The sequence below is a fragment of the Phoenix dactylifera genome, chromosome 8 (assembly GCF_051530095.1).
Source record: "Phoenix dactylifera cultivar Ajwa chromosome 8, Ajwa_hap1_PhDact_Kaust_v1.1, whole genome shotgun sequence".
Lineage (NCBI taxonomy): Eukaryota > Viridiplantae > Streptophyta > Magnoliopsida > Arecales > Arecaceae > Phoenix > Phoenix dactylifera.
Window position 1 is genome coordinate 19,470,145 of NC_143197.1, and position 71,784 is coordinate 19,541,928.

The following is a 71,784-nucleotide window of genomic DNA, read 5'->3' on the forward strand; positions in this document are numbered from 1 at the left end:
AAGAAGATAGAAATACACACATATGTATTTGTACATATGTGTGTTTGTGTATAATTGAATAGTCCTAGGGAAAAGAAAAGACAGCAACCAACAAAGGACAATATTTCTTGATTTGGGTCCCATTACAGCTCTTGATAACTAGATAATAGATCTGTAATATGGATGTCTAATCCTTTCTCAAATAACAAAATTTAAATCCAACAGAAACACACATAGAAAGAACAGTACAAGAGCATAATGCATTACCTCGTTGCTTCAGGCCGGTCGGTCGACGTCGGTCTCCGGACAGGAGGGATACCGCTCGATCGAGGCTTGAGGGCTGCTCGGACGGTGCTGGAGAGGAGGGAGGAGAAGGAGATCCTTGGGTGGAGGCGAAGCTAGAGAATCAGTAAAAAAAGGAAAAAACACCCACGAACACACGAACAAGAGGAGGCGGAGAAGGAGAACAAGCGAGGAGGGAGCAGAGGGAGGAGAAGAAAAATACCTCGGGCGGAGGGGGTTGGGGTCGGTCGGTGCCGGAGAGGAGGTTGGAGTCGGACAACCGGCACCAGAGAGGAGGAAGACGGGGGGGCTAGGGTAGCGCCGGAGAGGAGCAAGACGGAAGCTAGGGCAGCGTCGGAGAGGAGAAATAAGGGCAGAATGAGGGCTCGATCGGGGTCGGGCGCTGGGTTGGGAGGTGTCCTCGCCTTCGACGATGCTTATAAGCATCGTCTAAGATCGACGCTCATACGCGTCGTGTTAGCCCGATGCTTATAATCGTCGTTGTAGGTCGGAGAGAACAATGACGCGTAAAAACGTCGTCCTAGGTCCAGTTCTCACGCTTCCCAGCGTCGTTTTCAATTGAGGACTATGACGACGCTTTTAAGCGTCGTTGATTCTTTTAAATTGCTGATGCTCATTAGAAGCGTCGGCAAAATTTGGCGCGGGAGACAAATTTGCCGATGCTTTTTCCTAGCTTCGGCATTTAAGAGTCGGCTTTGCTTCTTTTTTTGTAGTGTTGGTACCGGTTTGGTACAGCTCGAAGCGGTACCGACTCGGTCCGGGTCACCACCGGTACGCCGACTGGTATCCCAGTTCGCCGCACCTTGGGTGGGAGCATCTTATCACATTTGACAGTAGAGTTAAGGATCAAGACTTGATGACAGATGCGTGTCTTGCCTTTTGGGGAGTAACATGAATCAAAATCCGCTATTTTGATATCGAATGTCGTAAGATTTCGTGACTGCTATGGCATGTTATGGTACTATACTATGCCGACACTCTTGATACCAATACAACACTTTTTGGCTTTTTTTTCATTTTTTAAGGATTGTTTTGAGCTTTATGGATGTTTCGAAGTATTGTAATGTACTTCTAAAGTACTAAATTATGCCTCAATTACTGTTCAAAGTACCCAATTAAGGTTTTATGAATGTTTGAAGTGCTTAATAAATGTCCTATTAGAAAATTTAGGCATTTTAAAAATTTGAAATTTGAAAACAATAGTAGTAATTAGAAATTCTAAGGTACACTTTATGTTATTATATATATATGTACTATTCAAACTGCAATTGTATATAGATGGCATCTAAAGCTTTTAAGAACAACCCAAAAGTAATACTATATTAACTCTTAGAGTACATGATCAACCATGCTAATAAATATGAAGAAAAATCATTAAGCTTTAAAAGCTCCAAGGTTTTTTGTCGACATTGTCTAAAGGGACTTAAGCAGTACTGATCCATGATGTCTCCTTTAGAAATAAATGAAAATAAAAATTAGACTTGGTAAAACTTGATTTATGTGTCATCATGCACTTTGATCATTCTCAATAGTGTTTTCAAGTTACAACTATTAATCCTCGAAGAGTTGCAATAGAATTAGCAAAAAATACTATTAGAGATAAAACCACTTGAAAGCACAAAATGCATACATACTAGATCTTTTAATATAACAACCTATATATATAAAAGAAAAACAAATGGTGCGACATCTGCAGTAATTTGGAACATTAAAGTCCAAAAGTTTTGTGTTTATTGTTACATCATTAGATGCTCAAATTTGTAATATTATCTTTATAGATCGATCAGAGTACATGATGCATTTAGATCATTATGATTTATGATTATTTGAAGAATGGTATGCTGTACCGGCTTGAACTGGTCGGTACGGGGCGTACCGTACTGTACTGGTTTAGTACCGGTATCCGGTACGGGCGGTCTACCGACACTCAATACGGCAAAAAAAATTCCGTACCATATTGTACTGACACTGTACTAGTGCGACACTGGTACAGGGTCCGGTACCAAGACGGCGAATCTTGGTTTGAAGTTTTTGAGCGATGGCTGCTCAAATAGTGTCTGTGAGAAGAAGAAAAAGGAAAGAAAGGAAGAGAAAAAGAAAAAAAGGAAAGAAAGAAATGAAGGAAAGAAGAAGAAAAACAAAAGAAAGAAATGAAGGAAAGAAGAAGAAAAGGAAAGAAAGAAATGAAGGAAAGAAGAAGAAAAGGAAAGAAAGAAATGAAGAAAGAAGAAGAAAAGGGGAAAAAAAGGAAAGAAAGAAATGAAGGAAAGAAGAAGAAAATGGGGAAAAAAGAAAAGAAAGAAGAAAAGGAAAGAAAGGAAGGGAAGGAGAAGAAAAAGGAAAGAAAGAAGGGGGAGGAGAAGAAAAAAAAAGAAAGGAAGGAAAGAAAGAAGATGAAAAAAGAAAAAAGAAAGGAAGGGAGAGAAAAAGGTAGGAAGGAAAAGGGAAATAAAAATAAGGAGACGGAAAAAAAAGGGGAAGGCTCCAAAAGGCCAAACTGACCTGAACTGAGTGGAACCACCCCGGTTTGGACCTTTTATTGAGCCGAACCCCAAACCGACCCGATACCATGCTAGTTCAGGTCAGTACACCCAAAACCAGGTGGTTCGAGTTGGTTCAACCGACCTTGGCTCGAATTTTGCTGAAAGAATGGACATCTAGGTTGTTTGAGCATGGAGTTTCGTGTCTTTTTTTTCGGTGGAATTCATCCTGCCATTCAGTGTGGCTTCCATCCTCCTGACAAAGCGGATGACAATTGCTTGTGCATGGAACGTCGAAAGGAGCGATACCCATCTTGCTTCTTTCTTGAAGAGATTGAATCAATCTTGTATCGAGGTGTACCTACATAATGATTATGATTTCTTTATGCACCTTCCTTTCCCCAACATCTTTTTTCTTTCTCTCTGGTTTCTATTTTTTTTGATCCCAAATCAACCCCTTGTCCACTTTATTGGGGCATCGACCCCACATCACCTTACGTATATAGTCAATATATTATGGTTTTGACTGCCTCAAGCTAGTCTAGCACACCGCGCACGTTCATTAGAATGAACTGTGAACTAGAAGTGTTTCACAGGGAAACCAATGGAAGGATGAAAATAACAGGGTAAGGTCTTCTACCCTCTGATTTGAAAGCAAAACGAGGGCTTTTCTCTAACTTTAACCCATACATAACTGGATGGAACCTCTTAATGCTGGGAATAATAATGATTATCAGAAGCCAACTCATGCTCAGAGTTTAGAGGTAGCTGTCTTGGATATGAAATCACACTCAAATGAAGTTCATCCACTTGTAAACCATGGCAAATATTGTTATTGTTGGGAATGTGGAGTTTAAACTGAGGGGTGATGAGTCCATATAACTGCTGATCTGGTTATATGGAGCCAGTTTAACAATTGAAACAATCATCTTCAGATTATTGGGCTTCATTGAGGGATTTCATGCATAGCTATATATGAAGAAAAGTACACCGATCCACGAAGGTTACAGCGGCATCAGGATGGGAGTTCAAGCTAGGAGTAGCTTTTTTTGAGCTGAATTAAGCGAAAATTCAGAATTCCAAATTTTGATAGCTAGAAATCACGGTAAGTTTGTGATTTTTATTTTCTGCCTAGTATGTAAAGTGCTGATTTGACTTATACAAAGACTAGAATTTGGCATGCGCAATTTACACTAATCCTTAAAGAAAAGATATTTGGGAAATGGCTATCATACAATTAAACAGTGAAATGCTGCCTAGTTTCTTTTTTTTTTAAATGTATTTTTTTGGTATAGTTCTTTTATTTGACTTATTTAGCACTTGGGTGACTGCCACATGAGGGAGTATCTGATAGATGGCTTGGATCATCGATCATAACCACAACATACCCGTCAAGTCTTGTCCCAACTATTTGCAATCAACTTCATGAATCCCTCATTTGATCCTTATCTCTGCAACCAGGATTCAAACCCAGAACCTCCTCTAATATGAATGGTTCAGTGCTACCTCTGATGTCATTTCCTGCCTTTATTTTATTATACCTTAGGTCTTCCTCGCCTCTTCCTATATCCTTCAGGAAGGATTAAGGTTCCACCTCGCTTGAGTGCACTCAAATCTTCGTTGTACATGCATATACTAAGTTGATTCTTTATAACATTTTCTCAGTTGCTACAGCTCTTACAGTCCCTTCAAATACCCATTGGTCATCCTATCTTTCCCAATTTTATCAGAAAAGATTCCAAATTTCTTGTTTCTACTATGTTCAACATGTTCTATTTTTCTGTCCCATGAAATGCAATCGACATCAGTTATTCAAGTGGAGTATATCATGAATGATGGTGATCTGATGTTTGATAACATGTTTGAAATTAGGCTTTTTCTTCCTATCCTTCTTTCCCACTTCTAGATTATGAAATAGCATGGGTGACGAACATGAATGATTCATGAGGATGTATTTGATGGATGGCCATGAAGCCATCACCCATCAGCATGTTTGAGATTGGAAGTTATCAGAGTTTCTCTTTTAATTCCGCCCAATTGATATACTCTTTGTATCTTTCCTGAAGTTATAATTATGATGGATCAGAAGAGGTGTATTTCTGTGATCTTAAAATGGAAGTTAATTTATAGAAGATCATAGTTGTACTGCAGCTTCACTCACCTTTGAGGAGTTGTGTTATATACAAAAGAGTTGTCATGGTAGGGAGTAAAATCTTTACACACGAGAACCAGAATATGATGAATAATCACTTTATAGCAGCTGAAGAATTATTGAGAATATGGGAAGAAACAACATCACACAATATGATGAATAATCACTTTTTGTAGTTGAAACTTCAAACTCGGAGCAAAAAATTTCCATTATCTACATATTTTTCAATTATACCCAAACTAATGGTTTTCTGGGCATTTTTATTTTTTTATATCTAAGCATTTTGTTTGTTTATTGTTATACATGATTAACATTGTTGTTAGATCATTTGCTTTGGTGACTGCTTGTCATCACTGTATACCTTTTCCTGATTATATTTGGTTCCATCTTCTAATTTTGCTTTAAGGCAAATTCCAATCCTTGAAGATGACCAGATTTGGTACCTGTCCTTCGGCAATATAAGTTGGATTGTTCAGAACCCTGCTCACTATGTACATTGGAGTCTTCCTACATGTTTGTTATGTTGAACTACTTGATACAGAATCCGGATATAATGAGGTTTCAGAGAGGAGATGGAGTACATTCATGGGAAGGCGATTTTTGTTTTGTTAACCTTCAATTGAGGGTGTAAATGTACTTAAACTGAAGCAAAGATAAGATGAACTAGCAAAAGTGGAATAGACAGGAGCTAGTGTGATGCCTGGATCCTGATGGCTCGGCCATATTCTACTTGCTAATGATGGCGTCAGCTTGTCGCCATAACAACTGAAGCCAGTTTTGAGAGTGGCCCCATGTATATTTCTGCATCTAGATTTTCATTGGAGTTAGCATGCTCGCGGTCTCTGTTTTTGTGCATAAATAGAGATGCTCGCTCCTTTGTTTTTTCTTAGATGAGTGCCTAAATGTGCACAGATAGAAATTTGGATGTGCTGCAGTTTATTTTGTATGATAACTCTTATGGCTTTTATAGATAAATATCTGTCGTTCCCTTTGTCTGGTGAATTCAGTTTGTTGCTGTGCTACATCTAAGCAGGAACACCATTTCAGAGATCTGAAGCTTGCGAAATTGAAGTGAAAATAATATCTTCTATCAGTTTTTCAGGTACCCATTTGACCATAGTTGTTTCTTTTATTGCCTTGTTCTAGTTGATCCAACAGTTTTGCCGCCTCCATCAGATTTCGTCATCACGTTTTGCTTTACTTGACTGTCCACTTTGGCATTGAAGTTTCTCTCTTCTACTGTTATTTAACTTGGCCAAACTAATTATCTTTTGCCCTTGATTTCCATTTCTTGAGGTGTTTGCTTGGGCCATCTCCCAATCCATCTGAGAATTAAAAAATGTCATCCTCCCTTGCCCTTTTTGTGCGATTATTGCATAGAAATTGTGAACTACTCAAAGTATGAAGATTGGAAAATCAAGGAAAGGAATTGTTAATTCTAATGTATGTGACCTCTTGATTGACAATGGGAATCTCGAGGGTGTATTTCAGTTTGCAACTCTCTTGTAAAAATCTACTTAGCTATCGTGTTTTAACCTGTCAAATTGAAGAGCTTTTTAGAAGTCTTCTGCGCTTCTATTGGCAGTTGGCACCATAGGCATCATTCCTCAACTATGTAGAGCCATTATTCTTTGGCATGAGCAAAATGATTGTCTTAAAGCATTTATCCAAAGCTGTAAATGTTGATCTATTTTGTTTTTTCAGCATACCATTTGTTTTGGCAGATTGAAATTATGTGCCATATCCTGATGTTCATAATTCAGGTCCTTGAGGGCAACTAGCTGCCAACAATGTAACCAATTATAATATATAGAAGGTATCAATAGCCAAATTTCTATTGTATGTTAAGCAATGAATTTTAATGGTAGCCAAGTAGGAACTTCAGTCATTAGTACCAATGTCATTGATATCAGCATTCATATGCTGAACAGAGAACTTTGCACAAACTAAGTTTTTATTTAGAAATCCCCGTCATTAATAATAATTCTACGTGAAGGGCAAGATATAGCTTTTTTTTGTTCTTTTTGCAACTATTTTTAAAACAATATAATAATATAACAAATTATAATCAATAGAAAGCTTTAAAGCAAACTTTTTGTTGCACATTAAAAAATAAATTTAATGATGGTCAACATATTAATGTCATAGCATCTAAATTATGAATTGAGAACTCTTAGTAGATGAGCAGAAACTCTCGCTATTAGTGCCAGGGTCCACATAGTGAATGAACTCTTCACAAGTTGTTCTTTAATACAGAAATGTCCATTATTAATACCGTTCTCATGCGATATATGAGATGCCTTTTTTTTCTCTTTTTTTAACTATTCTTAAAATGCAATATAACAATATAACAAATTATAATAAATAAAAGATTTCAATAGCTAAATTTTTATTGCACATTAAATAATAAAATTTAATAATAGGTTGAGTACATTAATGCCGGTGTTAAAAATATTTTTTGCATGTTAAACAATAAATTTAATGTTAATCAATACCTTAATATTAGTATTATTACTGTCAGCATCCTTATGGCAAATGAAGAGCCTTTATTTGAAATATATATAATAGATAATAGATATATTATAATAAATTGTGGTGATGGTTTTTCAAATCATTGCTCTGTTAGTTTAGAGCAGGCTTTAGATAATATTGCTCCAATGTTTTACCTTCATTAGAAATGGATAAAAGAAGATAGTTTTTCTCTTTTGATGGAGACACTGGAATAAAGTTATCAGAAAAAGCAAGAATGATGAGCTGATAGTTGTACAGCTGACAAGAGGTGGGAGGGTGGGCCCTTTGCACGGGATATTGTAGGAAGTTTCCTCTGCCACATCTTGATAAGTGATGACGTTGCATTCGGGCAAGGCAAGCATTCACCACCACCAATCCACTCTCACCTCCGCCCAAGCTCGTAGATAAATGGTGTGACAACTGACACGGCCTCAATTTGGAGATGTGATGGTGGTGGCTGTGACAGGCGTCCTTATGGCAAATAACGAACTTTGCATGAGCTGAGACTTTATTTGAAATATATATAATAGATAATAGATATATTATTAAATTCTATGATGGTTTTTTATATCATTGCTCTATTAGTTTAGAGCAGGCTCTAGATAATATCACTCCAATGTTTTACCTCCATTAGAAATAGATAAAAGAAGATAGTTTTACTCTTTTGATGGAGATACAAGAAGAAAGTTATTAGGAAAAGTAAGGATGATGAGCTGATAGTTGTATAGTTCGCTAGAGGTGAGAGGATGGGGCCCTTGCCACTACAAAAGAAAGGATATCTTCCGGCGGTTTTTTTGGTCTCTACCGACGCTTTTAAGCGTCGGCGAATTTTCAGCCCACGCACCACAAAAGCGTGGGTCAGACGTCGGGCAGGTGGGCGTGGGTCCGGTTTTTGCCGACGCTAAGAGAAAGCGTCGGCAAAAACAGGGCTTTCCCGATGCTAATAAAAGCGTCGCTAAAAGACTCAAAGCCGACGCTTATAAGCGTCGCGAAAAGATCAGTTTTGAACGACGCTTTTTAGCGACGCCTAAAAGCGTCGCTAAAAGACTCAAAGCCGCCGCTTATAAGCGTCGGCGTTAGCCACCTGTTTTTTTTAAAAAAAACAGAGCAGCACTTATTGCCTCAGCCTCTGCTGCCGAGGCTTCAACCAAATATTCCACACCTTTGCTCAGTCTCCTGCACCAAAATCAATCCTAAGTGGCATATCCGAATCAATTCTAGTAAATTCCACTAGATTTCGAACTCCATAAATTTACATAAATCATAAAACACACATTATACAATATGAACCAAACATTCAAATTATATTGATATTGACACAAACATTTAGATCATTCGAAATATAAATTTACATAAAAAGTTATGAATTACAATGTACTTTTACATATCAAACTCCATAAAAAACAATCTACAAAGTATGAGGGACGGGATTCAGCTCCATCATCATCATCTTTGCGAGCATTTGAAGTATCAGGAATCTACAAAAAAAAACAAAAAAGAGAAACCTTAGATATTTGTAAAAATGGGATACATTAACTTATACATCATAATTGATAATATGTAAATTTTTATTCAGCCATAGCTCCATTTAATTTATCAGATATGCCAAAAATTATCATCCAAACAAAGTGAGACAAGAACTGTGATGGACATGGAAAAAAATGTCGCAATAAATACTTAAAGAACAGAGAAAAAACATTACCAAAACACCTGCAGGAGGATCACAATATCCTGTGAGTAGGGCAAAAACATAGTTTTGGCCATTGTGTCGTGCCTGGAGGAATATGCAGGACAACATTAGTAAAAGAACCAGACAGACATTGATGCAAATCTGAGTCCAAATTTTCAGTGATACTACCTTGGTGATAATGCTTAAGTCTGGAGGATATGCTCCTCCATTGGCAAATCTTGCTGCTTGTTCATTTGGATATGGTTGAGGGAAACGATCGCTTAATTTACCAGGACGTGTGAACATTTCACCTTCATCATTTGGCCCATCAACCACCTCAACCTCAGCTACCATAGCCTTTGTCTCCTCTTCAGTGTATGCTACACCAACAAGATCTCGATATGAAACCAGAGACATTGAATGGCAAGAAGCACAAACTTGTTGGTAAACTTGGTGACCGCGCCGAATTCTGCTCAAGTTCATTATAATTAGTATTTCAATCATTGTACATCCACATTAAAACTAGTATACAGCTTTGCTTATTTCGTTGTGTAGATGAACAAAATGTTAGTTATCTAAAACGGACAACCTTTTTTTGCAGCCAAGCTACTAAGCTACTCAGGTTAGCCATTAAATGATAACAAGAGATCTCTTCAAAGTTGATGCAGCAGATCTCAAAGCATAAATTCATTCAAATTCATGTAATATATAATTAAATCAGTATAGCGAATATAAGAATCTTACAGAAATGAGAAAAAAATTAGTAAATATAGAGATCGTACTCCACTTACGATGCGTGGTCATAGGAACTAAGAATGCCTTTGTGAGGCCAAGGATAGATTGGACATGGTAGGCCATGCTCAGCTTCATCAGCAGATGCCAAAGTAGCCAGGCTCAATATACCCAAAAAACCTGCTCCAAGGAATGCCAATGCTCTTAGTAATTTTTGTTCTTCGCCTACTGCTCAGAGAACAAGTTTCATCTATTTGCGTAATGAAGATTAAGTACCTGGGTGGAGGAAGATCTCTCTTATGGCTGTGCTGGGAACTCCCTCATCTTCTTGCTCCAGGCGAATCTTTTTCAGAGCTATCATCTCATTGGTCAGACGGTCTCGAGCCTTGTACACCACTCCGTAGGTCCCTTCCCCAATCTTCTCCACCTTCTCGTACTGCGACCAAAATCCTCATATTATCACTCAAAACATCACATTCTACTACCAGAAGAAGGGAAAGCACATTACTTCTAACCTGGTCCATTAGATCCCAACCAAACTCTACTGGGGCACGAACACAAAAAATCCAAAACCTAGCATTCCATAAAGGAGAATAAACGAAGAATGTGAGTTGAGAGGAAACTCAACCAGACAAGAAACAAATCTAGACCGCGCATGCCGCATTCATCAAAAACCATATTGATCAAGATCATAGAAATCGATGGCATTTAACCAGAAACCAATTCCGATCGGCGAAGACAAAGCATTCAGAACAAAGCCCTAAAGTCCGATCAAATCCATCAACAATCAGGTAATCCAGCGGATCACTTTCCATAAGCATTCGTATAGAAGGAGAAAATCAGAAACAACAAAAAAGGAACAAGATCGAAAACGAGGTGTAGAGAGCTAAGTACCGAGCTACGACGGAGGATCGGATCCCCGAGATAGCGGAGGAGCTGCCGGAATCGAACGGAGTCGCACGTCGAAACTGAGGAGACGAGGGTTACTCTACTTTGTGGGCTTCGAAAGAAAAGAGAGTATGGGGACTGGGAAGAGAGCACGCGCGAGAGAGACACGGAGCTGCCTGAATGCCTCTCCGCCCCTCTCCCTCCCTGTCTCTCTACCCTTTTTCTTCTCCTCCCTGCGTAGCTGGTGGATGGCTCTTCCTGCAGCCATTTTAGTGAACTCCTCAAAGAGATTTGGTTTTCAACGACGCGAATAAGCGTCGTCTTATCCCAACTCTACGACGACGCTAATAAGCGTCGTAATTAGCCGACGCTTTTTACAAGCGTCGGTTATTTTCGGCGGTAGTTGGAAAATTGCCGACGCTTGTTCGGCAAAAAAGCGTCGTTAAAACCCATATTTCCTGTAGTGTGCACAGGATATTGTAGGAAGTTTTCTCTGCCGCATCCTGATATGTGATGACATTGCATTCGGGCAAGGCAAGCAGTCAAGCATTCACCATCACCAATCCACTCTCACCTCCGTCCAAGCTTGTAGATAATGGGTGCAACATGGCCTCAATTTGGAGATATGATGGTGGTGGCTGTGACAAGCATCCCCAAGCCACCCCTCCATTCTTTGTATCTAATTATGCCATGAAACTATGTTGTTGACGATTACTTTTTTTAATATAAGATTTCTAATCAAAATGAATGGATTACCATGAAAAAAATACATTAATTAGGCACTTTTCTTTTAAAGACTAGGAGGTTATTGTTGGAATTTATCTGATTGAGCCCATTTGAATGTGGCCCACACTAACATACATCGGGATTTGTTTTAGTTGTTTTAATTTGATTTGAAGTCTGATTCAAGATAAGCCTATATGGAATATATTTTGTGGTGGTTGCAATAAAGTTAAATTCTACACAACCATAGTGGAGATAGTGCCCATCTTAGTCTCCGTAACTTGTTCTAATATGTTTCTGATGGGTGAGGCACATTATAAAAGGATATCCTACGGAACTTAGCCTCTAAGTCATACAAGAGTGCTTGTGAGGTCCTCCTAATTGGAAATACTTGGAGTTGGGTTTGGAAAATCAACATGCTATTTGTGGGCGGCAGGGGTAATTGCAGGCTGGTTTCAAAGGTCAAAGCATCAATGACTTTGTCTTCATGTAAAATTTATTGCCCCATATAGTTTAATATTGTGGTATCAGAGCTTAGGAGTTGTAAGGCATGAAAGCTAGCTCCTTTTATAGATATAGACCTGCGACTAGCCATCTTGGCCTCATGGTACATCTAAGGAACCATTCCCAGACTCCATGGCCGAAGAACCGTTTCTAGTCTCCATGGCCATAGTAAAGGAGTTTTTTTGGGCCTTGAATCATTTTTAAATAAACAAAAATTTCTATAATATATAATGATGGGTAAATATAATTGATCCAAGAAAGTTTTAATACTATCATAATTGTGTCTAAACTATTTAAATATTGAGTCGTCCCCAAAGGAGCATCTTCCTGTTTGATGCTTAAATGGGTGAGACCGCAAGAGTGTGCATTGGATTGAGTCGCACTTTAATGCCTAAAAGTGTGATGTTTGCTTATACTCAATGTGCATATCTTGCTATATTCACCAATGATGTTGATATATCACTAATCAAGTATAGCCATTAGCATGTTATGGCACTAGCCCAAAGGAGAAACATAATGATGCATTTGGTTGCCCACTAAAGTTAAATATAAAGAAATTGAATTTACTTTAGATAGTTTAATTGTCATTTAGTCTCATTATTTGATGATAATGTGAGCATGTATTATGTCCAACAGTTATTTCAACAATTATTGATAGCAGCGTAGGAAGAATTTTTTTTCTTAATGGATCAAATTTTTGGGAATGGAAAAAAGAATAATGCTCACATTAGGATGTGTTGACCTTCACCTGGTGTTCTGAGTGGATGAACCTTCATCATTTAGGGATGAAAGCACACCAGAGCAGAAAAACTTTTTTGAGAAATAGGAGCGCTCCAATTTGCACCATGAAATCCAACATGAAGAGGTATATTAGGGGGATCCATCCCTTCATGTGACAAGGCATGTGAATTTTTGGATGTTGTGGAGTAGCAATTTATAAGCTCTGATAAGACCAAGGCCAACATCCTAATGATGAGATTAGTCTTTATGTACAAGTAAAATTGGTATACGTGAGCATATTATGGATATGAGGGATATTGCATCGTAGTTAAATGATATTAAGGTTTACATATCTGATGCATTCTTGGCCCACTTTATTCTCAGTTGTCTCCAATCTAAGTGCGATCTCTTTAAGCTCTACTATAATATACATAATGAGGATTGGACAGTTAATGAACTACTAAACCAATGAGTGCAAGAGGAGGAGAGATTGAGTGGGAAGAAGACAGGAATGTAAATTTTGCTTCACATCAAGTTAGTGGAGGAGCAGGTAAAGAAAAAGATGCATCCAAAGCAAAATGGAAGAAAGCATTAACTGTGACATTAGGTGAAGTCAGCAATAAGGTAATCAAATACTTTTTCTGCAAAAAGCAGGGATACCTAAAGAAAAACTGCATAAAGTATGAATAATGGTTGCATAAAAAAAGGTACCCTTTACTCTATGTGTATTGCCAACGACTTGTAGCGCTTTTTATTAAGAAGGCCTCCAACTGAAAGTGAATGATCTATTTTTCATTAGAAATCAAGCATATTTGTATGTCAAGGTAGTTGGATGCTATAGGATAGTTGTGGATTCTGAATTTGTCCTAGATTTAGATAGGACCTTTTATGTTCCTTCTTTTTTTTTCATAAATTTAGTTTCTATTCCTACTTTGGACAAAGTTAGTTTTTATGTTTCTTTTGGAAACACTATACTTAATTTAATAAAGGACTCTATAGTTGTTGGTTCTGGTTTGTTATGTGATGGTCTTTATAAACTTTTTTTTGGATCATTCGCTTGAGCAATCTTTCTTTTTAAACTCTTCTATTGGCAATAAAAAAAGCAGAATTAATGAAAACTCCTTTATGTTATGGCATCGGAGATTGGGGCATATCTCAGAGGAAAGGGTCAAAAAGTTAGAGAAGGATGGGGTCTTAGGATCATTAAACTTCACCAATTTTATGACCTATGTTGACTGCATAAAGTTAAGTTAGACATATGCATCTAAAAAAGGTGCCGGGAGGAGTGAAGAAACTTTGGAAATTATTCACACTGATGTAGATGGAATTTTTCCCCATGTTTAATAGGTGAGAACTATTTTGCCACATCATTAATGATTATTTATGGTACATATATCTGTATATTCTATATTTTGATAAGGCCGATATTTTTGAGGCCTTTAAAGAATTCAAAACAGAGGTAGAGAGATAATTAGAAAACGTGATTAAAATGGTTAGAACAGATAGAGGTGACAAATAATACAGTAGACACATAGATGAAACAAAGGCTAGGACATTAACAAAATTCCTAAAGAAACATGGTATTGTATCATAATACACAATACCAGGCACACTAGATCAAAATTGTATAGCTAAAAAAAGGAATTGAACGCTGCTTAAAGAGATGGTTCGGGCTATGATAAGTTACTCTACCCTAGGGATTTCCTTGTGGGGAGAGGCTATAAAGATAGCTACGTATATCTTAAATAGATCCCTATTAAGGCAATTCAAAAGACTCCTTAATTATAAGCTATGGACTGGCAGGCACCTAGATTGGGATATATATGTTTATGGGGACGTCCAACTGAAGCCAAGGTGTTCGACTTGTAAGAAAAGTTATTTGATCTTAGAATGATTAGTGGATTTTTTGTTGGTTATCCAGAAAGATCAAAAAGATATTCATTCTATTGTCCATCTCATATACCATAAATAGTATAAACTAATAAAGCTAGATTTCTAGAGGATGACATTTTAAGTGAGAGATGCGCACGGGACGTGTGGCATGGTTCAGGTCCCAAGGACGTCGTCTCGTCCCATTTTCAAGATGCCTCCAATCCATCCCCCTCACATATTCCATGGGGTCCTTCACGTCCCCTTCAGTCAAACTCCGCTATAGTGCGGTCTCGTGTGGCCCTTCATCGGTTTTGCAGGTTCAGCCAGCTCCCAGCCATGGCACCTTGTCGCGCGACACATGGTTGCCCCCCTTCGACCCTCTCGGTGCTGCTCGGATGCGTGCATACATTGTCCCTTGTTGCCTTTGGTTATCTACTGCATGGTGGTGCTCCATTGTCGACAGGCCCTCGTGCGGGCCAAGACCCGCGAAATGTGTGAAAGGGACGCACGAGATGGTTCAAGTCCCAAGGTCATCGGCTCGTCCCACCCTAATGATGTTTTTGCTGCCGCACGCATGCGGAACTGGATTGGCCTTCCTTGTAATTCCGATCCATCCCCCTCACATGTTCCATGGGCTCCGTCCCGTCCCCTGCAGTCAAAGTTTCATCCGCTCTAGGGTGGTCTCGTGCCTCCCTTCGTTGGTTTTGGGGGTTCAGCCTGCTCCCAGCCGAGTGCCACATGATCGCGCGGCACATGATTGCCCCTCCCGACCCTTTCGATACTTTTCAGATGTGCACATACATCGCCCTTAGTTGCCTCCCGTTATCTAGTGCGTGGTGGTGCCCGTTGCGTGCAGACTCATGGCGTTATTCGTCGGTCTGGCCGAGCTCACTCTCGGGCGTGGGACTCATGCCACGCAGTGCATGATTGGCCCCCCTCCTCTGCACCTCCCTCCCCCCACCCCAACTCTCCGAGGTGCCCAATCGGGTGGCACATGCTTTTTCCCCCAACGACCCTCTTGGTACTGCTTGGATATGTGCATACATCGTCCCTGGTTGCCTTCTATTATCTAGTGCGTGGTGGTGCTCGGATTTCGCCATGTCAGCGTGTGAGCTGTGGTCCAGACGGGGCGTTCGTCGGTCCGGTCGAGCAATCGCTCTTGGCCCTCGGTCCCTGTCTAGTCCCCTCTTGTCGATGTTGCATCCGTGTGGGCATGGTGATGAGGCGGCGTTCGTCGGTCCGGTGGAGCACGCTCCGGTGAGTGGGACTCTTGCCGCATCGAGCCTGGTTGCCCTCCCCTTCCCCATCCCACTGCTACTCCGGCGGTGCAGCACGGTTCCATGCATCCGACTTATATAGCTTCGTTTGAAAAAAAAAATGTGGACCCAATAGCCGCTCGAACCAGAAAAGCAATATCTACTTTGGTTCATACTTTACGGGTATGGACCACATTCGAGTAGTTGGTTTAGCTTTGGCTTTTAGATATTGTTTGGGTGCCGGTTTATAAAAATTATTTTCAGAAGACTTAAGAGTTTCGGAGAAAAATAGTTTTTAATAAAATTGGGAGATCCCATTTTGAGAAAACGTGAAATGTCATGCGTCCTATAAAATATATTTTTCTGATATTATAAGATATCTAGATTATCCAAAATTATTTAGAAATATTCATGAAATTCTGCAGATATTGATTTGAATAAAATATTTTTACTAAAACTACGTAACCAAACAGCGCCTTAAAGCCATGCTAATTGCCGAGCCATAAATTAAGGTCAGACTGGCCTCATTGAGGCGCCGTCAGCTGAATGGAGATCTGGGCTGCATCCTTTGCGCATCCCCTTCCTTCGCTTGAATCACCGTTCGATCACCTATCGTACAGCTCTCAAAGCGCTACGAATTCCCTGACTCACCGCCTGCACAGATCTCAAAGGGACCAGTGGATGATCCAACGGTTGATTGGCGGGAATGATGCAACCCCGACTCGCTGAGACTTCTCATTCGACGCAATCTCCGTGTCCCCACGTGCACCTGTACAACGAGTGTGGGCTCCAGAATTAGCACTTCCTTCTTAAGCTGATGTGTCCAACATTGAGTGGGTACGAGAAACTGATACATGGTATGTCGCTTTCTAGTGGAATGTGAAAAAGCTGTCTGTATTATGAGCAAAACAGCTTATGTGGACCCAGTTTCGGCAATTCATTGCCACCGTCCGTAAGTACCGTTTTATGGTGCAATGCATGTTATGCACAAGCTCTCTCTCTCTCTCTCTCACCTTTTGCCGCTGTCTGACTCTGGGTAGGGTTTTGGAGGGCCGTCTTCCTTTTTGCGACTGAGAAATGGAAGAGAAGCGTTGAGGGAATGACAGGTTTAATTCTTCTCTCTTATTCATGCAGTCATCCATAAAAGTTGGTGGAATAGGCTTATAGATAGGATTTCAAGGCATGTTGCATGCCTCTTCCATGCAGTAGCTCGAGGTAAAATCGTTGCCGGGAAGAAAGAGAACCGACAGTGCAACAAGAGGTTTCTTTCTTCCTCCTCCTTTCATTTCCTTTACTTCTCGATCGATTGCCATGGAAAACCCTACGCAGATGGTGGACAGGTTGAGCGATCTTCCAGATCCTCTTGTTGCTACCATAGTCGGCAAGTTACCCTTCAAAGAAGGTGCAAGAATGAACCTCCTTGGTAAGAGATACAGAAGGATCTGGCCCTGCTCCCTGAACATCGTGCTCGACGAGGCCGACTTCACCCTCGACAGTAAGGTCCTCTACCTGCGACTCAATGCCCGGAACTCCCTTGCCAACGGAATCAAGAGAACTGGCCGTGTGGCCTTCGTAAACCACGTCCGCCGCTTCATTGCCCGATGCCAAGAGCCAAAGATCAACACCTCCGCCTCCACTTCTCTTACCCTCAGGAGTATGCTGCTGAAATCGTGGAATGGATCAAGTTTGCTGTTGAGAGGGACGTGGAAGAGCTTGAGATTGATTTCAGTGATATCTGCGATCCCTTCGATTTTTCTGTTGGTGACACGAACCCTTTTGTTTATGAACACTGTCGATGCCTGCGCACGTTGAAGCTATCAGCTTGTCGATCGGTTCTTCCTCAGTAGGCTGGGTGCATATGTTTATCTCAAGAGAATTGCATTTGAAAAGGTCTAGTTAGGTCCATACTCACTAGAGTACTTGATGTTCAACTGTCGATGTCTCGAGGAACTCAAGCTAGCGAGCTCATCCTTCGTTGGTGATATAAGGATCTTGGAGTACAAGAATCGGCTGCTCACACACTTGACCATCAAGAATTGCTATTGCTGCATGGAGGTCATGGTGGAAGCGCCAAAACTTAAACGATTCGAGTATTCCGGAGCATTGAAAGAATTTGAGCTTGGAGAGCTTGCGAATTTGGAGGAAGTGGAGCTTAACTTCGGTGTAGAATGGGTATTTTTACCCGATGGTGATGTTATATGCAATGAAATTTTGCGTCGGGTGGCCAGTGCAAGGACCTTGGCCGTGTGCAGTTTTACACTTCAGGTTTGGATTTGATTCAGTTGAATATATAGTTTGGTTTTCTTTCCATGCTGCAACGTGTTGCATTAATTTGGAATTAATTCATAGTGTAGTGATTATACTAAGACCCTGTTTGGACGCACCTCCCGAAGTTAACTACTGCATGGGGAACTTGAACGATGATGGAAGGTGGTTGCGGAATTCGTTATCCCGAATTTATAGGGACATCTTTCCAAAGCTACAACCCCTGCCCGTTAATTGAATGCGTTGTCCTAGTTTTCAGGGATAAAGAGTATCAAGCCACCTCTTCTGCTGCCTTAAAAATTCTTATCCAAGCATCCAACCATGTATCTTCTGTCCATCCGTTCATCCAAACACGCCTTAAATATATATACGAAGAAATGTTTATATTGAGAATCAATTTGATTATTGACTATCATCCATCTGTAATCCACTGACCAACTCAGATGACCAAGGGCTACCATTTCATAATCTCGTTCATCATATTGGAGTTAGCTTGATAACATTTTTACTAGGTTATGAAGAACTAAGTAGACTAATATAGCATATATATATATATATATATATATATATATATATATATATATATATATGCTATATTAGTCTACTTAGTTATATATATATATATATATATATATATATATATATATATATATATCTTGATAATTAAGCTGATTAATTAAGATTCCAATTACTGATTATTAATCTGCCATTGCTGTGTTCAATTTGAAACTGTCTGTTAACTATGATATCCAGATTGCATTTACTGTTATTATCAATGTCTTACACCTGTTGATATGTAAAAGGTTATAGACACTGGAACCAATCCTTTACATTTAGAAGAGCCGATCGATAGACTTGAGCATCTGAAAATGAAGAAGATAGCGATGCATCGTCATGAGCTACGAGGAATTGCTTTTTTGCTGAGAAGTTGCTCAGAACTGGAAAACCTAACAATTGAAATGGGAAATTTGCACGTCCTTGAGGTAAATAAACTGAATTTAGCGTATAAAATACATACTCTTTACAATTTTATTGTTTATCATTTACTAAAGCCATAACTTTTCTCAAATTTCAGTACGCTGATTATGCGGATGAGAAATTTCTAGAGGAGCTAGAATTTTGGGAATCTGTACGAGTACAGCCTTTCCAGTGCCTACAGAGCCATCTCAAGGGAGAGAAAAACGAGGTGTCATTCCTGCAGTTTTTGCTAGAGAAATCAGCGGTTCTCCAAGAAATGAGCAGAGACGTCTCGAAGGCAACATCGTTAGTGAATATTGAACGATATATAAAAGCTGCTCAAGGACTGCGAAGCCTTTATAAGGCTTCGCCATTTGTGCAGATCGTGATTTCTTAATAAAGGGGAGAACATAAAGCATGCATGGCTGCTGATGAAGTTGCATTTTTAAAATAAAACCTTTCTTAGAATGGACTGTTGAGGTGTATCAATAAACTTCATCTAGAATGGCCTTTTTGTTTCGTAAAAATCTCGGACGGCCTTTTACCGATCGATGTTTCATAATAAACATTTTCATTGTTAACATTCTGATCGTAATTGATGAGTTCCATCTGCTTCATGATGCACTAATCGTGGAAGTTGATGGTGGTGCATATTCTCAGCTGAAACCTTTCTTAGAGTGCAGTGTTGACGGTGTATTAATAAATTTCATTTACGATAGCCTATTAATAAATTTCATTTACGATAGCCTATTACTAGAGGGGTAAGTTATCTCTGTTTTTTGTAATTGCATTGCCTAACTATCACTACCAGAAAACACGCGTATAGTGACGGAGATTCCCGTCACTATACCGTGTTTCCGGTTACTAATACGGAATTTGTGACCGAAGCTTCCATCACTGAATTGGTTACAAAAACACGCGTCACTAAATTCTCAGTGACGACGGCGATTGCCGTCACTAACCTCTGTGACAGAACCGCTGTCACTAAGCCGTTACAAATTCAAGAATTAAATATTTAAAAAATTACGTATTTTCCGTCACTATCCAGTTGCGGCGTTAGTAACGAAGGTAACTTGATCACTGATTTTATCACAAAATGCGGTCACAAGTTTGGTCACTGATCTGTCACAACCTTCAGTGACAGATTTAGTCCTCACAAACATGGTCACACATTTTGTCACTATATTTATCATTAATCCCGTCACTGACCCTCAAGATAAGGTTACCGTCACTAATTTGTTACAAACGCTCTGAGCAAAATCAATTTTTATTAACCAAAATCCTGTCACTAAGTTTATGACTGCTCGTCACAATACTTGGTAAACAATTTAGTAACAAAAATTTGGTCACTAATCACAATGTAATAACCTGATATATTTGGTACATTGATTGGCTCATAATAATAATAACAATAATAATAATATCATTAATAGCAAAGGCATTCAACATTACGCAAAAGTTATTTAAAATATCATTCAAAATAGGCATCAACATGTCCTAAATCCATCAAAATCAAAGTCTAAAAATATATCATAGAGATCAACAGAGATTTCATTCCTCCTAGGAATGCAAAGACCTATCATCTAAGGCAAAAGCAATCATAATGAAGCATGATCAGCAGAACCAGAATCACCATTACTCCCCTGATCTAGATGCCTTGGTCCAAAGCCAATCTCTTCTCTCATCTTTTGAAGAACCTCCTCTTGCCATTTCTTCATAATTTTGCACTGCACCATTCATTTCCTCATCATTTATTTCTTTATTTGTATCCACCTCTTCATTCATGTCCCCATCAGGAATGTAATCATCATCATCATGACATTCCTCGACACGCTCAGGCAACCTAGGAGGTTGAGGAGGAACTTGAGTAGCAGCCAGTATTAAAGCTGCTTTTCCATTACCTCTTGGTTTTCCTTTTTTCTTGGCCATAGCTGCACAACAATAAAAAGTTATAGTTATTTCACAATATAAATGTCAACAAATCCAATCAAAGTAAAGAACAATCAGTGGACCTGTTGCTTTCCCTTTGCTCTTCCTCATGTCTGCACAATTATAATTTATAAGTCTAAAATTAGTTATATTAGCATTTCCAAGTGGACAAAGTAATGAAATAAGGCAACGATATCTACCTTATTATTAATTTTTGGAGAATTTGGAGAGTGCCATGTGATATTGCTTATTGTCTGACAATGTATGAAGCAAGAATCTATAAACATGCCCCCATTCCTGTTATGCTGAAAATCACTCAAGGAATTAAGCAAGGCAACCCTGAATCCTGCCAATAAAAAATGCAAGGGAGATATTTTTTTGTACTAATCATCAGTGCCAACAGAAATAGAAAGTTAAAAATCATGCAAAATGAAACTTTGCAAGTTATGACCTTGGAGAGATTCAATCTGGTTGGAATCACAATTGTGAATGTTCAGCTTGCACCTTTGCCATGATTGTTGAGTATCAGATGATTCTGGAGCCAATATATGTTGTATCTGAATACATTGTAAACCATATTGTGAAATGATATTTGAGAAATTACACATATTGATAAACAAAAGAAAGCATAATGGATAAGCATTACCTGCCAAACATCGTATGCTGGGTTGAGAATAAAGAGTGGGGTGTCTATGTTCTTAATAATCTCATGTGCAAAGAAACACTGAAAAGAAAATTCGAGGCAAAATTTGAAAAAAAAAATGCAAAATTTGAAAAGAAATTCTTAATATCCATCCTGCAAGAAGAGAGGAAAAAACAAGTAAAGTAGATCTAGTCAATATGAACACAAACACCACCTTTGAATTTTCAGATGTATCAATTTGGCCAGTAATATTTGCACTTTATCTTGAAACTCTTCATGAAAAATGATCAAAGAAACAGACAATTTCCATGATTCAAAAATTTGGAACTCAAAATCAGATCAAAATGCAAATAGTTTGACTTAGGCAGGTTAACCTGAACATATTTTGTCAAGCTTTGATTAATACATATACATAAAGTACAGAATGAGTGAAGTTACCCATATTCACTATCTGAACTAAAATAAACTTTTAGTTAGAAAGAAGAACACTCTGTCACATAGAAAAACAGTAAGCATAATTGAATTAAGTTACATCTGTAATTCATGTACTACAAGATTGGATCCAACAAACAAGCATGTCTCCCTATTTAATATTTTCTAGGATTTGAATGCCACCAAGACGAAAACTAAGCTTAGAGTCAAGTTCTGGTAGGCTCTGAAAATGTGTTCATCTCAAGTTAGTTTCTAGAAAGTGGATTCAAATTTTGGGTATCTAGGAATAACAAATACTGATATTGTCAGCTTTTAGTAACCTTCTGAGGTTAAGGTCCAACATGACTAGATATGGTCAACTATCACCAACCAAAATAATGTCACAGTCAACCATGGCCAACTATGGCCAGACAGAAATAAATAAACAATGCAATATTCAACTCTTCAAAAAGTTACTATGGAATGTATTCAAAAGAGAGGTGCATATGCGTCCAAGTTACAGAAGCCACAATATCTACCTGCATTTAGATGCCCTGAGGTGGACAACTTAAATGTCTTAAGGTAACCAACTAGAAGACGTGAGAAATCCACTCTAAAACAGTGCATGCAAGAGATAGCCATGAAGTGCTTTGCAAGAATTAGTCATAAAGTGCACAAAATATTGTTAGAGACATACTCATCAAGGAAAAAGCTAGCATCTGCAAGACATTTAACAGTGACCTCCTTCTAAAACTAGAATAGGTTTAGGTCCAAGACCATATATCCAAAAGAAAAATAAGATTTTTATTATAGTATTATTTACAAAAATATTCAACTATATCGGCAAAGAATATATAGAGCACAAACCCTGTCAACCGTCTTTGCATTTTTTTCCAACAATAGATTAGATCAGATACAGAGCACAAACCAATGTCACTCTGTCTCTTTTTTCCCCCTTCCAGATAGAGAAGTTTGAAAAGGGACTACCCGCAGCAGAGGGGGGAGGAATAACCCTCTCTGCCTTGCCTACCTGCGGCAGGGGAAGGAAAAGAACCCCTCAAGGAGGGAAAGAAGAACCCTAGCGCGGCCGTCGATAACTGCGGCCACGGCGGCGATCAAGCGCGGCGCCGGATCCACAGGCGGAGACCCTCGGTAGGTTCCTTCCCCCTTCCTCTTCCTCTTCTTCGTTTCTTTTATTTTGTTATAATGGGGTAAAAGGAAACAGGGTTAGGGATTACCTCGCTCCGGGAAGAACCAAATGTGGGTTCTGAAAATCCTAGCCGATGAGCAAGAAGGAGGGGGGCGTCGACGGGGTGATGTAGCCGCGATGATCTTGTCCCGGGTGAGAGTTGGATCGGCCGATTACGGGGCGTGATGTATCCATGGTCGCCGTCGACGGGTAGGCAGAAATGGTCGGCAAGGGGGAGCCGAAGAGGAGAGGGCGGAGGTGGAGGAGAGGAGAGGGGAGAAGAAAGGGGAAGCCGCGATGCCAAAATTCCTAAACCTCCAATCGGGCGATGCCAATGTGTTATACTGACCGGGCTGATAGGAAGTGCTTCGAATTGGCTCCAAATCGGGACTGGGTAAGTCCGTCTGCAAGCCAAATTTCATATGAAACTATTTTTTATCTATAAAGCTGATTGGACGGAACTTGATGTCTCCCAGTTCCCCACTCACGAGGACAAAAAAAAAATCCCACACCTTCTTCCAAAATCCAATCCCATTGCATGAAAGTAGCAGTAGGGGTGCAAATGGATCATGGCCGAATTTGGGTTATCGAAGGAATTTGGACGGAATGGCGGGTACACTTAGTTTCATTTTAGATTTTCTTCCTTTTATTTTTTTTAAAAATTTAAAATTACTCAAAAATAATATTTTTAATATTTTTAGAATTAAAAATTAAATTTGGTGACGGAAATTTTTGTCAAACACCCGTCACTGCCAAAAATATTTTTTTTAAAAATTTATAAACACTTGGGTTACGATATTTGTGACGGCTAAATTTGTCACTGTCTTGTTGCAATTTCGGTTATCATTTTGCTGACAGATATCCCATCACTATGATGGTCACTAAGTTTTGGCGCCCATCCTACCTGCGCATTCTGTGACCGGTCTGTCACTAATCTGTCACTAAGTTTACACCACGGTGACCAAATTTCTGTCGGTCACTAATCCGTCACAAATAATGACTGATAACGGTCCGTCACTAATTTTCCGTCACTATACGCGTATCTTCTGGTAGTGTATATTGTTACATTCCCCCACACATCCTCAAACTAAGACCCCATTTGGTAGAGTTGTTGGCAGTAGATCTTTTTGAAGTAGAGTTTTTAAAATAAGCTATTTGCTGTTTGGTAACTACATTTCTAAAGTGTTGTGAGACTTTAATATATGTTTGGTAAATAAACTGATAAAGTATTTTTGGTATAACAAAATGACTATAAAGGACATTGCATAGTATTATAAAACAGAGCATAATAAAATATAATATATATAAATACATAAATATATAATATAATATAATATTACTGTAATGTAATATAATATTATTATAATATAGTAGTATAATATTTTATACTATAGCATAATAATATAACATAATTTGATATTATATAACATAATATATCAATGTATTATGATATAATATAATATAATATTTTATTTATAGTATAATACAATAATAAAGGTATAAAATATTATAATTATTATCATTATAAATTAATATTATTATTTTCTGTAATTATTATATTTTATAACTCAAAATAGCTTTTCGACGAGGCAAAAAGTGCTTTTTTCGAGAATCTTCAAAATAGAGTTTCTTCCAAAAAGCTGTTTTAGCTTTCTAGCAAAGCTAAAACATCTTTTTAATTTTTTTTACAAACATCCCTATTCTATTTAAAAGTTCTTTCGAAGCTTTCTGCCCCTCCAAAAGCTCTGCCAAACGGGGCCTAAATCCCTATATACATGGTGCATCAAATGAAACGAGATGGAATCCTAGCCAAAACTTGATTCTTGAGTTTAGCTCATTTTTTCGCTAAAATGAGAGTATCTTAAATTGTAAGTTGATCAGCTACTTCATTTCTTTTCTTCTCTGTCAATATGAACTGCCTACTAATAACTGAATATGCCACCAACATTAGTGGATAAATTCAGGCTGACAATCCAAAATCTCCGATAGATAGAAACCAACTTTGGTCTTCACGTCCAAGCCATCCATATTTCACCATATCCGGCCTATCGGGAATATCACAAACCTTTGGCCAAAGGCTCTTTGTACCACTTAGAACTAGCAATGGGGAGGAGCCAATTACTGAGCTTTGGTTTCATCAAGTTTAGTTTGAAATTAATTTTAATCTGAAAAGTTGAGATCAAGATTGACATGTCTACTACATTTTAAGCTCAATTTGAGTTTAATTTCGAGCTGACCCAAACATGGGACAAATTGAATAGCTTGAAAACCTTTTCAAGCTAGAAACTAACTCAAGCTTGAACCAAGCTTGGTTTAAGTTTGAGTTAAAGCTTGACTCAAGCTTTGTTTAATCCTGAATTAACATTTAATGGACTGAAAAATTAAATAAATATTCAAGCTAATGATCTCAATATTATGGATCACTGGATCTAAGATTCAAAATCCATTATCCATCCATCGATCTATCTATACAGACAGAGATACTTGGCGATGGTCAACTGGATATAGGTTGGATCGGCCACCTCCCCAACCATAGGATGGGCATGGATCTCCAAGCACATAACACCATCTTAACCTCCTTTTTGACTACATCCCCTCCAAAACAATTTGAATACACAAAGATGTACCAATTACACAAAGAAGTACTTAATATATAGATAAGTGTTTTGACTACATCCCCTCCAAAACAAGAAACATTAACTTTCTGAATAAAAAGTAAAAGAATCAATTTGAGAATGAAAAAAAGGTTGGTTGATGATTGCAAGAATGAGAAAAATCCTTCCTAGAAGAAAAATACAAATTCAAAGGGAATTGTCATTGATGTGAAAAATTTGGCTGCAAAATTCAAATTTCTAGAGTGAAGCTCAATAGTCTAATGTTATATCCTTCTATTCAAAGCTTGCAAGAGAGAAATGAACTGAGAGTTAGCTTCTCATTACTTTTACTGTTGATACTAGTTGTCTTGATTGCAACATGCATGGGTATCTTCTTCTTCTTCTCATTTGATTGATATTGCTTATATTGATGATTGGATCATTGATTGTTAGCTATAGGGAGGTATTTGATTCCCTACATGATTATACAGTTTTTAAGCTATTTCTACTACTAATGGTTTACTTTATCCTATCAAAAGTATTGGTGATCTATTTGTCACGTCATCTTCTAGTTCTTCTCTTTCTCTAAGTAGTGTTTTTTTTGTGCTTAACATATGAAGAAAAATGTTATTTTTATTCATAAATCACAAATAGAGGATTTTTTTTGGGTTTAATAGCATGGAGATTTATAATCATATAAAGCATCTAGAAAGCGTATTGTAGGAAAGTGAACAAGCTTGTTATAATGTTTGTCAGAAATTGTTACAGGTATCAGACTCTTAAGCATGATACAACTAATAAGTGGCAAGAGATTAGCCCATGTGAATTATGATAGTGTTTACACCCCTTCTCAATGATCTAGCTGATAGCCTATGAGCAAGCGCTTATCATTAAATCCCCTATTAGAAAAAGGACGACCTTCTTTTTCCAATTGTGTTCAAATTATTAGATCGAGTATGAAGCTTTAATAGTTAGCCTAGAGATACTGCTTGACATGGGATTCACAATAGTTGAAGCTGAGGATGATACTCAAGTCATGATTAAACGGCTCTGTGGAGCGTACAAGTGCAATAGTGAAGCACTTATGTGGTAACACATGAATGCCTTGTGGCTATTGTAAGACTTCACTGAGGTGGCTTTGAAGTTCATCCCTTGGCCTGAGAACCAAGAGGTGAATGAATTAGCATAAAAAGCATCAAGAGTGAAGATTCATAAAAATATCTATATTAAATTCATTATGACTGAGAAGAGACTTTTGCCATCTGTATTCAAGAGGCATGCCAATTCGCAATATGAAGTGTATGCTTCAAATGTTAGCTAAAATGACTGGAAGTACCTTATTATTCAGTATCTAAAATCCTTCAACCAGGATCGGAAGAAAGATAAAGCTGAAAGCCATCAATTACGTTCTATTAGGTGATAAGCTATATAGGAGGCAGTTAGATAGATTGATGTTGAGGTGTCTTAGTGAAGAGAAATCCATGTTAGTAATATGTGAAGTCGGTGAAAACATATGTGGAACCTATTAAGTAGGATCAAAGATACGATGGCTAATTACTAGACACAAGTATTACTAGCCAAAAATATTGAAAGATTATATAAGACATGCTAAGGGGTGCCAAGTATGTCCAAGATATGTTGTAGAGGGTTCAATGGAAGAATTACATCCTATCATCAAACTGTGGGTGTTCAGACGCTGGCAAAAAGACCTGATCAATCAAATCTATCCACCTTCATCAATAGGCCATGAGTTTATTATCATGGCTATAGACTATTATTAACAAAGTACTATTATTAACTTTACAAGGCATTAGATAATTCGCAAATTCAGCCTTCCAAAGACTATTATAACCAAGTAGGAAACTATTTTTACCAACCAAGATATTTTGGCATTTGCGAAGGAGACTATGTCTTTTGGCCCAAGTAAGTTGGAGAACAAATAAATAAGCTTGTTTATTTTGAACCTTTTGAATATGTTTACAATTTTTTTGGTTATCTGGAAAAAATAAAGGCATATTTGTTTCAATTAGGAGAAACAAATTTTTGGAGAGATCTAGAATCTCGTTTTGATATTAAAAACCTTCAAATAAGGAACTATATTTCTCTATCAATAGTTAATGGATTTGACGAATTGGTTGGGAATAAATAGTGATTTTATCTTAGGAAACTTATAGACAATTAACAAACATAACCTCTTGATTGACAATCAAACACCTATAACTACAAAACTTCAACGAGAAAGAGAAAGAAATCAAGAAATAGAAATATGGAATCTCATACTTCAAAATAAGAAGGCAGTTGTATAACATTCTTCTTCTTCCTTTTTTTTTTTTTGTTTCTTGCATTTAGTTTGGGGTTTATCTTGTATGCATATTATCTTAACATTGATTACTCATATTATCTCCTTTTCTTGAAGTAAAGGTAGTAGTATTACCTCTAATTTGGGTGACTATACTTTGTTGCAATGATGGAGAGTCAGATCGATCATGTAAGTAAAGAGAAAAATAACCAACCTTCATCATAGTGGCAAAGATAGAAGTGAAGCTATTGTCGCATAATGGTTAGGGTCCTTTTCTCTCTTGATAATCTATTGCCTTTCTTTGTGTTCTTTTTTTCTAGATTAATCCAATCACTTCAAATTTACCAACCATCTCTGCCCAACCTTCTTCCTATTCCTCTTTCTACGTATTACCAACTCCTCTGCTCCCCAACTTTCTCTCATCCTTTCACTACTCTTGTATATGTTTCCTTCCAAGATAAATGTGGTCGGTTCTCTGACTAGCTATCTTTCTTCAATCTTCTTCCTCTTTCTATCCACCCTATTACCGTCCAACTCCAATTAGCAATGTAGGATTAAAAAAATAATATGTCTGGATTTTCTATTATACAATTCTAATTTTCTTGTTTTTGCAAGGATATCATCTTGTTAGATTTTTTACTAATGGTATCAACAAATAACTATCTTAAATGCAAAATAATTTTCACTCCTTTGTATTATGTTTTTTTAAAAAAATTGTACAACTGCTATATATGTAAAGAGCTATATCTTTTTTATACATTTTTTAGGGCTATTAATATAAAATTTAATAATGTCTCTTCATACTTAGAATAGTTATTTATTGATATTGTTAGACAAAAATCTAATATAGGAGGAAATAGTGATTTTTGGAGGGTAATTGTGCAATGAGATGTTTATAGGGGCATATATGAAAAAAACCCTCTTTTTGGGTTTATAAGAAAAAAGGAACTTGAAATATAAATTCTTAGATAAAGGATGATCATAGTCCATGAAATCCAAAACATTGACTGGACAATGACTGAAAGAAAAAACAAAAAGAAAAAAGATAGTGAGAAAGGGAGAAGAAGCCTAGAAAGTCTCAATTAGTTATGATAGATATTGACATCAAATATGAAATGGAATAACAGTAGTGTGAGGACCTATGTAGGTATGTTTTTGGTCCAATATCGATTATGCATACAGTAGATTTTGAGCATTTATACAAGGCTAAGGGAACTAAATAATACCTTTCAGCTAGCCTTTTTGTATGAGGTCTTAGATTATTACAATCGGTATCAAAGTGGGCCGATCCATGGCCCATATGGACTACGGAACACTGGAGTACATGTCCATTTAGGTTGATTTTTGGCTAACTATGATATTTGTCATTAGATTTGTGACATTTATAATTGGATTTGAATGGATATGTGGATGGTAGGGCTTAAATAGGAGAGTATATGAGGGCTCATCTAGTATGTTTTTAATCCTACGTCAGCTATATACTGAGTATATCTTAGATACTTATACAAAGCTAAAGAATCCAAATGATACTATTTAGCTAGTCTTTTGGGTGAGGTTTTGAGTTGTTACGAGTAGAATTTTCATTGGTCATATATAATTGGAGCAGAGAGGAGAAGATGACAAAGAATAAATAGAAGAGAGGAGGAAGCTAAGATTGGAGATGTTTCTTTGCAAGAGAGTGCAAGGATGGGGGCAACAAAGATCAAAGGAAAAAGGGTGGTGATTTGGAATCAAGGCAGAGTGGAGAGATACATGTCAAAGGAGCCAAAGAAACCTTATTAACGAAGCTTATAATATGAAAATGATGAATATAACTAGGGACATCAAGCTTTTTTTTTTTGGGGTAGAGAGGCATCGATTTTTTAGGGAATGGAAAATGGCATGAGGAATCAAGACATGGCTACCTAGTTTCTCTCATTTTTTACCTATCTTTTAACATTTATCAAATTTCCCAACTTATGTTGATAACACATATATCATCAATTAGATACTCTTATTATGAACATAGAAGAAAATAAAAATAAAGTACATCTAACTAGATTTAAATCATCTAGTTACTTGGCATTGCTCTCCATATGGAAGGGATCCCAAGTGTGAATCTTGGTGGGGGCATCAAGTTCTTACCAGTGGGGTGATCACTAGCACATGTTGGTTGAGAGCATATTGTAATCATAAACTAGTTTTTTTTTTGCGCTACGTTGTGGGGCGATCACTAGTACATGCTACTGCTAACATTTTTGCTATATAATTTTAGAGCTAGTTTTCTTTTGGGCATCTAGTGGGGTGATTATTGGCAGATACTGATGGGTGCTATATTATAGTCAGAATCTAGTCTCATTTTGCACTTACCACAGTTCGATTGTGGCCATAGTTTCAAAGGCTAGGAGAGAGTGTGGATACATTAATTTGAAAATATATCTTTTAATAAAATCCATTAAATATCTTTGAAATATTTATTTTTATATTTTCAGAATCTTATATTACAAGAAATAATATTCTATGCATATTATGATTGATTGAACCAGAGGTAAAGAAGACTTACCAGACTTTTAGCTCATTATTTTCTCTTGTTCCTTTTCGGATGCCGACTAATAGCACGGATGGGGTCACTGGGCTATGAGCAAGAGAACTAGGACCTAGGAATGATCCTTTTATTTTTAAATAAAACACTGTGTAGTCGACATTGATCAAGTTTAAAATAATGTTGCATCTTGTTTTGTGAATTTTTATCATTTTAAGAAATTTAGAATCTTCATTTACCTCAACTGACACTATAGGGAATTTTTCTTAGACCGTGCTTCTCCTACCAATCAAACCCTGTACGGCATGCGGCCATCTGTCACATACTAGCTCATGCTAGTGGGAGTAGCATTATACTTTCTATTGACTAGCTAAGAAAAAGTTGTATTATGTTCACTATGAATAGTATAAGAAATTGTAACAATCCAGTATCTCACATAAAGAGGCTAGTTGAAAGTATTATTTGGATTCTTAGGCTCTATATAAGCATCCTAGTTCTTTCTGACAAATTACCGATATGAGACCAAACATATGCCATTATAGGCTCTTACAAAAACAAAAGAGAAGGGAGACAAAAGATGGCAAAAAGTGCATAGAGAACAAGCAACCAGCCCAAAGCTGGTTCCAAAAAACAGGGCCCAAACACTGATGTACGTGTGAGATACGGGCTGAAGTCGGCAGCCCCAGCCAACTTCAGCCCCGTCTTCCTCTTTTGGAAGGGGCCAGAGCAGGGGATCGCAGATGCGATCCCCTCCGGCTTCTTCGGGTGCAGCGAGGGCGGGGCGCCGCGGGCGTTACGCGGCAGCCCCGCGGTCATTCCGCGGCCACCCCACGGCCGCACGAGCGGCCGTGGATTTTGCCCCACTGCCGTGATTTTCGCGGCGGAGAACCGTTACGATGGGGCTATAAAGCCCCATCTACTCCTTCCCCTAGGGCATCCCGAGCTCCTCCTCCTCTTCTTCCTTCCCTCCTCCTCTTCTCCGACCGATGTACCCTCCCGACCGAGCGCCGCCCAGATCCCCCTCGCGGCCACCCCCTGTTCTGAGACCCATCTCCTTGGGTTCAAGCGTCGTCGCCGCCGCCTGACACCGGACCGAGCCTCCCTCGGCCGAGATCCCTCCGCCGCCTCTGCCACCGCCGGTAAGCCCTCTTCCTCCATCTGTTTTGGCCCCATCAACCGAGAGCATTCTCGGTTGATCTCGACCCCAGCCACCGCAACGACCGCCGGCCGCCACTGCGGCCGGCTGGCCGTCGACTGAGGGGTGGCCTCCGGCCACCCCGCCGCCGCTGCCGCCGCCCCTTCCTCTTCCGCTCTCCCTCTCGGTCTTCCCCTGCCGTGGGGGGGGGGATGGGGGAGGAAGATGACCCTACGGGCCGAACAGGGCCAAACATGGGCCCTGTTCACAGTGGGCCCGATCTGGGCCCGGTTCACTGTGGGCCCAACATGGGCCCGGTTTTAAAAAAAAAAAAAATCCGAACCCGAAACCCAGATCAAACCCGAGAATCCGAACCTGAACCTGAACTGAAATCCGAACCCGAACCCGAAATCCGGGACCCGAAACCCAAACCCATTAGACCAGTAAACAGATTATTTGCAGTTAAGCCCTTGGCAGTATGCTATTTCAGAAATAAGATCTTCAGTAATTTGTATTTGATCCCTATAGGAAAGACTTATTACATAAAGGTCCCCAACAATAGTTATTTAGTCCTCTCACTCAAGTCTTATTATAGAACATTACCCTGTAATTAAATATTAGTCCCTGCAATAAATTTTATTGCAGAAATGAACCAATTAGAAGCCAACCATGGGGGCCCTATTTAGCCGAGTCTATGCGGGCCCATTGGGCCGAGTCCGATATGGGCCCTATCAGGCCATGCCCATTATGGACCAACTTTGGGCTCTGTTGGGCCATGTCTAATAATATTATTTTTGAATTTTGCTTAGTCTGAAATTAATAAGAAATTAATTAAACTTTAACAGGTGAACCTGATCCGTCTACCTGAAGTAGGAATCAAGCGAGAAGATGTAAGTAACTTAATACTTCAAGTGTGATTTCTGAATTATTTAATAAACTGATTATGTTTTGATATATGTTTTGCATTCAGTAAAATGGGTCAGACATGTTAAATTTTATTTGAAAATCATGTTATATGCTCTGAAATCCATGAAATATATTTTTATATATATATATGCATTCTCAGCATGGCTATGATCTGTTCTGTTCTGTTCTGGCCCCGCCAATGGAGATTATACATTGGACCTGTCGACTTGTATCTGTGAGGAACCGGTTTCGACACCGTACCACCGGTGATTAGAATAGTGGTATTTGGACACCGTACCACCGGTGATTAGAATAGTGGTATTTGGACACCGTACCACCGGTGCATAATAATAGTGGTGTTTGGCACCTTGTGCAACCCATGCCACTGGGTTACGTGGCCGTAGCCTATTATGTTGAGATTCTGGTATCAGAGTTTTTGGAAAAATGATAATAAGTTTTGAAAATAGTAAAACAATGTTATTTATGATTTATTTTATTATCCTGTATTTGATCTGATATGCTCTGACGCCACTTTGGGGTATTTTGTTGCTTACTGGGCTAGTGTAGCTCATTATTTTATTTTCTCTATTTTTCAGATCCAGAGGCTTGATCGCACGGGATTGGGGAGTGCGTTAGATTTTCGGATGATTCTTCAGTTATTGGCATTTTAGTTAGTTTAGTTTGGACATTTGAATTATGTTGGCATATGTTATTTTGAAATTTTGTAAGTTCGCTTTTGAACAATTTAAATAATTATGTCATCTTTGAATAGCTGTATCTGCTTTGATATGATCTGCTGCCTTGCACGCCTGTGCGGCCCGCCGTGTGGGCGTGCGGCGTCTGCCGCGCCTCGGGTTCGGGGCGTGACAGATTAGGTGGTATCAGAGCTCAGGTTTCAGATTCTTAGGGATTGTGTTTGAAATAATTCTGATGGAGTTTAAGTTTTAGGATCTTTAGGATTCGTCGGAAAGATTGAGAGATGGGTGGACATTAGGCCATTAGACGAAGATATTTATTTGCTTTTGTTATTGATAAATTTATATTATTTTATAAGAATTTTGAAATGCTAAAATTAAAATGCAACCTAATTATGGCTGTAACCAAAGTGTAAATAAGTTATTCTGAGAGTTTTCTTGGTAGAGCAATTTGTATTTCAATGATTAATTAGATTTTGACTAAATTAAGTGAAGGAATATTAATCATGAGATATTATCGTGCAATGTAATTATTTGGAAAGTTTAACTTGATATCAGGCACTGTGGATATTGCTTCTAGTTGAAGTTAATTATTTTGGTAGCAATTTAAGATTCATATATAAAAAGATGTTTAAAGCTTGGACTAGAAAATATTCATTGAAATCTGTATGTGGATCATGCATGGAGCTGGTATATAGAAGGAAAATATACTTGGGGATGAGACTTAAGAGTTCTTATTTGGCTCTACTTGAGACTTGAAACAATTAAGATTGATATTTTGATGGAAAGTCAATTAGTAAATCTTGAGAATATTGGTGGATTAAAATGTTTTTGGGTTGGTCGAAAATAGGACTTGTTTGATTTGGAAAAGTTCTTGATGCTTTTCCTTGTTAAAAATAATATTAAAAAAAAGATTATTGGAAAGTATAATACTTTTGATTTTGATCGATATGGATATCATTGTGTTATTAGTAGATTCTCTAAGTTTAGTAGATTTACAAGATCCCGAAATGTTTGCAGTACTGCAAATAAAAATATTTTACTTATTTAAGGAGTTGATCTCAATGTAAAATCATAGAGCTTATATCTTGGTGGAATTTCTTGTAAATCTTTGAACCATATTATTAGATTCTTGTGAGTTAAAAATTTATAAATCAAGGCCATAAGTTGATTGTGGATTTTGTATCACCATATGAGAAATGCAAGTGGGATTTCATGAGAGGCCAAATGAGTTTAGCCTAAAAGAAAAGATTCAGGATGATTGAGTAAGCTCCTGAGTAAGTTAATCTAGAATCTTTTAATTATCAAAGCTTAGAATAAATATCAACTTGTATAATGGAATTGCCAAGGAAAAATAGAATTGGCTTAGTTCAAATTTGGATCTAGAATATGATTACTTGATCATATGATGGTATAAGTACGACAACTATCTCAAGGGTTAATCATGACCTAGTGTACTTGGGAAGCAAGGATAAAATTTTGCTTGGATATTAAAAAGAAAAAAAATGCTGATAATTTGGGATCATTAAGAAAGTTTGGAGAATATTGATCGGAGTTGCACAGCGAAAATTTGATGGACTGAGTAAATTTAAACTGGTCAAAAATATTTATTGATTCTCAGATCAATCATGATATGATTATGTTATCTTCTATATAAACTTTGCTATGTTTGGGTATGCTAAGAAAATAATAATTTGAGCGTATCATGACTCAGGTTAGTTGATTGTTGACCAAATATGGTCTAATTTGTTAAATATCTGAATAAACCATGCATTATCTGCTCCCATCTTATGATTTATAAGTTTAAGTTAAAAGCTTTGTGGCATATTGAATCATGGTATCAATACTTTACCTTCTCAGACCTGCTCTTGTGATTTGATGCAAATCATTTTTGAGATAGACCGTTGCTATCTAATGATCATTAGTACATGTTCATTTTGTGAATCATATTCTTAGCAATATAATGATTTAACTCTAAGGTTGGTCATTATCCTTTGAGGGATCAGCATACTACCATGATAAGTGTATGAGATCTATTTCATTTCAAGTTCTATCCCAAATACAACTAATTTTAATCAATCCTGTTGTGAATCGATCCTGATCCAACCTCGAGCGAACATGCATCAAGATGATAATTTCAATATGAGATTTTACTCAGTCACTTATCTAGTGTTAATCTTGAAATTTTTGATAGTTGATCCAAAGCTATCTATCGCACTGATTTTGATCGAGGAGAATGAGATCTTGGATTTATATTACTCAATAGGCTGAGTATTTCTAAATTTGAAAGGCATAGATCTCTTAAATTTCGAGGACGAAATTTTTTTTAAGGGGGAGAGAATGTGAGATACGGGCTGAAGTCGGCAGCCCCAGCCGACTTCAGCCCCGTCTTCCTCTTTTGGAAGGGGCCAGAGCAGGGGATCGCAGATGCGATCCCCTCCGGCTTCTTCGGGTGCAGCGAGGGCGGGGCGCCGCGGGCGTTACGCGGCAGCCCCGCGGTCATTCCGCGGCCACCCCACGGCCGCACGAGCGGCCGTGGATTTTGCCCCACTGCCGTGATTTTCGCGGCGGAGAACCGTTACGATGGGGCTATAAAGCCCCATCTACTCCTTCCCCTAGGGCATCCCGAGCTCCTCCTTCTCTTCTTCCTTCCCTCCTCTTCTCCGACCGGTGTACCCTCCCGACCGAGCGCCGCCCAGATCCCCCTCGCAGCCACCCCCTGTTCTGAGACCCATCTCCTTGGGTTCAAGCGTCGCCGCCGCCGCCTGACACCGGACCGAGCCTCCCTCGGCCGAGATCCCTCCGCCGCCTCTGCCACCGCCGGTAAGCCCTCTTCCTCCATCTGTTTTGGCCCCATCAACCGAGAGCATTCTCGGTTGATCTCGACCCCAGCCACCGCAACGACCGCCGGCCGCCACTACGGCCGGCTGGCCGTCGACTGAGGGGTGGCCTCTGGCCACCCCGCCGCCGCTGCCGCCGCCCCTTCCTCTTCCGCTCTCCCTCTCGGTCTTCCCCTGCCGTGGGGGGGGATGGGGGAGGAAGATGACCCTACGGGCCGAACAGGGCCAAACATGGGCCCTGTTCACAGTGGGCCCGATCTGGGCCCGGTTCACTGTGGGCCCAACATGGGCCCGGTTTTTAAAAAAAAAAAAAATCCGAACCCGAAACCCAGATCAAACCCGAGAATCCGAACCTGAACCTGAACTGAAATCCGAACCCGAACCCGAAACCCGGGACCCGAAACCCAAACCCATTAGACCAGTAAACAGATTATTTGCAGTTAAGCCCTTGGCAGTATGCTATTTCAGAAATAAGATCTTCAGTAATTTGTATTTGATCCCTATAGGAAAGACTTATTACATAAAGGTCCCCAACAATAGTTATTTAGTCCTCTCACTCAAGTCTTATTATAGAACATTACCCTGTAATTAAATATTAGTCCCTGCAATAAATTTTATTGCAGAAATGAACCAATTAGAAGCCAACCATGGGGGCCCTATTTAGCCGAGTCTATGCGGGCCTATTGGGCCGAGTCCGATATGGGCCCTATCAGGCCATGCCCATTATGGACCAACTTTGGGCTCTGTTGGGCCATGTCTAATAATATTATTTTTGAATTTTGCTTAGTCTGAAATTAATAAGAAATTAATTAAACTTTAACAGGTGAACCTGATCCGTCTACCTGAAGTAGGAATCAAGCGAGAAGATGTAAGTAACTTAATACTTCAAGTGTGATTTCTGAATTATTTAATAAACTGATTATGTTTTGATATATGTTTTGCATTCAGTAAAATGGGTCAGACATGTTAAATTTTATTTGAAAATCATATTATATGCTCTGAAATCCATGAAATATATTTATATATATATATATATGCATTCTCAGCATGGCTATGATCTGTTCTGTTCTGTTCTGGCCCCGCCAATGGGGATTATACGTTGGACCTGTCGACTTGTATCTGTGAGGAACCGGTTTCGACACCGTACCACCGGTGATTAGAATAGTGGTATTTGGACACCGTACCACCGGTGATTAGAATAGTGGTATTTGGACACCGTACCACCGGTGCATAATAATAGTGGTGTTTGGCACCTTGTGCAACCCATGCCACTGGGTTACGTGGCCGTAGCCTATTATGTTGAGATTCTGGTATCAGAGTTTTTGGAAAAATGATAATAAGTTTTGAAAATAGTAAAACAATGTTATTTATGATTTATTTTATTATCCTGTATTTGATCTGATATGCTCTGACGCCACTTTGGGGTATTTTGTTGCTTACTGGGCTAGTGTAGCTCATTATTTTATTTTCTCTATTTTTCAGATCCAGAGGCTTGATCGCACGGGATTGGGGAGTGCGTTAGATTTTCGGATGATTCTTCAGTTATTGGCATTTTAGTTAGTTTAGTTTGGACATTTGAATTATGTTGGCATATGTTATTTTGAAATTTTGTAAGTTCGCTTTTGAACAATTTAAATAATTATGTCATCTTTGAATAGCTGTATCTGCTTTGATATGATCTGCTGCCTTGCACGCCTGTGCGGCCCGCCGTGTGGGCGTGCGGCGTCTGCCGCGCCTCGGGTTCGGGGCGTGACAGTACGATTACATGCAGATGGAAAAGGTGCAATGATGTCCTTAAAATAGGCAATCCCCGACTCATCAACCTCATTTGCTGCATTTGATCAACAAGTGTCATTTTATGATTGGTCGCATTTAGTGTTATTTTCTGGTTCATTGCATGTGCTCTCTCTCTCGCACTGGTTCATGCATTTACAATCCCCACCCCATCTCTCTCTCAAGGAAAGATTTGGCTGGGATTCCTCTTTGGGTTAATGTTTTAAAGCCGCCCTTTCTCTAGAGGATATTGTCACAGAAAAAAGAAGAGAACCTCACAATCTACTTTTCAATCTTGGAAAACCCTATGGTGGAGATGGACAGACTCGGTGATCTGCCTGATCCAATCCTTGCTCTCATATTTGGGAAACTACCCTTCAAAGAAGGTGCAAGAACAACAATCCTTGGTAAGAGATACAGAAGCATCTGGCCATGCTCTTCAAATATTGAACTCGATGAGACGGCCTTTACTCTTGATAACATGCGCCACCGGTTAAGGTGTGATGGCCGCCACTCCCTTGCCAAAGGGATCAAGAAGACAGGCCGGCAAGCCTTCGTCAACTATGCATGCCGCTTCTTTGCAAGATACCATGAGCCAAAAATTCAGAGCTTTCGCCTTCATTTCTCTAAACCTCGCAGGTATGACCTAGAAGTTAATAATTGGATCAAATTTATTGCCAAACGGCATATCGAAGAGCTTGAGGTGGATTTTTTGGACAGTGATAAAGTTGGTTGGGATGCTTCTGGGTTTAATCGCGGTGAGTTTCCCCATGATGTCTATGAAATGTGTCGTTCATTACACACCTTGAAACTATTATGCTGTGAGTTCCAACCCGATCGGTTTAGCGCATTCACTGCCCTTAGGATGCTTTACATAGAACGTGTCGATTTAGACTCAAAGACACTTGTGGTCTTGATGGCAAATAGCCGATGTCTGAAAGACCTATCATTGGTGGAGATGAAGGTAACGGGTCTTATCAAAATCATAGATAAGAATCAGTCACTAACTACCTTGTACTTCCGGGATTGCATGCCATCAAATATGGGATACATCATTGAAACACCGAAACTAAACAGATTTAGCTATATTGGAGATTTAGATCCTATCGAATTTAGAGACCTACCAAGTCCCGAGGAAGTAGAGTTCAACTTTAGTACAGGGGCACCGTTCCAACCTGATGGTGATGCTATATGCAATGATCTTCTTCCTGGAGTTCGCAATGCCAAATCGTTGACCGTATGCAGCTATTTCCTTCAGGTTAGGTTTCAAATTATATAGTTTCGTATTGCAGATTTATACATTTAAATACAATTACTTGTCTATGCGACAGCCAATAGTAACTTTTCTTCATGCTTCAATGTCTTTATTTAAGCTAAACTTCGAGAATATATTGTACTGAGAATCAATTTGCTTATTGCATGCTTAGCAATTTGAGCTTGTTATTCCATGAGAAAATATTGTTTTAATTTTTGTTATTATATACCATATTGAATATATTAAATTTAATCCTTGAGTAAGACTGTTGTTCTTAAATCAGTATGTATAATGAACATATTTGATCACATCTGATCTGAAATAATTTGATTAGTAAATAAGAGATTAGTTTTTTCTATGTACATTAATCACATTTGATCTGAAACTATTATTCGTTAGATCTTGTAGACTGCATTGAGTCTGACAAAAATCACAATTTGATATTTTGCTGTCGATGTTATGTGAAGGTCGTAACTAGTGGAGTGAGCAAATTCCAGTTACATGAACCAATCAATGGTCTAAGGCATCTGGATCTTTTTTCAGCAGAATTGCATCAGGATGAACTACCAGGAGTTGCCTTCTTGCTAAGAAGTTATATTGACTTGGAAACCCTCACGATTGAACTAGGAGAGAAAACTGAAATCGAAGTTAGTAATTTGACTTTTGAAATGTAACAGTCTAATGAAAATCTTGTCCCTTATTAATTTTACTTTGTCTTGCTACCTAAGAATAATTATGTCAAATTTCAGGATTATGAATATCCCTATGAAACAGTCCTAAATGGTCGAGCATTCTGGGAGTCTTTAACCTCACAGCCATTCCTTTGCCTTCAGAACCATCTTAAGACAGTGAAGATCGAAGGATTTACTGCTGAAGAAAATGAAGTTGAGTTTTTAAGGTTTTTGCTTGAAAAATCCAAAGTTTTGGAAAAGATAATAGTCGACATCTCAAAGGGTCCATCACTTCCAGAGATTCATCAATGTATAGTAGCTGCTCAAGGACTACGAAGCTTTAGGAAGGCCTCACCTATGGTACAAATCATAATATGCTAATTGAGGTAGTCTCGTCAAGACTTGTGGCATCCTGCAGCATTTAAGTAAGACTTCCTTTTCCCATTAAAAAAAAAAGTAAGACCTCTTTTATGGTGAAATTTGGTTTTCAGATTGGATCGGTAAAGGTGTAGAATAATTGGTATTTAGAGTTATCTGATTATTTTTTCAGTGCTAATTATTCCTAAATTGATTATGTTTCTTTATCGAGTTATCTATAATGTGGAGTTTTGCTTAAATATATAGCATGAATTCTGAAACTCCACGTCCACCAAATTTGCTTGACTAGTTTACAATATGGACCGACAGGCACAAGAATATGATATGATAATCATGGATCTTAATGAAATTTGATGGAAATATTGAAGTAACTGTCAGAAGGGAATACAAGGTAACTGATGGGTAGATGGCGCTAGTAATTGTTTAACAGAAAACCATCTCATTATAAGTATTTGATTTAGTGGTCGGCAACCATCTACTAAGATCCTGCTCAAGTGTTAGGTCTTGATTGAAACCCTAATACACTTATAAGGAAAAAAAATCTCCTTAGCATATAAATAGAAAATATTGATCTCAATATTATCAAAGGAACGACCAATACACTTAAACAACATATTTTGTGCAAAGGAAGAACACCAAAGAATTGTTAATAACACCAAAGAAACCCTAATACACTTATAAGGAAAAAAAATCTCCTTAGCATATAAATAGAAAATATTGATCTCAATATTATCAAAGGAACGAACAATACACTTAAACAACATATCTTGTGCAAAGGAAGAACACCAAAGAATTGTTAATAACACATAATCAGCTGGCCAGCATAAGTTGTTGTGAAGAGGTTCAAGGTTTGATGTTGGACTGTAAGAGGAAGAAGAAGATACTAAAGATAAATAGTATAGATACATTATAAGATTGGCAAACTTGACTGAACCAAAACTAACTGCCCCCCTTCCCTCATCAGGGTTTCAATTAGTTTTGGCAGTTCTAGTAAATGCGGGCAGAAGTTGATGAGTCTCACTCTAGTTTCAAGTGTTTCAACTAGTTTTGACTGAACGTAACTAAAACTAATCTTCAATATATTTTTTTATATTTTATTTTGCTATTTACTATAATGGGTTTGTCTATCTATTTAGGTAGATAAGCTACATAATCTCAAGTTTCCCTCAAGTTTCTTGTTTTCTCGAATTAAAGAAGAGGATGATAATACCCGTGATTCTTGACGAGCCAAGGACTCCAAAAAAACTCTTATTATAGCAATATTTATAAGATAGTTCATAACAACAATATATATTTATGTAGAATGAATGAAAAATATATATTTGTATATAATGTTCAAATGTCACTTATATGAATAGGGGTAGAGCAAGAATTTTTGTGCAGAGGGCAAAGTCTAATACCTTTATGTCAAATAATAGAGCCCCAAATCCCCCTTGGCTAAAACAAAATCCAAAAATTGTCCCATCATTTCACAAAATAAAGTGGTGAGCGCTCACTCTCCACCACCACCCCCATATTTTCACTCTTGAACGCAGTATACTATATATTCGGTCTCCATAAGCACCTCTTCAACATTTTTCTGCTTTTTACGTGTGCACCTTTCTTCCCTTGTATATGCATAAACTTTATTAGTAAACCCTGTCTTCAGATATTCAATATAAAGCAACTAAGAGTATACAATAAGATATGAGCAAGACATCAGGTGAAGATAATTAATTGTCAACTATGTAGTAAACAATTTAAATCAATAGGTTTGTATTAGGGCTGGAAGTGGGCTCGGGCCGGCCCGAAGCCCATCGGGTCGGGCCGTCCGCGGGCCGGGCTCGGGCTGAATGAGTAAGCATTTCGGGCCGGGCTCGGGCTGAATGAGTAAGCCCATATCTATTTCGGGCCGGGCTCGGGTATTTCATTGGCCCGGCCTGGGCCCGTCCAAGCCCGAGCGCGCTGCCAGCCTGACTCGCAGGCCCGAATGAAGTGCCAGCCCCGACTCGGCTATGAAATACTCGCAGGCCCCCGAGTGACCGAGTCCCGACCCCCGTTGCCCCTATCGGCTATCAGCCTATCACCCGATTCACCCCATTTGCAGAGGCGGAGGCGCGGAGCCGCGGAGGCCGGAGCGGACGAGCGGTGGAGGTGACGAGGCGTGGTCCGCGTGGAGCTCGGGTTTCTCCGATCGTCGTCGTCGTCGACCGGTCGTCGTCGTCGTCGACCGTCCGTCCGTCCGAGCTCGGCGGAGGGGTGAAGAGGAGTTCCGACCACCCTATCATCGGCCAAGCTAGGTTTTGAGGTATGATTACCTAGTATCTTCTTCCGTTCTTCATTTTGGTTGGGATTTGCAGAGGATTAGAGCGGACGAGCGGCGGAGGCATGGAGCTAGGGTTTCTCCATCCAAACTCGGCGAAGCGGTGAAACCCTAGTTCTGAGGCAGCCGTCGTGGACGCGTCGTCGACCGTCCAAGCTCGTCGTCGACCGTACTCGACCGTCCAAGCTCGTCGTCGACCGTACTTCAAGGATTATTGCAAGTTGAAAGGCCTAATGAATGGTTTTGATCTAAAAATCCTTGAAGTACGGCAGTAGTGATGATATAGAAAAGCTTGAAAAAACATTAGAGGCAATTGTTGATAGGAATGCCTGGAGAAAGAGGATTTTTAAATATTCTAATGTTTTTTGAGTTCAGAGAAAGAGAGAGAGAGAGAGAAAGAGGGAGATGGAACTCAGAGAAAGAGAAGAAATTAGATTGCTTATAGATGATGGGAGGATGGCTTCCTCTTGCTCTCCTCCTTCTATTATTCTTTCTTCTTTTTCATCCATACGTCTGTGTAGAATCTGTCATGAAGAGGAGGAAGAGAGCTCCACAAGCATGGAATCTCCCTGTGCTTGTTCTGGGACTTTGAAGGTAATAATCTCTGGTTTTGGTTTGCTATGAATTCATTTGAGATCTATTCATCAAAAAATGATCTTTATTTGCTAATATTGCTGATTTGGTGTTCCCCTGTTCCAGTTTGCTCACAGGGAATGCATACAGAGGTGGTGTGATGAGAAACGGGCCGGGCTGGCCCAAACGGGCTCGGGCCGGGCTCGGGCCTGGTTCCTTTAAGATTTTTCGGGCCCGGGCCCGGCCCGAAGCCCGGAAAAAAATTTCGGGCCGGGCTTGGGTAGGGGTTTGGCCCGGCCCAGCCCGGCCCACTTCCAGCCCTAGTTTGTATTGTTACTATTAAATCAAAATTAAACAATGTACTTTCTAAATTTAAATCATGATCAAGGAAATTGGATTCTTTCATCATCATCATCATCATTAACATAATCCTCATATCATCTTCGACAGTAGTAGTAACTATAGACCATAACCAACAATCCCTAGTTGGCATGCAACATTTTGAAAGGTACATAGTTGACTAACCAGCTCCAAGTTCAGAACAAAAATTGTGGTTGTTGTAGCATTTTTCCTTGCAATTACAAGTTATAATAAACAACCCCAAATTGTGATGTGATATTTTGAAAAATGATCGATTGACTATCTCAAAATTCAATCTGACATTGTGGTGTTTTGGTATTTTAGGCTTCAATTATGGGCAGTTTTGGCATTCTAGGCTTCCAACAATTATAAAAAGTTGGTTGCAAAAGAAGGAAATTTGAAAAGGGACATCCCCCTCATCTTTTCTACTTTTTTTTTGCTTGTTTCATAGTCTCATAATTTTGATTTTCCTCTTCATATTCAAGCTTCTCTAATTTTTCCGCTCTTTTTAGTGGTGCTGCATCAAGGATCATTGCCACCTTGCCAGTCGATCATCAGCCCTATTCAAACACCAGCTCATCACAAGTATATCTAGTCATCTCTCTGCATCTTTTTATCAACTAGAATTGATACATATGATAAAAATGATAGCTTTTATTGTTTATTGAGTTTTTTTTTCTTTTCCTCTTATTCAAGTGGATTGGATCTTGTTTGCCACATCCTAGATCCAATCCATATATACTTGAATCACATAAAAAAGAACATTTTTGTTTCTTCTTTTTTTGCTGGGGGATGGAAAAAAATTAGACCATCCTTTCCATTCTTCTCTTTTTGATTTGCATAATGCCCAATTTTATAGGCTTCTTCCAAATTAAACTTAAAAACTTAATTTGACATTCAAGTAGGTTTGGCATTAGTTTTCGAGGTTTTCAAGTTTTGTTTGGAAAAAGCATGTTAGATTGGCCTCATGCAAGTTAGAAAAACAAGAACAGAAAGATGGTCTATTTTTTTTCCCTCTCTTCCCAACAAAAAAAGGAGAAAAAAAAAGATGGTCTTTTTTTTTGTGATCCAAATATGAATTGGAGTTGGAATGTGGCAAACAAGATTGGAGTTGGAATGTGGCAAATAAGATTGGATCCACTTAAATGAAAGGAGGAAAAAAAAATAATAAACAACCAAAGCTATCATATTTATCACATGTATCAATTCTTCTTGATAAAAAAAGAAGAAAATGGAGAACAATAACAAGAGCCACCTATGATGTGCAAGGGTTAGAATAGGTTTGACTGTCGACTAGTAAAGTGGCAAGGATCCTTCATGCCGCACCCTTGAACAGAAGGGGAAATCAGATATGCTTGAATAAGAAGGAGAAAATGGAAACTATAAAACTGTAAAATAAGAAAGAAAAGAGGCAACGAAGAGGAGGATGTGCCTTTGCGCAATTTTCTCCTTTTCCATCCATCTTTTTATAATTGCTAGAGGCCTAGAATGCCAAAACTACCCATAACTGAAGCCTAAAATACCAAAAGCACCATAATTTTGGATTTAATTTTGAGCTGGTTAATTGGTCAATTTTCAAAATAATATAGCATCAAAATTAGGTGTTGTTGGTTATAGTCGACAATTGCAAGGAAGCCTAAAATGCTAAAACCACTGCAATTTTTGTTTTGATCATTGAAATGGTCAGTCGGCTATTTTTCAAAATTTTGCATCCCAACTGGGGGTTGTTTGTGCATAGGACCCATGGGTAAACATGGAGATTAGTTAGATCTAAGTGAATTTTCTGTTATTTCATAAGAATGCAAATAATAGCATGGAATGTTTTTTTTTTTTTTTTGGGTTGGGTTGGCGGGGGATGCATGCCGGAGGGATGGCTGGCATAGCATCTCATAAGGATATCTGGCTCCCCCCTTGTATATGCAATATTAGTTTCAGCTTGAAATTGATAGAACTAAATAAATAAAGAAGTTATATAATAAAAAACAATCTAAACTATTGTAGAATATAATTTTAGTTGTTTATCTTTATTTTTAAATTATTTATTACTTTTTATTTGAAAATTTAAAATTTATGGTGGAATTTTCAAAATTGTTGAAACAACCAAAACCAAAACTTAGTCAACTGAAAACATGTTTTCAAATTTTGATTTAGAATGACTTTCCTTCATCATTCTTGCAAATCGAGATAGTCAAGCTTCCTCTCTTCCTTCCTACTCTACATGCCAGCCTGCTTGTGATGCTGCGCCTTTTCTTAATTTTATTTTCCCATACGTAGTAAATCCGGAAGGCATTAATCCCTGCACAATCTCTCTCCCTTTGTGTTCTTATTCTTCTCCCTAAGCAAGCAATCACCATGTGCCACAATTTTATTTTTTTTATCCACACATGGTATCCCCGCGATCCCTACTATTTTCTTGTTCTTTTTCACCCCATGCATCTATTCCTAGCCTACCAACGATACTTTCTCTATCTTTACTACTTATCCCATGCACATAGCATGCCTTCCTCATCTCTTCTATCTTCTCTCTCGCACCCCTCAGCTTTCTCCAAGTCTTCTCTTTCGAGCATCTCTCTCTCTCTGTTGACCCTTACCCCCTTACTTCCTCCTTATTTCTTCTTTCCCTTCCTTGTCTAAAAGCTTCTCTGAGAACCACATTGTGATGCCGCCAGATGTCACTCCTGTGATACCAACAATAATCTTCCCTATGATGCCCCTAGATGTCTCATCTATGATGGCACTAGACATCTCTCTTGCAGTGCTGCTAGATGTCTCCCTATACTACTAGCCACTGCCAACCTATAGTTTACTCCCCACACTCTATCTCTATATTGCTCTTTCCATTCTATCTCCCTATATTTGTATATGTAGGATCTCGCCATTCTCTCTTAGATCAATAGGCTAGGGAACATGAACTCCAAGAAATATCTCTTTTTAATTATTTATATAGGAGCTAGTTGGTGAATGTTTAGATTAGATATTCTTGTATTATAAAGGATAAATAACTTGTTAGAGATCATCATATGTTAGGCCAATAGATGTGTACCTATATATATTAGGAATCTACTATTCAAAGGTAGAGCTAGTGGTTTACATATCTAGGATCACCATTTTTGATCGCAAAAGACCTTAGGTTGTGAGGCTCTGAGAGGATCTCACAACCCTAAAGTAAAGGAAAGATTGTATTCTAAGGATTACACTTTAGGATGTTTGGAAGGAAATCTAATGATCTATGTTGGTATTTTTGGTTTTGTATAGTCTTTTGCCATAAAATATTTCTGGACCTTGTTGCTCTAGATTTCTAATTGTCTCAATCAGCATATTTACATCCCTAGTATCAAATATATATCCATCACTTGAAATGACAATAGTTCTTGAAAAAAAATAAATTTATAGAGTTATTTATAAAAATGATTGAAAATATATATTATGTTTGATTTAACCCAATATAAGAAATTAATTTTAAAATATGGATCAAGAATAATTTTTTTTATTAACTATGTTAGTCAGATTTTTCATGATGTAAATGTGTTAAAGATGGACATGTTAGATTGGCATATTATGTAGCAATATTATACTATTTTCGTATTGATACATCAAAAAATCTTATGAGTATTTCAAAACCTTATATTTATGGTACAAAATTCAGTTTTGGGATTGCTGGGAAAAACTCTTCGTCACTCTTTAGCTATGCTTCTAGCCTAGCTAATGGGACTGATCATTGGCAAATATGTGTTCAGATATTAATTCCTTAAGGCATCCATTCTAGAGCTAAATATGATTTTGGGCCTGCACTAAGGGCCAAATGTGATCTTAGGCCTTGTCATGATGCTAATCGTTGTTGTAATCACAAAGACTAAGAGGGGGCCATCTTGATAAATATTTCTTGAATATTTTATGAAATTATGGTTTCTCGATAGTTAATGTTAAACATAGTATTTGCTCTTATTTTGAAAGGTTAATTGCTTAAGTTATTGACATTGTGAACCAATTATGGAAATCTTATCTTGATTTATAACCAACTTCCTTGATGAATTAATAGTGACATCTGCACTAATCTAAATACTGATATTATTATTTTTTGATCCAACTAGAGGTGTTGGTATCTTACTAGACTATAAGCTCATTACTTTTTTTTGTTATTTTTAAGATACTGAGGGGCAGTTGGATTATGGGTAGTGTGCTGGAGTGCATAAGGTTTAGTTGGATCTTCTTATTTTGAGTTATTTATGTATTACAAAATATTGTGAATTATCTATTGATGATTTAGAGACTGTTAATGATTAACCTTAATATTTACAAAATTATTAAATAATATTAATGTTGAAATTATTAAGTTAGCATTTTAGACGATCCAAATCTTACCAATTCCTATTATAATTATAGTAACTTTTTTTGGAATTTCATATTTGGATTTAAAAGATGTAGGAAAACTTTACATGTCTGATAGAGCTAAGGCTTTTAGGATGTGCAGCAATTTATCACAATCTTTTTCTAGCTTATGCTAGTGTGTGAGAGCATAATACTATGTAATTTTCTTTATAATTGCTTTAATTTGTCAGCACTTTTCATCTATATTAAGGGGCATTTGGAGCCTTGACGTTGTATTACAAATCAAGTCACATTGTAACTTAAGTTGCAGCAATTGACATACAAGGAAGCTCACTTTTTGTGTTTGAAGGAGAGTATGGGGAAAAGAGGGGAGCCTCTAGCAAACATTCTATTGAACACCTTGTGAATGGATGCAATGTCGAAATACTCGATGTACATGGAGAGAAGAGTGTTCTGGATGAAGAGGTCTATATCGAAGCTACCAATAGAGAGGGCCTAGTTGTAGACCTAGTCATCTATGTGGAAGGAGAAGGTAATGATGCAGGCCTTAAGGATGGCTGAGAAGGTGAAGGAGAGGCAAAAGGGATAGGTACTAGCAGAAGAAGAGGGTGGTGTCTTGATGTTTAAGGTAGAGGAGATGGTTCTGGGCATCACGGGAGCTGGCGAAGAGGAGCAAGGCTGGAGAGGAGAAAAAGATATAAGAAGAAGAAGGAGGAGGAGAGGCCTACGATGGTGAAGTCTGAGGCAGAGAAGATGGCCATGGGCCTTATAAAGGTGGCTAGGGCCGATGTCATCATCGAGGAAGACGGCGAGGTGAGACTCAAAAGCAGGGGTGGGGAAAGAGAGGGGAAGGGAAGGAAGACGACAAGGAGGAGAGAAAATCTTTTTTAATTAAGATAACTACTTGAGTTGTAATTAACTCATCCAATTGCCATTTTGGTTGCAAATTAACCTATCACAATGATAGCTTTGAATTGTAATTTAACGAGTAAATCAATTTACCATGCAATTTGACATGTAAGCATTCAGAAAAGTAAGTTGGCATGCACCTGCAAATTGAGCTACATGTGGCTCCAATTACAAGACTCCTAACAGCCCTTAAGGACAAGTTTAGTTGCAAGGAAGTGTTAGAAGTGCCTTAGTTAAGGTGCACTTTGGACCGTCCCTAATAAAGTAGCACAAATGAGCAAATAATTCTACAATAGCTGAACTACATAGGAAGTCTCCTTTTGGCCAAACTGTGCCTTGACCAATCAGCCCAAACTGACAACGTCTTTGCTAATCCCAGTTTGAGGTGCCCAATTTCAGGCAAACCAACATGTCCGAAGGATCACATCTCTCCCAACTCATACTTTCATTACTAGTGGACATTTGTGCAACAACCCAGAACATCACCCAAAATGGCTAGCCAGAAGGTATTATTTGGGTTCCTTGATCCTGTATAAGTATCCAAGATCTATCCAGCGAATAACCGATGTGGGATTAAACACACGCCCGCACGGGTCCTCACATACTCCCCCCGTTCAAGCCCTGACGTCCTCGTCAGGCTAAGGGTTCATATCTATTCAAATCTAATCACAAACACTACGATTGGCCCGTGATCAGCCCCAATGGATCCGTGCTGCAGTGTCCCCTAGTCCATATAGGTTATGAACCGGGTCCGTTCTGATACTATTTGTAACAACCTAGGACCTCACCCAAAATGGCTAGCAGGAAGGTATTATTTGGGTTCCTTGATCCTGTATAAGTACCCAAGATCTACTCAGCGAATAATCGATGTGGGATTAAACACACGCCCGCATGGGTCCTCACAATTTGATTTTAGATGCTTTAGAGTTCTGTTGTAATCTAATGAAGATGTATTTAGTCACCCATGACCATGTAGCTTTCTTCTTTTGACCTTTGATACTTAATCATGTATAGCACACCATAAAAAAAACTTCAGATGTGTCGCACTGTCATTACTCCTCAAAAAGACATCACTCCTTCACTTGAAGGATCCAATCCACTCCTTGATTGTAGGATTCTTCAAATCCTTACATGTATATTAAGAATGAATTACTTCATAGCTCTTGAAGAAGAGTTAAGAATACGGGTGGAAAGAAGATCATGCAATATTACTTTTTGTCTTATATGCAGTTTACATTTTGCATAAAAAACAAAGGAAGATACGAAACAATCAGAGAAACAAAAAAACATAACAGAATCATTTTTCATCATTTCTTTAATGTCTGCAAACTTTCAATCAGTACCCAAACTGACAGTATTTTGTTCTCCAATTGTCCATTTAAAAAGTTTTATTTTATTTTTATTGTTTTCTGTTGTTAGTATTACTGGTAGATCGTTTGCTTTGGTGAACTGCCTGCATGCCTTCTCTTTTTGAATGAAGCTTTCATGATTAAGTCCGCCTTTAATTTGTTCCTTTAAGCCAGCTGCTCATCCTTGAAGATGACCAGCATTGGGACCTTGTCTTTGGCAATGCATTTTAGATTGATCAAAACTCTGATCGCTAAGTGAATTGATTTCTTCATGTTTGTTATGTTGAAATTCTTGAGAAAAGATAATAGATTTCGGACAGGAGATGGGGTTCTATCTAACCAAAGTTGTTTTGACTTTGCTGGCCTTCAGCTGAACGTGTCCTCAAAATGAAGCAATGCTTCAGTGAGAATGCAGATGAGGGATGGAGAAAAACAATGTGGGAGATTGAAATTTCTCAATAATTAGAGATGTTACCTCTTTCCTGATTCTGAGATCAGAACTTAAATAACTTGCTTTGGCTGCAGCTGGTTGTTTACTGTACCCTGTGTGTTTTTTTTCCCCAAAAAATAAGGTACCCTGTATGGTTTTATACATCGACTTTTCTGTTTTCCTTCGCTGTAGTATTCAGCATGTTATTGTGTTGTTGTACTACAGCTATATATTGTCCTTCATACAAATAAGAACATTTATATCTTCACTTCTATGCACTGTGTGATCTTAGAAGGATCGTTTATCACATTTTGCTGAATTGAATTAAAGGCCATGCCTTCATTCTGTACTATCGCATTGGCACTGTTTTTTGCACCTCATTTTACATTTTTGGACCTTCTTTTTTCTGGCCAAACCAAGCAATGTCTTAGCCTTGTAATTTTCATTTCTTTGGTTTTTCTTTGTGCGACCTCTCTAATTAATACACTTGGCAATTGAAAATCTTTTCAGCTATTTCATCTTTCTTTTGTGAAACAAATTGCAGTAGTTTTGAGCAGATGCTGTCTTCAACATCAATCTCTTTGAGGTATTCCATTAACTTGTGAAGAAACAAAAAGTCAAAAACAATATGATGCCAAACAGGCCCTAACAAATTGTAGGTCCAAATGTATAAGCTTTGTTGATTGACAATGGAGAAACAGGAAGGTATTTTTCAGTTCAAAATTGTCATAAATTCTCTTTTGGGCAACCGTACGTCTGTCATTTTGACTGTCATGTTAATCCTCATGGAGATTTTTTGTCATTGAATTCTGCAAACTTATTGGTACTATTGGGAGCACTCAAATCGTTTAAATTAAGTGGAGACATTAATCCTTACACTGAGCTGCATGATGGCATGATGCTGTAAATGTTTATAGAGCCTTTGACATTTATCTAAAACTGCTTGTTATGGCTGATAGACACTACTAGCCGCAGTGACCTGTAAAAATAGCCTCATCTTAATGACAAGCACACCTTCTGTCTCGTTATTTGTGCCAACGCACGTACAGGTTTCATAGTTTCTTCTTAGGTAACCATGCCCACAAAATTGTGCAAAAAAATTTTAAAGTGTCCTTTAGGGCAAGAGATGTGGCGATTTGCCCTTGAGATCCAGTAGTCTTTGACATTCGGGTCAGATAATGGCATTTGGAAATAACAAGTTCAGTTCCCTTGAGATCCAGTAGTCTTTCATGAGATACCCTACATCGAATTAAACAAAATTATTTCAATTTTGAAAAAAAAATACATAAATTGACTTCGGTTGTATATAAACATATATATAGAATATGGCTAGTTTTAGAGTGAGAAATGGAGTTGTTGAGGAACTAAAATCATATATATAATGAATATATATTAACATGAATATATTTGTAGGAAGTATTTAATTAGAAATCCCTATATACTGGCAAGTTGTGAAAGAACTATGAATTATTTGTAATAGTGATTTGGACTTCACATGTATTTCCTTAACCCTGCTAATCTCTTTCTCCTACTTCCCCTTTCCTGGGTCTTCACTTTTAAGTTCTACCATGCATCATATGATAACATTAAGCAATTAGATCACTTCATCTTCCTCCATTAATCTTTCTTTTACGCATATAAGATACGCATGCAGGACCCCACACAAACACTATAGATTCCATGAATATCAGTCAAATTGTATTGTCTATTGAAAAGAAATTATATTGTCCATCGTAGAAAATCAAGAGTTTTATACATCACAACACATGACAATAAGTTAGCATGATCCTTCAAAATAACATGCAATCATTAGAGCATGCATGAATTTTCTGATACCCCAATCCCAAGTCCTTAATACCTTATGGGCATTAAAAAAATGTTTTCGATAATGTTTAACCTTCTGGGAGAGCCTTCTTCAACAGTCTAAGCAATCAGGTGAATGAACCGTTGCTCCATTCATTCATGCATTTGATGTTCATTAACTGAATAAGAAAAGCCAATTTGCTAAACTTCTTACAACCAGGATATAGTTCCTAATCGGCATCATTAACTAACTTGTATAATATCTTTGCTTTTGCACTAGGCTCCTCATTGCATTATGTTGCCCAAGATGACAACCCAAGAGGAAGTAGGGCGAATTGGATTTTTCAAAACTTTTTATAAACTTAAATCATTCTTAAAATCAATCTGAATTTTAGCATGCATAGCAAAATGAGTGATAAATAAATGCACAAGATAGAAACAAGCAAAAACAACACAAATACAAAGATTTTAGAGTAGTAGGACAAGTCATCAGCTCCTACATCCACTCCCTAATGCTTCTTCTTTGGGAATTTCACTATAATCTATCACTAAGATTACAGCTCAATTATTTTTCAGGCTCACAACCAAACTCAGTTGCTTTTCCTTGGCAATCAATCAAAATCAAGATGTTTTGCTGGTACAACTAAACCAACTCCGAGTTCCAACACTTAGGAACTCCTTGCTGATTTTCAGGCTCAGCAAAACTTAGTCGATTTTTTAGGATAATCAATAGCAACTTAGTTGTTTCTCTTGTATAGCCAATCTTACAAGAAAGTTGATTTTTTACGGTGTCAGCCACACCAAAAGGCCCACATGAGATTCTCTAACATGCACAAAAGAAAGATAGAACATTGAATACAAAATAACCTCTACAAAGGTTGAATTAATACCGTTGTAGCTCAAATTTGATTGTTCTGAATGTTGGAATCTTACAGTGAATGGAATTCAGCGCTTTTCCATTTTCTTTTCTTGCTTGCTGTTGATCTTGCAAGGAACACAATAATTGAAATCAGAAACTTTCTTTCTCTAGATATTTGGAAGCTCTCTCTAAATTGGGAGGAGATTTTGAATGCTCACTTCTCAAATTAATCCTCAAGTTGAAGCTCTGGAAGTGGTGGTTGACTTATATTCCCTCTCCTTTACCTCATTCACTTAATCTTCTTAGTTTTCTTTTCTTCTTATTGTCCTTTTTGGGTTTTTCCATGCATTTATATCTTCAAAAAGCGGTTAGAAGACATTTCTAGCCATTAGAGAAGCTGAAATAGTTGTTGGGAGTAAAAATAGTCATTCTAGTTTCGCAGAAAAATTAACTGTTACTGTTGTCAAGCCCAGACGGGTTGGCTCGACTTCTTCGGGGATCAAGTCATGATCTTCAGGAGTCAACTCTTCTTCTTCAGGGGTTGACTCGAAAAAGTGCTTATTTTTGCTGCACTAGATCTTTCTCCTATGGTTACTATGGGCTCGACTCGAATTTGCCTAGGGTTGACTCATGATTCATGCGGGACTACTAAACTTTTAGGCCTACTGATTCAGATTAACATGGAAGAGAATTTGTTGGGGAAAATGCTCACAAATAATGATAAGGAGCCAGAACTCAATTGCTTGCATGGTTGTTTCGCCCAAATCCAAATAATGATAAGGAATGCTCTTGATTAAGATTATTGCTTCAAAAAGAATGTTACTCTGGATGGTCATTTTAAAATCAGCTTAGAATTTTCTGACAAAGGATATGAGAATTTCAAAGGGGCCTGAAATTATAGTTTTCTTTAAGAAAAATGAGAAATTATGCTCCAAATATTGCCAGCCGAAACACAAATGTGGAAAGTTGAACCGCACTTAAGATGTGAAGTGTCCAAGGTGTAGCGTAGACATACAACAACACTTGGTAGACAACATGTGCATTGGAGGAACTCAAGGCTAGGAGAACTTGGGGAAACAACGCACCCTATAATCTTGTTACACAAAAAGGGGTCAGAACATACCTTTTTCAAATTTATCAAAGTTATAAGAGGCCTTTCTTAATTTCTTGGCAAGTGCCGAATCTCCAAAGGGCATGTTCCTCTCCAACTTGGCTAGACAAAGCTATGAACAACATGTATTCAAGGAGAAGATTCTGTCTTCACATCTAAAAATAAAGGGGATGGCCTACACAAGAAGGGGGTCATGATGAGGGCCTCAAAAGATACAGTGCCTTCGCCCATGTTCTCAAGACATGCCATTGTCTCTCTAATTGATCCCTCCAATCTTGTCTACCCCATAGACATTAAAATGATAGAGACATCATAAGTGGATCCATAAGAGATGATGATACTACGACAATTAGCTTTCTTATAGTATGAGTTGGCAACAGTGAATAATGAATGGCACAGAGACATGCATCCCATCAATCTCGAGGCCGGGCTCATTAATCTTATTTTGCCTAGATTTTTCAATGAAGAGATTCACAAGATATCTAAGCAGTACCATATCAATTGAATCATTTTAAGGTCTTGCAGTCATAAAATTCAGATCACCATAACCATAGACCATACGAACCCAATGCAGGAGAGACATGAATTGAAGATCTCAATTATGAGATTGAACCATGTCCATGCTCTGAGGACCAAGGACTGCAGGTCTGTACACACACACACACCGCTTACAGGAAAACTACAAACCCCCTGATCAAAGAGAAACCGAAAGGCAGCATAAAATGAGAGCGGGTTATAGTTCACATTGTCCAGAGTCTGGAATCCAAGAAGATAGAAATACACACATATGTATTTGTACATATGTGTGTTTGTGTATAATTGAATAGTCCTAGGGAAAAGAAAAGACAGCAACCAACAAAGGACAATATTTCTTGATTTGGGTCCCATTACAGCTCTTGATAACTAGATAATAGATCTGTAATATGGATGTCTAATCCTTTCTCAAATAACAAAATTTAAATCCAACAGAAACACACATAGAAAGAACAGTACAAGAGCATAATGCATTACCTCGTTGCTTCAGGCCGGTCGGTCGACGTCGGTCTCCGGACAGGAGGGATACCGCTCGATCGAGGCTTGAGGGCTGCTCGGACGGTGCTGGAGAGGAGGGAGGAGAAGGAGATCCTTGGGTGGAGGCGAAGCTAGAGAATCAGTAAAAAAAGGAAAAAACACCCACGAACACACGAACAAGAGGAGGCGGAGAAGGAGAACAAGCGAGGAGGGAGCAGAGGGAGGAGAAGAAAAATACCTCGGGCGGAGGGGGTTGGGGTCGGTCGGTGCCGGAGAGGAGGTTGGAGTCGGACAACCGGCACCAGAGAGGAGGAAGACGGGGGGGCTAGGGTAGCGCCGGAGAGGAGCAAGACGGAAGCTAGGGCAGCGTCGGAGAGGAGAAATAAGGGCAGAATGAGGGCTCGATCGGGGTCGGGCGCTGGGTTGGGAGGTGTCCTCGCCTTCGACGATGCTTATAAGCATCGTCTAAGATCGACGCTCATACGCGTCGTGTTAGCCCGATGCTTATAATCGTCGTTGTAGGTCGGGGAGAACAATGACGCGTAAAAACGTCGTCCTAGGTCCAGTTCTCACGCTTCCCAGCGTCGTTTTCAATTGAGGACTATGACGACGCTTTTAAGCGTCGTTGATTCTTTTAAATTGCTGATGCTCATTAGAAGCGTCGGCAAAATTTGGCGCGGGAGACAAATTTGCCGATGCTTTTTCCTAGCTTCGGCATTTAAGAGTCGGCTTTGCTTCTTTTTTTGTAGTGTTGGTACCGGTTTGGTACAGCTCGAAGCGGTACCGACTCGGTCCGGGTCACCACCGGTACGCCGACTGGTATCCCAGTTCGCCGCACCTTGGGTGGGAGCATCTTATCACATTTGACAGTAGAGTTAAGGATCAAGACTTGATGACAGATGCGTGTCTTGCCTTTTGGGGAGTAACATGAATCAAAATCCGCTATTTTGATATCGAATGTCGTATTGGTTCGTGACTGCTATGGCATGTTATGGTACTATACTATGCCGACACTCTTGATACCAATACAACACTTTTTGGCTTTTTTTTCATTTTTTAAGGATTGTTTTGAGCTTTATGGATGTTTCGAAGTATTGTAATGTACTTCTAAAGTACTAAATTATGCCTCAATTACTGTTCAAAGTACCCAATTAAGGTTTTATGAATGTTTGAAGTGCTTAATAAATGTCCTATTAGAAAATTTAGGCATTTTAAAAATTTGAAATTTGAAAACAATAGTAGTAATTAGAAATTCTAAGGTACACTTTATGTTATTATATATATATGTACTATTCAAACTGCAATTGTATATAGATGGCATCTAAAGCTTTTAAGAACAACCCAAAAGTAATACTATATTAACTCTTAGAGTACATGATCAACCATGCTAATAAATATGAAGAAAAATCATTAAGCTTTAAAAGCTCCAAGGTTTTTTGTCGACATTGTCTAAAGGGACTTAAGCAGTACTGATCCATGATGTCTCCTTCAGAAATAAATGAAAATAAAAATTAGACTTGGTAAAACTTGATTTATGTGTCATCATGCACTTTGATCATTCTCAATAGTGTTTTCAAGTTACAACTATTAATCCTCGAAGAGTTGCAATAGAATTAGCAAAAAATACTATTAGAGATAAAACCACTTGAAAGCACAAAATGCATACATACTAGATCTTTTAATATAACAACCTATATATATAAAAGAAAAACAAATGGTGCGACATCTGCAGTAATTTGGAACATTAAAGTCCAAAAGTTTTGTGTTTATTGTTACATCATTAGATGCTCAAATTTGTAATATTATCTTTATAGATCGATCAGAGTACATGATGCATTTAGATCATTATGATTTATGATTATTTGAAGAATGGTATGCTGTACCGGCTTGAACTGGTCGGTACGGGGCGTACCGTACTGTACTGGTTTAGTACCGGTATCCGGTACGGGCGGTCTACCGACACTCAATACGGCAAAAAAAATTCCGTACCATATTGTACTGACACTGTACTAGTGCGACACTGGTACAGGGTCCGGTACCAAGACGGCGAATCTTGGTTTGAAGTTTTTGAGCGATGGCTGCTCAAATAGTGTCTGTGAGAAGAAGAAAAAGGAAAGAAAGGAAGAGAAAAAGAAAAAAAGGAAAGAAAGAAATGAAGGAAAGAAGAAGAAAAACAAAAGAAAGAAATGAAGGAAAGAAGAAGAAAAGGAAAGAAAGAAATGAAGGAAAGAAGAAGAAAAGGAAAGAAAGAAATGAAGAAAGAAGAAGAAAAGGGGAAAAAAAGGAAAGAAAGAAATGAAGGAAAGAAGAAGAAAATGGGGAAAAAAGAAAAGAAAGAAGAAAAGGAAAGAAAGGAAGGGAAGGAGAAGAAAAAGGAAAGAAAGAAGGGGGAGGAGAAGAAAAAAAAAGAAAGGAAGGAAAGAAAGAAGATGAAAAAAGAAAAAAGAAAGGAAGGGAGAGAAAAAGGTAGGAAGGAAAAGGGAAATAAAAATAAGGAGACGGAAAAAAAAGGGGAAGGCTCCAAAAGGCCAAACTGACCTGAACTGAGTGGAACCACCCCGGTTTGGACCTTTTATTGAGCCGAACCCCAAACCGACCCGATACCATGCTAGTTCAGGTCAGTACACCCAAAACCAGGTGGTTCGAGTTGGTTCAACCGACCTTGGCTCGAATTTTGCTGAAAGAATGGACATCTAGGTTGTTTGAGCATGGAGTTTCGTGTCTTTTTTTTCGGTGGAATTCATCCTGCCATTCAGTGTGGCTTCCATCCTCCTGACAAAGCGGATGACAATTGCTTGTGCATGGAACGTCGAAAGGAGCGATACCCATCTTGCTTCTTTCTTGAAGAGATTGAATCAATCTTGTATCGAGGTGTACCTACATAATGATTATGATTTCTTTATGCACCTTCCTTTCCCCAACATCTTTTTTCTTTCTCTCTGGTTTCTATTTTTTTTGATCCCAAATCAACCCCTTGTCCACTTTATTGGGGCATCGACCCCACATCACCTTACGTATATAGTCAATATATTATGGTTTTGACTGCCTCAAGCTAGTCTAGCACACCGCGCACGTTCATTAGAATGAACTGTGAACTAGAAGTGTTTCACAGGGAAACCAATGGAAGGATGAAAATAACAGGGTAAGGTCTTCTACCCTCTGATTTGAAAGCAAAACGAGGGCTTTTCTCTAACTTTAACCCATACATAACTGGATGGAACCTCTTAATGCTGGGAATAATAATGATTATCAGAAGCCAACTCATGCTCAGAGTTTAGAGGTAGCTGTCTTGGATATGAAATCACACTCAAATGAAGTTCATCCACTTGTAAACCATGGCAAATATTGTTATTGTTGGGAATGTGGAGTTTAAACTGAGGGGTGATGAGTCCATATAACTGCTGATCTGGTTATATGGAGCCAGTTTAACAATTGAAACAATCATCTTCAGATTATTGGGCTTCATTGAGGGATTTCATGCATAGCTATATATGAAGAAAAGTACACCGATCCACGAAGGTTACAGCGGCATCAGGATGGGAGTTCAAGCTAGGAGTAGCTTTTTTTGAGCTGAATTAAGCGAAAATTCAGAATTCCAAATTTTGATAGCTAGAAATCACGGTAAGTTTGTGATTTTTATTTTCTGCCTAGTATGTAAAGTGCTGATTTGACTTATACAAAGACTAGAATTTGGCATGCGCAATTTACACTAATCCTTAAAGAAAAGATATTTGGGAAATGGCTATCATACAATTAAACAGTGAAATGCTGCCTAGTTTTTTTTTTTTTTTAAATGTATTTTTTTGGTATAGTTCTTTTATTTGACTTATTTAGCACTTGGGTGACTGCCACATGAGGGAGTATCTGATAGATGGCTTGGATCATCGATCATAACCACAACATACCCGTCAAGTCTTGTCCCAACTATTTGCAATCAACTTCATGAATCCCTCATTTGATCCTTATCTCTGCAACCAGGATTCAAACCCAGAACCTCCTCTAATATGAATGGTTCAGTGCTACCTCTGATGTCATTTCCTGCCTTTATTTTATTATACCTTAGGTCTTCCTCGCCTCTTCCTATATCCTTCAGGAAGGATTAAGGTTCCACCTCGCTTGAGTGCACTCAAATCTTCGTTGTACATGCATATACTAAGTTGATTCTTTATAACATTTTCTCAGTTGCTACAGCTCTTACAGTCCCTTCAAATACCCATTGGTCATCCTATCTTTCCCAATTTTATCAGAAAAGATTCCAAATTTCTTGTTTCTACTATGTTCAACATGTTCTATTTTTCTGTCCCATGAAATGCAATCGACATCAGTTATTCAAGTGGAGTATATCATGAATGATGGTGATCTGATGTTTGATAACATGTTTGAAATTAGGCTTTTTCTTCCTATCCTTCTTTCCCACTTCTAGATTATGAAATAGCATGGGTGACGAACATGAATGATTCATGAGGATGTATTTGATGGATGGCCATGAAGCCATCACCCATCAGCATGTTTGAGATTGGAAGTTATCAGAGTTTCTCTTTTAATTCCGCCCAATTGATATACTCTTTGTATCTTTCCTGAAGTTATAATTATGATGGATCAGAAGAGGTGTATTTCTGTGATCTTAAAATGGAAGTTAATTTATAGAAGATCATAGTTGTACTGCAGCTTCACTCACCTTTGAGGAGTTGTGTTATATACAAAAGAGTTGTCATGGTAGGGAGTAAAATCTTTACACACGAGAACCAGAATATGATGAATAATCACTTTATAGCAGCTGAAGAATTATTGAGAATATGGGAAGAAACAACATCACACAATATGATGAATAATCACTTTTTGTAGTTGAAACTTCAAACTCGGAGCAAAAAATTTCCATTATCTACATATTTTTCAATTATACCCAAACTAATGGTTTTCTGGGCATTTTTATTTTTTTATATCTAAGCATTTTGTTTGTTTATTGTTATACATGATTAACATTGTTGTTAGATCATTTGCTTTGGTGACTGCTTGTCATCACTGTATACCTTTTCCTGATTATATTTGGTTCCATCTTCTAATTTTGCTTTAAGGCAAATTCCAATCCTTGAAGATGACCAGATTTGGTACCTGTCCTTCGGCAATATAAGTTGGATTGTTCAGAACCCTGCTCACTATGTACATTGGAGTCTTCCTACATGTTTGTTATGTTGAACTACTTGATACAGAATCCGGATATAATGAGGTTTCAGAGAGGAGATGGAGTACATTCATGGGAAGGCGATTTTTGTTTTGTTAACCTTCAATTGAGGGTGTAAATGTACTTAAACTGAAGCAAAGATAAGATGAACTAGCAAAAGTGGAATAGACAGGAGCTAGTGTGATGCCTGGATCCTGATGGCTCGGCCATATTCTACTTGCTAATGATGGCGTCAGCTTGTCGCCATAACAACTGAAGCCAGTTTTGAGAGTGGCCCCATGTATATTTCTGCATCTAGATTTTCATTGGAGTTAGCATGCTCGCGGTCTCTGTTTTTGTGCATAAATAGAGATGCTCGCTCCTTTGTTTTTTCTTAGATGAGTGCCTAAATGTGCACAGATAGAAATTTGGATGTGCTGCAGTTTATTTTGTATGATAACTCTTATGGCTTTTATAGATAAATATCTGTCGTTCCCTTTGTCTGGTGAATTCAGTTTGTTGCTGTGCTACATCTAAGCAGGAACACCATTTCAGAGATCTGAAGCTTGCGAAATTGAAGTGAAAATAATATCTTCTATCAGTTTTTCAGGTACCCATTTGACCATAGTTGTTTCTTTTATTGCCTTGTTCTAGTTGATCCAACAGTTTTGCCGCCTCCATCAGATTTCGTCATCACGTTTTGCTTTACTTGACTGTCCACTTTGGCATTGAAGTTTCTCTCTTCTACTGTTATTTAACTTGGCCAAACTAATTATCTTTTGCCCTTGATTTCCATTTCTTGAGGTGTTTGCTTGGGCCATCTCCCAATCCATCTGAGAATTAAAAAATGTCATCCTCCCTTGCCCTTTTTGTGCGATTATTGCATAGAAATTGTGAACTACTCAAAGTATGAAGATTGGAAAATCAAGGAAAGGAATTGTTAATTCTAATGTATGTGACCTCTTGATTGACAATGGGAATCTCGAGGGTGTATTTCAGTTTGCAACTCTCTTGTAAAAATCTACTTAGCTATCGTGTTTTAACCTGTCAAATTGAAGAGCTTTTTAGAAGTCTTCTGCGCTTCTATTGGCAGTTGGCACCATAGGCATCATTCCTCAACTATGTAGAGCCATTATTCTTTGGCATGAGCAAAATGATTGTCTTAAAGCATTTATCCAAAGCTGTAAATGTTGATCTATTTTGTTTTTTCAGCATACCATTTGTTTTGGCAGATTGAAATTATGTGCCATATCCTGATGTTCATAATTCAGGTCCTTGAGGGCAACTAGCTGCCAACAATGTAACCAATTATAATATATAGAAGGTATCAATAGCCAAATTTCTATTGTATGTTAAGCAATGAATTTTAATGGTAGCCAAGTAGGAACTTCAGTCATTAGTACCAATGTCATTGATATCAGCATTCATATGCTGAACAGAGAACTTTGCACAAACTAAGTTTTTATTTAGAAATCCCCGTCATTAATAATAATTCTACGTGAAGGGCAAGATATAGCTTTTTTTTGTTCTTTTTGCAACTATTTTTAAAACAATATAATAATATAACAAATTATAATCAATAGAAAGCTTTAAAGCAAACTTTTTGTTGCACATTAAAAAATAAATTTAATGATGGTCAACATATTAATGTCATAGCATCTAAATTATGAATTGAGAACTCTTAGTAGATGAGCAGAAACTCTCGCTATTAGTGCCAGGGTCCACATAGTGAATGAACTCTTCACAAGTTGTTCTTTAATACAGAAATGTCCATTATTAATACCGTTCTCATGCGATATATGAGATGCCTTTTTTTTCTCTTTTTTTAACTATTCTTAAAATGCAATATAACAATATAACAAATTATAATAAATAAAAGATTTCAATAGCTAAATTTTTATTGCACATTAAATAATAAAATTTAATAATAGGTTGAGTACATTAATGCCGGTGTTAAAAATATTTTTTGCATGTTAAACAATAAATTTAATGTTAATCAATACCTTAATATTAGTATTATTACTGTCAGCATCCTTATGGCAAATGAAGAGCCTTTATTTGAAATATATATAATAGATAATAGATATATTATAATAAATTGTGGTGATGGTTTTTCAAATCATTGCTCTGTTAGTTTAGAGCAGGCTTTAGATAATATTGCTCCAATGTTTTACCTTCATTAGAAATGGATAAAAGAAGATAGTTTTTCTCTTTTGATGGAGACACTGGAATAAAGTTATCAGAAAAAGCAAGAATGATGAGCTGATAGTTGTACAGCTGACAAGAGGTGGGAGGGTGGGCCCTTTGCACGGGATATTGTAGGAAGTTTCCTCTGCCACATCTTGATAAGTGATGACGTTGCATTCGGGCAAGGCAAGCATTCACCACCACCAATCCACTCTCACCTCCGCCCAAGCTCGTAGATAAATGGTGTGACAACTGACACGGCCTCAATTTGGAGATGTGATGGTGGTGGCTGTGACAGGCGTCCTTATGGCAAATAACGAACTTTGCATGAGCTGAGACTTTATTTGAAATATATATAATAGATAATAGATATATTATTAAATTCTATGATGGTTTTTTATATCATTGCTCTATTAGTTTAGAGCAGGCTCTAGATAATATCACTCCAATGTTTTACCTTCATTAGAAATAGATAAAAGAAGATAGTTTTACTCTTTTGATGGAGATACAAGAAGAAAGTTATTAGGAAAAGTAAGGATGATGAGCTGATAGTTGTATAGTTCGCTAGAGGTGAGAGGATGGGGCCCTTGCCACTACAAAAGAAAGGATATCTTCCGGCGGTTTTTTTGGTCTCTACCGACGCTTTTAAGCGTCGGCGAATTTTCAGCCCACGCACCACAAAAGCGTGGGTCAGACGTCGGGCAGGTGGGCGTGGGTCCGGTTTTTGCCGACGCTAAGAGAAAGCGTCGGCAAAAACAGGGCTTTCCCGATGCTAATAAAAGCGTCGCTAAAAGACTCAAAGCCGACGCTTATAAGCGTCGCGAAAAGATCAGTTTTGAACGACGCTTTTTAGCGACGCCTAAAAGCGTCGCTAAAAGACTCAAAGCCGCCGCTTATAAGCGTCGGCGTTAGCCACCTGTTTTTTTTAAAAAAAACAGAGCAGCACTTATTGCCTCAGCCTCTGCTGCCGAGGCTTCAACCAAATATTCCACACCTTTGCTCAGTCTCCTGCACCAAAATCAATCCTAAGTGGCATATCCGAATCAATTCTAGTAAATTCCACTAGATTTCGAACTCCATAAATTTACATAAATCATAAAACACACATTATACAATATGAACCAAACATTCAAATTATATTGATATTGACACAAACATTTAGATCATTCGAAATATAAATTTACATAAAAAGTTATGAATTACAATGTACTTTTACATATCAAACTCCATAAAAAACAATCTACAAAGTATGAGGGACGGGATTCAGCTCCATCATCATCATCTTTGCGAGCATTTGAAGTATCAGGAATCTACAAAAAAAAACAAAAAAGAGAAACCTTAGATATTTGTAAAAATGGGATACATTAACTTATACATCATAATTGATAATATGTAAATTTTTATTCAGCCATAGCTCCATTTAATTTATCAGATATGCCAAAAATTATCATCCAAACAAAGTGAGACAAGAACTGTGATGGACATGGAAAAAAATGTCGCAATAAATACTTAAAGAACAGAGAAAAAACATTACCAAAACACCTGCAGGAGGATCACAATATCCTGTGAGTAGGGCAAAAACATAGTTTTGGCCATTGTGTCGTGCCTGGAGGAATATGCAGGACAACATTAGTAAAAGAACCAGACAGACATTGATGCAAATCTGAGTCCAAATTTTCAGTGATACTACCTTGGTGATAATGCTTAAGTCTGGAGGATATGCTCCTCCATTGGCAAATCTTGCTGCTTGTTCATTTGGATATGGTTGAGGGAAACGATCGCTTAATTTACCAGGACGTGTGAACATTTCACCTTCATCATTTGGCCCATCAACCACCTCAACCTCAGCTACCATAGCCTTTGTCTCCTCTTCAGTGTATGCTACACCAACAAGATCTCGATATGAAACCAGAGACATTGAATGGCAAGAAGCACAAACTTGTTGGTAAACTTGGTGACCGCGCCGAATTCTGCTCAAGTTCATTATAATTAGTATTTCAATCATTGTACATCCACATTAAAACTAGTATACAGCTTTGCTTATTTCGTTGTGTAGATGAACAAAATGTTAGTTATCTAAAACGGACAACCTTTTTTTGCAGCCAAGCTACTAAGCTACTCAGGTTAGCCATTAAATGATAACAAGAGATCTCTTCAAAGTTGATGCAGCAGATCTCAAAGCATAAATTCATTCAAATTCATGTAATATATAATTAAATCAGTATAGCGAATATAAGAATCTTACAGAAATGAGAAAAAAATTAGTAAATATAGAGATCGTACTCCACTTACGATGCGTGGTCATAGGAACTAAGAATGCCTTTGTGAGGCCAAGGATAGATTGGACATGGTAGGCCATGCTCAGCTTCATCAGCAGATGCCAAAGTAGCCAGGCTCAATATACCCAAAAAACCTGCTCCAAGGAATGCCAATGCTCTTAGTAATTTTTGTTCTTCGCCTACTGCTCAGAGAACAAGTTTCATCTATTTGCGTAATGAAGATTAAGTACCTGGGTGGAGGAAGATCTCTCTTATGGCTGTGCTGGGAACTCCCTCATCTTCTTGCTCCAGGCGAATCTTTTTCAGAGCTATCATCTCATTGGTCAGACGGTCTCGAGCCTTGTACACCACTCCGTAGGTCCCTTCCCCAATCTTCTCCACCTTCTCGTACTGCGACCAAAATCCTCATATTATCACTCAAAACATCACATTCTACTACCAGAAGAAGGGAAAGCACATTACTTCTAACCTGGTCCATTAGATCCCAACCAAACTCTACTGGGGCACGAACACAAAAAATCCAAAACCTAGCATTCCATAAAGGAGAATAAACGAAGAATGTGAGTTGAGAGGAAACTCAACCAGACAAGAAACAAATCTAGACCGCGCATGCCGCATTCATCAAAAACCATATTGATCAAGATCATAGAAATCGATGGCATTTAACCAGAAACCAATTCCGATCGGCGAAGACAAAGCATTCAGAACAAAGCCCTAAAGTCCGATCAAATCCATCAACAATCAGGTAATCCAGCGGATCACTTTCCATAAGCATTCGTATAGAAGGAGAAAATCAGAAACAACAAAAAAGGAACAAGATCGAAAACGAGGTGTAGAGAGCTAAGTACCGAGCTACGACGGAGGATCGGATCCCCGAGATAGCGGAGGAGCTGCCGGAATCGAACGGAGTCGCACGTCGAAACTGAGGAGACGAGGGTTACTCTACTTTGTGGGCTTCGAAAGAAAAGAGAGTATGGGGACTGGGAAGAGAGCACGCGCGAGAGAGACACGGAGCTGCCTGAATGCCTCTCCGCCCCTCTCCCTCCCTGTCTCTCTACCCTTTTTCTTCTCCTCCCTGCGTAGCTGGTGGATGGCTCTTCCTGCAGCCATTTTAGTGAACTCCTCAAAGAGATTTGGTTTTCAACGACGCGAATAAGCGTCGTCTTATCCCAACTCTACGACGACGCTAATAAGCGTCGTAATTAGCCGACGCTTTTTACAAGCGTCGGTTATTTTCGGCGGTAGTTGGAAAATTGCCGACGCTTGTTCGGCAAAAAAGCGTCGTTAAAACCCATATTTCCTGTAGTGTGCACAGGATATTGTAGGAAGTTTTCTCTGCCGCATCCTGATATGTGATGACATTGCATTCGGGCAAGGCAAGCAGTCAAGCATTCACCATCACCAATCCACTCTCACCTCCGTCCAAGCTTGTAGATAATGGGTGCAACATGGCCTCAATTTGGAGATATGATGGTGGTGGCTGTGACAAGCATCCCCAAGCCACCCCTCCATTCTTTGTATCTAATTATGCCATGAAACTATGTTGTTGACGATTACTTTTTTTAATATAAGATTTCTAATCAAAATGAATGGATTACCATGAAAAAAATACATTAATTAGGCACTTTTCTTTTAAAGACTAGGAGGTTATTGTTGGAATTTATCTGATTGAGCCCATTTGAATGTGGCCCACACTAACATACATCGGGATTTGTTTTAGTTGTTTTAATTTGATTTGAAGTCTGATTCAAGATAAGCCTATATGGAATATATTTTGTGGTGGTTGCAATAAAGTTAAATTCTACACAACCATAGTGGAGATAGTGCCCATCTTAGTCTCCGTAACTTGTTCTAATATGTTTCTGATGGGTGAGGCACATTATAAAAGGATATCCTACGGAACTTAGCCTCTAAGTCATACAAGAGTGCTTGTGAGGTCCTCCTAATTGGAAATACTTGGAGTTGGGTTTGGAAAATCAACATGCTATTTGTGGGCGGCAGGGGTAATTGCAGGCTGGTTTCAAAGGTCAAAGCATCAATGACTTTGTCTTCATGTAAAATTTATTGCCCCATATAGTTTAATATTGTGGTATCAGAGCTTAGGAGTTGTAAGGCATGAAAGCTAGCTCCTTTTATAGATATAGACCTGCGACTAGCCATCTTGGCCTCATGGTACATCTAAGGAACCATTCCCAGACTCCATGGCCGAAGAACCGTTTCTAGTCTCCATGGCCATAGTAAAGGAGTTTTTTTGGGCCTTGAATCATTTTTAAATAAACAAAAATTTCTATAATATATAATGATGGGTAAATATAATTGATCCAAGAAAGTTTTAATACTATCATAATTGTGTCTAAACTATTTAAATATTGAGTCGTCCCCAAAGGAGCATCTTCCTGTTTGATGCTTAAATGGGTGAGACCGCAAGAGTGTGCATTGGATTGAGTCGCACTTTAATGCCTAAAAGTGTGATGTTTGCTTATACTCAATGTGCATATCTTGCTATATTCACCAATGATGTTGATATATCACTAATCAAGTATAGCCATTAGCATGTTATGGCACTAGCCCAAAGGAGAAACATAATGATGCATTTGGTTGCCCACTAAAGTTAAATATAAAGAAATTGAATTTACTTTAGATAGTTTAATTGTCATTTAGTCTCATTATTTGATGATAATGTGAGCATGTATTATGTCCAACAGTTATTTCAACAATTATTGATAGCAGCGTAGGAAGAATTTTTTTTCTTAATGGATCAAATTTTTGGGAATGGAAAAAAGAATAATGCTCACATTAGGATGTGTTGACCTTCACCTGGTGTTCTGAGTGGATGAACCTTCATCATTTAGGGATGAAAGCACACCAGAGCAGAAAAACTTTTTTGAGAAATAGGAGCGCTCCAATTTGCACCATGAAATCCAACATGAAGAGGTATATTAGGGGGATCCATCCCTTCATGTGACAAGGCATGTGAATTTTTGGATGTTGTGGAGTAGCAATTTATAAGCTCTGATAAGACCAAGGCCAACATCCTAATGATGAGATTAGTCTTTATGTACAAGTAAAATTGGTATACGTGAGCATATTATGGATATGAGGGATATTGCATCGTAGTTAAATGATATTAAGGTTTACATATCTGATGCATTCTTGGCCCACTTTATTCTCAGTTGTCTCCAATCTAAGTGCGATCTCTTTAAGCTCTACTATAATATACATAATGAGGATTGGACAGTTAATGAACTACTAAACCAATGAGTGCAAGAGGAGGAGAGATTGAGTGGGAAGAAGACAGGAATGTAAATTTTGCTTCACATCAAGTTAGTGGAGGAGCAGGTAAAGAAAAAGATGCATCCAAAGCAAAATGGAAGAAAGCATTAACTGTGACATTAGGTGAAGTCAGCAATAAGGTAATCAAATACTTTTTCTGCAAAAAGCAGGGATACCTAAAGAAAAACTGCATAAAGTATGAATAATGGTTGCATAAAAAAAGGTACCCTTTACTCTATGTGTATTGCCAACGACTTGTAGCGCTTTTTATTAAGAAGGCCTCCAACTGAAAGTGAATGATCTATTTTTCATTAGAAATCAAGCATATTTGTATGTCAAGGTAGTTGGATGCTATAGGATAGTTGTGGATTCTGAATTTGTCCTAGATTTAGATAGGACCTTTTATGTTCCTTCTTTTTTTTTCATAAATTTAGTTTCTATTCCTACTTTGGACAAAGTTAGTTTTTATGTTTCTTTTGGAAACACTATACTTAATTTAATAAAGGACTCTATAGTTGTTGGTTCTGGTTTGTTATGTGATGGTCTTTATAAACTTTTTTTTGGATCATTCGCTTGAGCAATCTTTCTTTTTAAACTCTTCTATTGGCAATAAAAAAAGCAGAATTAATGAAAACTCCTTTATGTTATGGCATCGGAGATTGGGGCATATCTCAGAGGAAAGGGTCAAAAAGTTAGAGAAGGATGGGGTCTTAGGATCATTAAACTTCACCAATTTTATGACCTATGTTGACTGCATAAAGTTAAGTTAGACATATGCATCTAAAAAAGGTGCCGGGAGGAGTGAAGAAACTTTGGAAATTATTCACACTGATGTAGATGGAATTTTTCCCCATGTTTAATAGGTGAGAACTATTTTGCCACATCATTAATGATTATTTATGGTACATATATCTGTACATTCTATATTTTGATAAGGCCGATATTTTTGAGGCCTTTAAAGAATTCAAAACAGAGGTAGAGAGATAATTAGAAAACGTGATTAAAATGGTTAGAACAGATAGAGGTGACAAATAATACAGTAGACACATAGATGAAACAAAGGCTAGGACATTAACAAAATTCCTAAAGAAACATGGTATTGTATCATAATACACAATACCAGGCACACTAGATCAAAATTGTATAGCTAAAAAAAGGAATTGAACGCTGCTTAAAGAGATGGTTCGGGCTATGATAAGTTACTCTACCCTAGGGATTTCCTTGTGGGGAGAGGCTATAAAGATAGCTACGTATATCTTAAATAGATCCCTATTAAGGCAATTCAAAAGACTCCTTAATTATAAGCTATGGACTGGCAGGCACCTAGATTGGGATATATATGTTTATGGGGACGTCCAACTGAAGCCAAGGTGTTCGACTTGTAAGAAAAGTTATTTGATCTTAGAATGATTAGTGGATTTTTTGTTGGTTATCCAGAAAGATCAAAAAGATATTCATTCTATTGTCCATCTCATATACCATAAATAGTATAAACTAATAAAGCTAGATTTCTAGAGGATGACATTTTAAGTGAGAGATGCGCACGGGACGTGTGGCATGGTTCAGGTCCCAAGGACGTCGTCTCGTCCCATTTTCAAGATGCCTCCAATCCATCCCCCTCACATATTCCATGGGGTCCTTCACGTCCCCTTCAGTCAAACTCCGCTATAGTGCGGTCTCGTGTGGCCCTTCATCGGTTTTGCAGGTTCAGCCAGCTCCCAGCCATGGCACCTTGTCGCGCGACACATGGTTGCCCCCCTTCGACCCTCTCGGTGCTGCTCGGATGCGTGCATACATTGTCCCTTGTTGCCTTTGGTTATCTACTGCATGGTGGTGCTCCATTGTCGACAGGCCCTCGTGCGGGCCAAGACCCGCGAAATGTGTGAAAGGGACGCACGAGATGGTTCAAGTCCCAAGGTCATCGGCTCGTCCCACCCTAATGATGTTTTTGCTGCCGCACGCATGCGGAACTGGATTGGCCTTCCTTGTAATTCCGATCCATCCCCCTCACATGTTCCATGGGCTCCGTCCCGTCCCCTGCAGTCAAAGTTTCATCCGCTCTAGGGTGGTCTCGTGCCTCCCTTCGTTGGTTTTGGGGGTTCAGCCTGCTCCCAGCCGAGTGCCACATGATCGCGCGGCACATGATTGCCCCTCCCGACCCTTTCGATACTTTTCAGATGTGCACATACATCGCCCTTAGTTGCCTCCCGTTATCTAGTGCGTGGTGGTGCCCGTTGCGTGCAGACTCATGGCGTTATTCGTCGGTCTGGCCGAGCTCACTCTCGGGCGTGGGACTCATGCCACGCAGTGCATGATTGGCCCCCCTCCTCTGCACCTCCCTCCCCCCACCCCAACTCTCCGAGGTGCCCAATCGGGTGGCACATGCTTTTTCCCCCAACGACCCTCTTGGTACTGCTTGGATATGTGCATACATCGTCCCTGGTTGCCTTCTATTATCTAGTGCGTGGTGGTGCTCGGATTTCGCCATGTCAGCGTGTGAGCTGTGGTCCAGACGGGGCGTTCGTCGGTCCGGTCGAGCAATCGCTCTTGGCCCTCGGTCCCTGTCTAGTCCCCTCTTGTCGATGTTGCATCCGTGTGGGCATGGTGATGAGGCGGCGTTCGTCGGTCCGGTGGAGCACGCTCCGGTGAGTGGGACTCTTGCCGCATCGAGCCTGGTTGCCCTCCCCTTCCCCATCCCACTGCTACTCCGGCGGTGCAGCACGGTTCCATGCATCCGACTTATATAGCTTCGTTTGAAAAAAAAAATGTGGACCCAATAGCCGCTCGAACCAGAAAAGCAATATCTACTTTGGTTCATACTTTACGGGTATGGACCACATTCGAGTAGTTGGTTTAGCTTTGGCTTTTAGATATTGTTTGGGTGCCGGTTTATAAAAATTATTTTCAGAAGACTTAAGAGTTTCGGAGAAAAATAGTTTTTAATAAAATTGGGAGATCCCATTTTGAGAAAACGTGAAATGTCATGCGTCCTATAAAATATATTTTTCTGATATTATAAGATATCTAGATTATCCAAAATTATTTAGAAATATTCATGAAATTCTGCAGATATTGATTTGAATAAAATATTTTTACTAAAACTACGTAACCAAACAGCGCCTTAAAGCCATGCTAATTGCCGAGCCATAAATTAAGGTCAGACTGGCCTCATTGAGGCGCCGTCAGCTGAATGGAGATCTGGGCTGCATCCTTTGCGCATCCCCTTCCTTCGCTTGAATCACCGTTCGATCACCTATCGTACAGCTCTCAAAGCGCTACGAATTCCCTGACTCACCGCCTGCACAGATCTCAAAGGGACCAGTGGATGATCCAACGGTTGATTGGCGGGAATGATGCAACCCCGACTCGCTGAGACTTCTCATTCGACGCAATCTCCGTGTCCCCACGTGCACCTGTACAACGAGTGTGGGCTCCAGAATTAGCACTTCCTTCTTAAGCTGATGTGTCCAACATTGAGTGGGTACGAGAAACTGATACATGGTATGTCGCTTTCTAGTGGAATGTGAAAAAGCTGTCTGTATTATGAGCAAAACAGCTTATGTGGACCCAGTTTCGGCAATTCATTGCCACCGTCCGT

The 71,784-nt window shown here is 38.6% G+C and overlaps 5 protein-coding genes across 11 annotated transcripts; 2 read left to right on the plus strand and 3 right to left on the minus strand.

The window, feature by feature from the left end:
* Nucleotides 1-8,640: 8,640 nt before the first annotated feature.
* LOC149753010 (cytochrome c1-2, heme protein, mitochondrial-like) lies at nt 8,641-10,957 on the minus strand. The gene is made up of 7 exons (XM_089924857.1): nt 10,721-10,957; nt 10,342-10,399; nt 10,103-10,262; nt 9,886-10,006; nt 9,284-9,563; nt 9,128-9,199; nt 8,641-8,903 (listed from the first exon to the last, which is right to left on the minus strand). The coding sequence occupies exons 2-7, from the start codon at nt 10,348-10,350 to the stop codon at nt 8,793-8,795; spliced, it is 753 nt and encodes a 250-aa protein (XP_089780983.1). The 5' UTR covers nt 10,351-10,399; nt 10,721-10,957; the 3' UTR covers nt 8,641-8,792.
* A 6,161-nt stretch (nt 10,958-17,118) lies between these two features.
* On the plus strand, nt 17,119-19,408 carry LOC149753011 (putative F-box/LRR-repeat protein At5g54820). Its single transcript, XM_089924933.1, has 4 exons — nt 17,119-17,443; nt 17,705-18,054; nt 18,858-19,037; nt 19,130-19,408. The coding sequence occupies exons 1-4, from the start codon at nt 17,119-17,121 to the stop codon at nt 19,406-19,408; spliced, it is 1,134 nt and encodes a 377-aa protein (XP_089781059.1).
* A 1,006-nt stretch (nt 19,409-20,414) lies between these two features.
* On the minus strand, nt 20,415-21,726 carry LOC149753012 (uncharacterized). 7 transcript variants are annotated; one of them, XM_089924862.1, is made up of 5 exons: nt 21,587-21,726; nt 21,392-21,497; nt 21,141-21,237; nt 21,024-21,053; nt 20,415-20,942 (listed from the first exon to the last, which is right to left on the minus strand). In XM_089924862.1, exons 4-5 carry the CDS (start codon nt 21,049-21,051, stop codon nt 20,647-20,649), a joined length of 324 nt encoding a protein of 107 aa, XP_089780988.1. In that variant the 5' UTR covers nt 21,052-21,053; nt 21,141-21,237; nt 21,392-21,497; nt 21,587-21,726; the 3' UTR covers nt 20,415-20,646. The 7 variants fall into 7 exon arrangements, with proteins under 7 accessions (XP_089780988.1, XP_089780990.1, XP_089780986.1 ...); XM_089924864.1 differs by having other exon boundaries at nt 21,024-21,076; XM_089924860.1 differs by having other exon boundaries at nt 21,141-21,245.
* Nucleotides 21,727-38,262: 16,536 nt separating this feature from the next.
* On the plus strand, nt 38,263-40,384 carry LOC149753013 (putative F-box/LRR-repeat protein At1g56400). The gene is made up of 4 exons (XM_089924934.1): nt 38,263-39,204; nt 39,669-39,848; nt 39,951-40,232; nt 40,364-40,384. The coding sequence occupies exons 1-4, from the start codon at nt 38,263-38,265 to the stop codon at nt 40,382-40,384; spliced, it is 1,425 nt and encodes a 474-aa protein (XP_089781060.1).
* Nucleotides 40,385-63,681: 23,297 nt separating this feature from the next.
* Nucleotides 63,682-65,998, minus strand: LOC103700669 (cytochrome c1-2, heme protein, mitochondrial-like). Its single transcript, XM_039119780.3, has 7 exons — nt 65,762-65,998; nt 65,383-65,440; nt 65,144-65,303; nt 64,927-65,047; nt 64,325-64,604; nt 64,169-64,240; nt 63,682-63,944 (listed from the first exon to the last, which is right to left on the minus strand). The coding sequence occupies exons 2-7, from the start codon at nt 65,389-65,391 to the stop codon at nt 63,834-63,836; spliced, it is 753 nt and encodes a 250-aa protein (XP_038975708.3). The 5' UTR covers nt 65,392-65,440; nt 65,762-65,998; the 3' UTR covers nt 63,682-63,833.
* Between the last annotated feature and the right edge of the window lie 5,786 nt (nt 65,999-71,784).

Coding starts and splice junctions, on each gene's coding strand:
- LOC149753010 (XM_089924857.1), bottom strand. Junction 9,200..9,283: donor ACTTAAGCATTATCACCAAG/GTAGTATCACTG, acceptor ATATTCCTCCAG/GCACGACACAATGGCCAAAA. Junction 8,904..9,127: donor ATCCTCCTGCAGGTGTTTTG/GTAATGTTTTTT, acceptor TTTTTTTTGTAG/ATTCCTGATACTTCAAATGC.
- LOC149753011 (XM_089924933.1), top strand. CDS start 17,119: ATGGTGGACAGGTTGAGCGATCTTCCAGATCCTCTTGTTGCTACCATA. Junction 17,444..17,704: donor CACTTCTCTTACCCTCAGGA/GTATGCTGCTGA, acceptor CATACTCACTAG/AGTACTTGATGTTCAACTGT. Junction 18,055..18,857: donor TGTGCAGTTTTACACTTCAG/GTTTGGATTTGA, acceptor GATATGTAAAAG/GTTATAGACACTGGAACCAA.
- LOC149753012 (XM_089924862.1), bottom strand. CDS start 21,051: ATGAGGAAGAGCAAAGGGAAAGCAACAG. Junction 20,943..21,023: donor GAGCAAAGGGAAAGCAACAG/GTCCACTGATTG, acceptor ATTGTTGTGCAG/CTATGGCCAAGAAAAAAGGA.
- LOC149753013 (XM_089924934.1), top strand. CDS start 38,263: ATGGACAGACTCGGTGATCTGCCTGATCCAATCCTTGCTCTCATATTT. Junction 39,205..39,668: donor TATGCAGCTATTTCCTTCAG/GTTAGGTTTCAA, acceptor TGTTATGTGAAG/GTCGTAACTAGTGGAGTGAG. Junction 39,849..39,950: donor GAGAGAAAACTGAAATCGAA/GTTAGTAATTTG, acceptor GTCAAATTTCAG/GATTATGAATATCCCTATGA.
- LOC103700669 (XM_039119780.3), bottom strand. Junction 64,605..64,926: donor AGTTCCTATGACCACGCATC/GTAAGTGGAGTA, acceptor GAACTTGAGCAG/AATTCGGCGCGGTCACCAAG. Junction 64,241..64,324: donor ACTTAAGCATTATCACCAAG/GTAGTATCACTG, acceptor ATATTCCTCCAG/GCACGACACAATGGCCAAAA.